The sequence below is a fragment of the Podarcis muralis genome, chromosome 1 (assembly GCF_964188315.1).
Source record: "Podarcis muralis chromosome 1, rPodMur119.hap1.1, whole genome shotgun sequence".
Taxonomy (NCBI): Eukaryota; Metazoa; Chordata; class Lepidosauria; order Squamata; family Lacertidae; genus Podarcis; species Podarcis muralis.
In genome coordinates, this window is record NC_135655.1 from 60,772,392 (window position 1) to 60,840,392 (window position 68,001).

Below are 68,001 nucleotides of genomic sequence, written 5' to 3' on the forward strand. Positions count from 1 at the left end.
AATAAATAAGAACTGAATAGGGCTTTTCAATAATATGAAACTTGTCGGAGTCACTACTGGAGTATGAGAAGCCCCTGCATAGTCAGATATTCTGTCCCTTTCACATTGCTGACATCTCACCAGGATAAGAGATTTCTACCATAATATAAATTATTGGACTATATTTTGATCAGGAGAAGCCAAATCTGAGCATGGCAGTTTGGCCCTATTGTTTGGGAAGAATAGATAAAATATTAAATATTAAGGAAACACACACACACATCAAAGATAGATACTATGGACGACCAGTCCATAGTAAAGAAATGTCATAAAATATTATGCCCATAAAATAAAGATTCAATGGTTTCCTAATTATACAATCTGAGAGGTGGCCTTACTCATCTATTTATTATAGCTTTCACTAAATCTCAGATGATTTGCTGCTTTGTTTGCAGATCACTGCTTAAAATGGTGTCTTTTTAGGGAGGAAGTGTTCAGTTTATTTTGCTATACTGCAGCAAAAGCTGCTGAAATGTGCTCTAGTGCTTGTACTGCGCAACTGGGTCAGTCAATGCGTCAGGAAAGGGAGTCAAACATGGGAATCCGAAAGTTAATTGTCAGCGTCTCGTAAACCCCCGTTTTCTTTGAGAAGTACACTGCTCTCTGGAAAACCTGGAGACGGAGAGACCTTGACTCGGCTCCTCTTTGGTTTCCATGGCATCCGCTCTTCATTGACTTCATTGTAATGAGCCCGCCCAATTCCCCTGGAACATTGATGGTGGAGGAAAGCTTCCGATTGCTCTCTCCGTGGTGCTGAAAACATTTCGGAGCACGCTCTGGTCCTTGTGCGCTATCCATGGTGCTGAAATCTCTCTGGGAGGCGCGGCAGTGAAGGAAGGTGGCGAAGAATTGCCAACTACGTCTGAAGGTGTGACCCCTGCAACTCTGCTTTAGACCACTCTTTCCAGCACTGGAGCAACTGGTTGATGTGTTGCACACCAGTGCCAGAGTTTGTAACACAATCATCAGGGATTCACCCAAATTGGCATGAAGTAGGCACTGGGAAGGTTTGTATTCATCATCCTCTTTTGAAGTCTACATCGTCTGACGACTCACTACCTCTACCTATCCCAAATGCAGTAAACTAATCAGCACCAATCCAGGATTTTACTTACAAATTGGACTTTGAATCCAGGCGGTTCTCTTTTTTCAAACTCGCCATGGCTCCTCCTGCACCTTTTGCTAGTGGATCCTTCACCTCCAGGAAGACCTTCTAGTTGTGTCTCACAACTTCTGTTCTATTCAGAAATCTGTGGGCTGTATGTAGACACTCAATCGTCTCCTCTTTCTGGCGCTGGCTCTCCTCCTTTCCTCCTCGCCCACAGTTACACACATACACGCATACAGAGAATCTCTCTCTCTCTCTCTCTCTCTCTCTCTCTCTCTCTCTCTCTCTCACACACACACACACACACACACACACACACACACACACACACCTCTTTATCTGGATGCACACCAATAGCCATTTTATGGAGAAAAGTTAGACATGGAACCAATATGAGCCATCATCACTGTTTATAAGGGTGCCCTAGCCAACCAAGTGAACGCCAGTTAAAACCTTTGCAGGAATGGAGTCCGTAAAACAAAGGATCCTGACCCCTGGCAAGGAGGGGCTGAAAAATTTAGCTGGGAAATCGCTGGGTCAACTCTACAGGTAAGCATATTTACCATTGTGGAGCTTCTTAAACTGTGGCTCCTGACTTCACTTCTGATACGAGGATAATTTCACATACAGCTGTGGCCAAACGTGGGTATTATTTGTGCTCTTTGGGTTTTGCTAGCTCGGGCTTTAACTTCAACAAAATGGTATCCAAATGGTTTTGATATTTAAGCATTTAACACCCTTCTATGGGGAAGCAGGCACCAGTGGTTTCAATATATTTGTTTCCAGACATTATCTTAGAAACACAGTCAGAAAAATCATACCAGTGTTGGGTAATTTATTCATTTTGTTCTGTGTATTTAGAACCTCACAATGAGCAATGTAGAAAATGTTTTCTTTTATGGGGGACCCCTTTGAACTGTATTTGGGTTTTAGTTTACAATTTATTTATAAGAAAGTTTCCCCCCTCCCCCCAAGGAAGAATTAGCACGGTTTTCGATTTGGATTCCCCATTCCCCAGTGTATTCGCCCTTCAGACGAAGAAAAACATGGAGATGCATAAATAATTGATAATCTAATGTCTTCTTTCTGGAACACACATAAAAGGTAGACCATAGGAAAGAGACACTGAGGGAAACGTGTGTCCTCCTACCGAACCACCCCTTTATCCTTACACAGAAATGTACTACAAAAGAAACTGTTTGAAAAAGTACCGCAGCAAACCTTAGTTACAAAAATACATCTGAATTCGATATCAATGGTTCGTGAAAATACTGCAGCCTCCCCCTTAATTAAACCAAAATCAAAACGAAACTAATTGGTAGTTAAAATAATAGCATTTGAGAATGAAAAGACAATGCCAAATTGATTAATTTATTAATCTTAAAAAAAAAATTACTATTTCACCTTATGCACATTCAGAGTGGCAGGTTAATACCTGAATAGGAAGGTCACCTTTGGTTGAGCAAAGCCACCATTGCGGCAATCGAAGCGTTGTTTTATTGGAGAATATTAGGCTACTTTAGGGTAACATCTAGAAAACGAGGGCTGTACTAATTTATAAGCCAAAAGGTATGCAGTAATTTTATTTTAAGAGCTGGCTGTACAACCCCAAACAAACAAACACACACACAAACACACACCATCCCACGTATTTGCTGTCATGCCCATCCACGTAAATAACGCCTTATTTTTACTAGAGAGGAAGAGGACACCAACGAAATATAATAAAAGCAAAATGCTGATTTGTATGACAATCTAATACTCCCGCTATAGTCTTAAATAATTTTACAAAGCTGTCTTCGAGAATAAAGAGATATACAAACTGTGCATTTTTTCATGGTTTTTAAAAACAAATATTGTATTAAAATGTCAAATTAACTCTAGGAATGCTTAATTTCACATTAGGCTTCGCGGGAAAAACAGGATCTAGTTTTCTCCTCTTGATCTTAGAATTGCCTCTTTACCTTTCTGTTTCTACAAGTCTTTTTTTCTTTTTCTTTCTTTTCTAGGCATACAATAATAAGTGTTGGGAAGGAATATTTGCATGACTGTATGAGAAGGCAATGTAAACATCAGCTATTATGTGTTATTTCTGATATTGCCTGGATGAGATTAGGATCGGTTATTTGATGTTATGCTATGTTATATTGTGTTATGCAATTAAGGTCAAGGACTGAATTCCTTGAAACTCGATATATGCATAGTATGTGTACACACACACACACACACACACACACACGCAGAGCATAGTAAAATACACCATATCACATCATCCAAAACCCAATCCCAATCTCCCCTCATCCAGGCAAACTAATAGATAATAGACAATCGTTGATTCTAACGGGAAAAACAACTTGCATCTCTCTCCCCAAACTAGCCAGTAAAGGAATATGTGAGTAAAATTAAACCCCATACCCACGTACTTCTGAGTAATCCCCATTGAACTCAATAAGATTTACTTCTGGGTAGGCATGTTTAGGACTGCGCTGTTAATTCGCTCAACTGGCACAGGATCCAGCTCGGATCTCCGTGATGTAGAGAAAAAACACTTTTGATCCTAAAATCAGCCGGTCCTGTTCATAGATCTTAACCAATCTGTCTTTACTGACCTAGATCTCGAAGGAGTGAAGGTCACTGCTGCACTCCTGTCCGAAATTTCTAAAAGTAGTACCGGAGGGGGGGTGGAAATCCCTGCAATGGAATATCGGATTTGCAAACCGAAAGACAAACGGAATAATATTTCGATCCCATTTCCAAGCCTTCCTTTTGTGAAAGGAAAACGTTTCCCCCCCGATGGAAAAACTAAGGGAAATTAAGGCAGGCGCGCAACTGGAAGGGTGAGAAACAGCAGCGGGAATCAATGGGAATTCAATATTGCTAAGGAACGTTGGGGTGGCCATTCAGATCCCTCCCCATTTGCCATGACAGCAGTGAGAGAAAGGGCGCTCGGCTCGCCTATGCATTGCCTGCTTATTCCCACCCACCGACCTTCTGAGGTCCTCGAAAGCAGGAAAGCCTTGCTTGGGAACGCTCAGTTTTCCACACCGAGGGAGCCGTGCGCCCATGACACGTTCCTCGGTGTCTTTTAAGCCTCCAAGCGCGGGCTGCCCGACAAGGAAGGCCTTCATTCGCGGCCGCCTTGGGATGTAGCTGGAGTGCAGGCCCGGCTGACTGAAAAAGCGCCAGGCGGCCATTTTGAGTGCTGGCAGAAAAACCAGACAACTGGCCGTCGCCTCTGAAAGAAAGAAAAAAGACGCCCTTTCCCTTCTCAATAGGCCTCACCGGGCCTCATGGGCTTGCACACTCCAACCCCCAACCCCCACTTTATAAGAGAGTTAAAGCCCTCTCTCTAAAAGGCAAGCAGACGTGGGTTTCGGCCCCCCTTTCCAGGATATGTTTCTGGTTGCAAAGTAGCCCAACATGGCGTCTCCGCAGTCGAACGCCTCCCATACATCAGGAGACACATAAGGAATGGAGGGGAGGGGGAAGGAAACAAGAAGCCTGGCAGGGGCGCCTCATTGAATTGCTTTGTGAAACCCACGCAGGAGATGGAAACGTTTCCTAAATCACGCCTGCCAACCTCTCGGGTGTTGTGGCGGGATATTTGTCAGTGGTGAGGGAAATAAACGTGTACCGAAGCCCCCTTGCCCTTTCCAAACTTTAATGTAGGGCAGATCTCATCTGCAACAGAAGGGCCCTGGTTCATTCTTGGGCCTGAAGCGCTGGAAAGTCACTCTCCCTGAGGGTAGACAGTACTTCCTGAACTAGGCGGATCAAGGATCTGGCTAAATGGAAAGCAGTACACTATGTTTCTACATATCCCCAGCGAGGTTTAGCACTCGCTAAATTGATTTTTAAGGCACACTCCTGGTTCATATTAAGCCCTGAATCTATCTGCCCTTGCTTTAACCTCTGCCACCCACCCCGGGCAAAAATAAAATCCCGAAGATAAACGAGGCCAGGGGATTGGAGTCCCTTGACTGAGATCATGTCCTCTTTGGTTTGGGCAGAGTCCTCGAGAAGAAGCAGAAGACCGGCGACACCATCGAGCTGACAGAAGATGGGAAACCCTTGGAGCAGCCCGAGAAGAAGGCGCCCCTGTGCGACTGCACCTGCTTCGGGCTCCCGCGGAGATACATCATCGCCATCATGAGCGGACTGGGCTTCTGCATCTCTTTTGGGATCCGCTGTAACCTGGGAGTAGCCATCGTGGACATGGTCAATAACAGCACTATACACCGAGGAGGGAAAGTCATCAAAGAGGTGAGAGAGAGAGACGTTGAGACAGTTCTCCTCTTCCACCTGCACCATCACGACTCCCAAACGCCCTTCAGGCGTCCATTTTAAGAACATGGGCTAGACTCTAAGAGAGGTGGCCTGTATGTCATCGTCTGACTTCAATGTTTAGGGAAAGGTTCTTTAAGCAGAACTGAAAAAAAACATTGCAAGGAGAGATGAATCCATTCATTTGGTTTTGATCCATTTTTTCCTCCTCTTTCTCTCGTTCCAATTCATTCACCCGCCTCATTTCCTGTTTCTTTTTTCTTCCCCCGTTTAAAACCAGACTCGGTTTTGTTGTCGTTGGTATGAGAATTTGGTGCACCTGTTGGCTTCTCCTACTGCTTTCTTTCCCTGGAGCTCGGAACGGCTTACATGGTTCGCTCCCCAAGCATTTTATATTCACAACCCTATGAGGTCGAGAAAGAACGTAGTTGGCCCGAGATCATCCCATGAGCTTCCTGGCTGAATGGGGCTTTGAACCTAGGGTACCCCACCCATAAATAAAAGATGTAGCTCCCCCACTCTCTCACACACAATTATATTTTAGAAGGCGAGCAGCTCCACGGAACTCGCAGCCCAAGGCACACCTGGAAGCAGGTCCCATTGAGTTCAATTGAACTTCCAATTAGGTGGGGCCAGGAGGACCGCAAACGCAATCGATTGAAAATCCTAAATTATTCAGCTGCGAATGGGGGTGAAAGGAGTCCAGGAGCCCGCACCCCACCCCGAGTCGGATCATGGTGCTCCGCTTCCTGCTTTCGCTTCTTCAGTTCAAATCCAGAGCTGGTCCCAAGATCAGACTTCAGCCGTTACATGGCAGCGTCTGCGCTCCGCACTTGCCAAAATCGATAGGGAACAGGGCAGAGGTGGCCCCTCTGGACAACTGCTATTTTAGACCCTTAAACATACTTATATGGCTAATAAATAATGATGATTACACCAAGTGGCCAAAAAGGACGAAAGAGGTTTGTTTCCCCCCTGGCTCTCTGGAAACTTCGGAATTAAGGAGATGACGGTCCATCAATCGTTTTTTACATCGCGATTGTCAAATCAGGTCCGTCTTGGTTTTTAAAAAGCGAGGGAGGGAATCTTTATTAAGAATATGAAGAAAGCGAAGCAAATCTGTATCAAACCCCTAATTCGGAGGGAAGGTGAAGCTTAGCTTATAGGCGGATAAATGTACGTCGCTTCAACAAGATTTTCTCTTTAATAATCGTTTTCTTTGGTGAGAAAAATAGCAAGGTGTTTGTGTCCAATAGAAAAACAAACAAATCACCACATAGTAATCGAGAACGTGAAATGGTTCACAAAATAACGCCCCACCGCCGTCCCCAACCATTTCTCCCAGGGGAAAAAACAGACTAACACAAAGTAACCAAGTGGCAAAGGTATCTTATTTATACAGTGAAATAAATTGCTGGACGGATCCGTTTCAAACACTGTTGTGTTCGGAAGCTTTTGAACATTATGTTTGATTTGAACCTGGCGATCGCCCAGGAGATTCATCAATCCACTTGAGACCCTTTTCAAATATATCCGACGCCCTCTACTCCCCAATATGCTGGAATCATGACGTCCCAGAGTACAGTACCCTCCTAGTACAATAATATAAATACTACTAATAATTAATAATGAAAAGCAATTAAGAATATATAGGTTACAGAGACGTTAGCAATCCCCATCCTTTAAAACCCCCAATGTGTTTGTTTGGGCTAATTGTTGAATTTAGCAGCGTCATGGGAAACCACATTCATATTCCGTGGCTGACAGCTGCAGGTACCCTCCGTGGACCTTGGCTTAGCACCGACCTGTCCTTTCTAAATGACTGCTTACAACGCATCTTCTTTTTCTTCCCTCTGTCTTTCCTTTCCTTGGCTTGGTCGCTTTCGGAAGAAAGCGAAGTTTAACTGGGATCCGGAGACGGTTGGCATGATCCACGGTTCTTTTTTCTGGGGCTATATAATCACGCAGATCCCCGGGGGATATATTTCATCCAGGCTGGCAGCTAACAGGTAATGGCAACCCGATCTCTCCCCTCCTCCACGTGCGAAGTAAGTAAACAAAGAGCGAGATGTCTGCTCCGCATGGTGTTGGGTTATTCTATGGTTGGTGTTTCTGCTGACAAGGGAAGAGGCAGAGAGCCGCGGGGACCTGTTGTTGGCTCAGGGCTGCTTCTTTTCCTGCATGGGCTGTTGGAAAGAAACAGCCTCCTGTCTGGGGAAAACCTCGATGAGCCACACTGCGGAGCTCAACCCCCACCCCGCTATGGTGCAAAGCGTAGCAGCGCAGTGCGGAGTGGTGCTCCCCATCCGCCAGTACGTGGGCGCAGACTCAGAGGCCAGAATAGTTTGGCTTTGCAGCCAATCTTTGTTGGTGGAGCGACAGACTGTTTTTGTGTTAGACGAACTGAACAGAAGGGGAATTCTCTCACGCTTAGGAGACAAGGCAGGGCACCTCCAGTGGTACATACAGTCAGGACTCTGCTTTTACGCCTCTCCTCCAGCCCATCTTTAGATGGAGTTCTGTGTAGCTTCTGGCATTTCTGCTCCAAAGTCCTGCTTTGAGGGCACTACTGGACACACCATCCCTGGCAGAGTCTCTCGCTCTCCCTACCAAGGATTTCTGGTCTTTTGCCGCAAGTTTCCAAATGAATACATTTCAGTTCAGTCCGGAATAAAACCCACCACCTGTTCTGTGCAACTAAGTCCCATGAGACTTGCTCCCAAAGAAGGGTCTATGGCAGGCATGGCTAAACTCGGCCCTCCAGATGTTTTGGGACTACAACTCCCATCATCCCTAGCTAACAGGACCAGTGGTCAGGGATGATGGGAATTGTAGTCCCTAAACATCTGGAGGGGCAAGTTTGGCCATGCCTGGCTATGGGATTGCAGCCTAAACGCTGTTTTGCTGGGTGTGTGACTCTGTTCTAGCTGAAATCACTGCCATTTTAACCCGAAATCTGAGATTATTCTTTAAACGGTCATCGTTTATTATCGATCATTTCGGTTCATGTCGCGTCTTTCAGTTTCAACATACAGCGCCCAAGGCTGCTCATAACAATGACAACCAAAAAAGGGGGCGGGGAGTCCATACTCCCTTCCAAGCCCAGTTGAAACGAAGTATTTTGATAGCTTAAGTAATAAAAAACACAACACTGACTTTCAGTTAAATGCTTCAGCTTAACTAAATTGATTATTGATTATAATAATCATACTCTACTAGTAGTACTTACTATTCAGTTAGCAGATTAATAATTGTACACATTTTCGTCGGACCGAAACCCACGGGTTCGTGTTAGCAAAACACGAATCTCCTGTTTTTACATTGTTATTATTGGTTTTAATGTTACACTTTATGATATGTCTTGTTCCTGGCGTTGTTTCCAGATCTTATTATTCAGGCATTAAGATATTATTCATATATGAAAGCCCTGTTGTTGTTTTTTGTTTTTTGCACATCACTGAAGCGCAGTATACTCGTTCGCTTGCTTGCTCGACGGTTCGAAACTATTTCATGCGGTCTGGCTGGGCTCTCTGTTCATACCGTCTGCTTCAAGTAGAGACAAATCCATTTGAATCGCTCAGGTTATATATAACCCGCTGAGCTTTTTGGGAAGCCGTCGATGGGGAGTCGAGTGCGTTATTATTAATTTTCCCCGCTTTTTATTTATTTATTTAAACAAAAAGACTCTGCGTATCCCTCAGATGAAAGGTGGGGGTCCTTATTAATGGGCAGCCGAAGGGGAGCTGAATGAGGCGCCCGCTGCACGAAGCAGGAGAGAAAGTGCTTTCCAAGAGAGCTTTGCACAATGAAAGGGAAGTGCAGATGGCGCGGGGTCTTAAGGCTCCGTTTCTATGGCGCCTGCCAAGGAGGTTTCAGGCACCCGGGGGGCGATTCTACCTGTTAATTAGATCCTCGGAGGATTCCCGGGCGCAGGAGGCATTCAGAGCCATCCTCTCTGGGAGGAGCAAGGGGGGTCCTAGCGCCGCGCTCTCTCCAACCCGGAAGCAGGCGGCCCCGGGCAGGGACTGGATGTTCCAAAGAACAAAGTCTCCGCGCGTAGAGGCCCTTTAGACCAATCCATCAGCCAATGCAGAAGTGCTGATCGCCCCCCGAATCGATCCCCTTTCCACCCACGCCGACTGCTCCGATCCCGCGCTTGCAGCTCTGAATGGGGAATGTTTGTGCTATTACAAAACCCCTCCCTCTCCTAGTCCGCAGTCATGAATCAAAGTAACTGTGTTCACACACGCGCGCGCATCTCACTTGCCTAGCTCTCTGGGACGACAACTCGATCGTCATTTCTTGCCCTGGGCAAGATTTCCACCAGTTGTTTGGCTTGAGTAAAAAAGGAATCAGGGATTTAATCGCCACCACTACCAACCCCCATCGGAGCGCTTCAAACTACCCCGGGTCTTTATCTGCACAAATGGGAAACGGGGTAACCTAGCTGTAGATTGCATTTCCAAAGGGAAAGCGGGTGGGGGTGGAATCGGACGCAGGGAAAAGTCCTGCAGGAAAGCTTGCTTTCCCTAAACATCCTCAATGCGACTCTATTAAACTGAATTTTACGTCGGATGGGAGAGCACCACCTGATCTAGAATCTGCGCTGATTTAAGGCTGGACTCCTATACCCACTTACCTGGGAGTAAGCCCCGTTGTACTCGGTGGACCTTTCTTCTGAGTAGACGTGCACAGGACTCCCAATTCAGATTAACAGGAATATACAGGTTTGGAAAGACAGCAGTAAGACCTAATCCACTTCCCCTCTAACCAGCTCCTGGATTGCTACTTCAGCCTCCCCGAAGTCGTGCGTGTTCTTCTTTAGCCCTAATTCTCTCCGAATTTATAGTTTTGAGATTATAGTTGTGCGAACTGGTAGATGTGGAGGGAGAGGAATGGCACGTAACTAATTCGGAATGCGTAAAGGCAGACAGCGACAAGATGGAAACCGAGGAAATGACGACTCACGACAGTCAATCTGTGAGCGTGTACTGTAGGTTTAGATGCCAAAACAAGGGCAATTCTCCATAGAACCGACCGTGGCCGATATTATAAATCAAACCTGTATGCTTAAAGGCGCATTGAAATCAGATCACCTGCTAAGTTCTAAATCAATGCAATAGGCATTCTATCAACCGTTTTGGATAAAAAGTCCAGTTATATTTCGGGGCGGGAGGGAGCCTTGTAATACATACATACATACATACATACATACATACGAAAGCTGGGAGTTTTTATTTACAGTACTCTCATTTGTCTCTTCTGGACGGAGGGCCCGAGGTTTCCTTAGGTGGCTCATATTCTGTTCATAGGCCTTGATTTGGCTCTACAACAATGAGTTTTTCTTCTATAGGCAAATATGGGTGGCGTGGCGACTGGGACATCCTGCTTTGGAGCAGCTGGGCTAGTGTCTCCTTCCAGACCTACCAGCCGGGCTCCGCCCATATTGGGGAAGTCATTGTGTGTTCCACCACCAACCACAATCCACAGTTGAGACAATACGAGTGAGTGGACATTTCATCCATACGAATGAATGGATGGTTCCTCCATATGAATAAACGGATAGTTTCCCCATACCAGTGCATGGCCATTTCTTCCATAGGAGTGAATGGTTATCTCCTCCATATGAGTGACCGACTATTCCTTCTCCATTCACTTGGATGGAGCTGGGGAAAACAGATGCAGCTGGGGAAAAGGACTGGGGCGATTGTGTTCCACATTACTGGAATAAGTGTAATCTCGCACTGGAGTCATCTCTAGGGATCTGTGGGTGTTTCGGCACCCACAATAATATATTTGTGGGGGCTGGAGCCCCTCAAAGTCAATGGGCAAAGTTGAAGCCCTTTGTTGCGGGCACCCACAATCTTCGCTGCGAGATGGTACCTATGTTATCTCGGGGTAGCTGTCCAAAGCCAGCAATATTGCAAAGACAGTCAACATGGTGCGGTTGCGAATCTTTGACCTACAACCATTTATCAGCGCCGCTAGCACAAGCAATGTTTAGGGATGAGAGAGCTGCAGGGGAGGGCATCGCGTTAGCTACCCCTGCGGCAGAAAAGGGCACTTACGGTGAGCCTTATGGGCATGGGCATAGCCAGGATTTTTGCTAGGAGGAGCAGGACTTTGGTTAGGGGGGACAGAACGGCATTGATTGGTCAGTTAGTTAAGTATTTCTATTGTTTTACTTGACCTAGGGGGCAGTTGCCCCCCTGCCTCCCCCCCCCCCCGGCTACGCCCATGATTATGGGTAAATCTGGAAGAATGAGGAGGCAGGGCTGCGCTTTCCCGACTGGTCTGCGCGCTCCACGGTGCAATACTGTAGAATGGCTCCATCACATTACAAGGGGTTTCCGCTGGGCGAGAGGAGCGAGGCAGGCAGACGGTCTCTTTGGGGAGACAGGGAGAGGGCGGCATGATTTCAGACTGCGGAGGATATGTGGCTATTTGTTTCTGGCCAGGAAGCGCCAGGCTCGCTGGTCTCCGCATCAGCAATCGGGGATTATTTACTAAACCGTAATTGTAGCCATTTTCGTATAATGCCATGCATTTCCCCAATACAAAGGGGGAATGAAAGCCCCAGTTAACACACATTCAGGTGCCCATCAGAGAGCTCTTCTTACCAAGTCCATTTAGTCTCGAGTTAAAGAGGAAATAACGATTGCGCTTTTATCTTATTAGCCGAGCCTTTAAAGGAGCCGACGACGTCGCCAGTCTTCCCTGGTGCCGTCCTCCCCCCCACCATTGACTTTTTATTTTCTGTCCAGTCAAATCCATCACATTTGCGTGCAGCCCGCTTCACCCCTTATGCCTAGTTTCAAGACGTGCAATGAACGGAGAGTGAATGAATGGTGTCGTGCTGTTAATTAGGAGCAGGGCGCGATCCCTTCACAAGTTATACTACACGGGGAACGTTTGTAAAGAGTGCAATATTTTAATCCAGTGTTTTCTCAGATCCAGTTAACTCACATCAGCAGAACCGTCAAACAGTCAATTCGTCATTCAGGGATTTCTAAGGTGATTAACTTTCTTGGTTGTTGTTTTTTAACAGTGTAATCAATAAATGAACTGATTAAAAGGGTAGGTATAGAATACAGGTGATGCTTTCAGGGTTTCAGAAGACTCTAACAGGGTCAGTTTGAAGGGAAAAAAACCTGAAAACAAACAATCTGAAATCCATGATCAAAACTGAAAAACTCTATAAATAAAAAAGCTAGAAATACAAATAAATTGCCCCCCCTACCCTCCCATTGCAAAGGATGAACACTTTATTGCGAGGGACAGCTCTAATTAAAACCTGATTAAAAACCCAAACATTAATCTGAGATTAATTAATAAAATCAATTACACCAATTTAAATCAACGACACCATTAACAAGCTGTTGTCATGCACACCACACAGTACTAAAAGTACTCTTACGAATCAGCTCTAGCAAGGAAAATTACATGGATATGTAATCAACTACATGGATGTGTCTTGTGCAGCAGATCTTTTTATCATGACTGAACTAAAATGACCAAAGATAATAATACATACATACTTTAATAAATACACTTCATCCTTTCAATGTTGACAACATAGTGGTGTTTTAATTTTTTAAAAAATTGCTCGGAGCTGCCCAGATTGATGACAATGACCTTTATTTTTATATAAATGTCATGCATCAGCAGACTCCATTTTCACGTGCATGCACCTATTTGACTGAAAAGAGAGAGAGAGAAGATTGGCATGCAGAAACATCAGAGTATGTATAAGAAGACACCTGCTGGATCAGGCCAAGGCCCATCCAGGGCCGTCTTGAGCATATCCTGTGTGTGGTGCAAAGCTCTCTCCAGCACCCCCACCCAGTTTCCCAGATTTTTTTAGGAAGGACGGTGCTGCCGGCGGGGCTGGAGGAGGTGGTCAGCGGCTGGAGGGCGGCTCCTCTGGCGGGGAAGAGGTAGAGGCTCAGCTGGCTGCTTCGGCGCGGCATGGCGGAGGCAGGCAAGGACAGCGAGCTGATGCTGGGAGGCACCACGTCCAGCCTCCGCCTCTTCCCTGGCGCCCTCCAGAACTTGGTGCCCCGGCGCCCCATGCCACTAGCCTCTATGGGTAAGACGCCCCTGGCCCCATCTAGTCCACCATCCTGTTCTTATAGTGGCCACCCAGATGCCTATGGGAAGCCCACAAGTAGCACCTGAGTGCAACAGTGTGCTTCCCTCCTGCAGTTCCCAGCAACTGGTTTCCAGAAGCATATTGCCTCCAACAGTGAATTATAACAGTAATTAATATTATGAAATTGTAGAAATGTTGTGGGTGGCTAAAAATTTGTAGGTGACTTCTGAGAACAATGGTGTCATAAGTTTTGGGTGTCTTACCTGGATGGGAGAATGGACTATGGAAGTTCTATGGAAACGGTTTGTCTATCCAAATTCAGGGCACACATTTCAGTAGATTTTCTGTCCAGTCTCAACTAGATTATCTGTTGAACAGGTTGTGGAAGAGCTAACTGGCTTCTGAAAGGTTTCCCTAGTGGTGGGTCTTCTGGAGCTAGTTCTAGTCTCCACATCATAGCTTCCAAGCTTCCATTGGCTGCAACTGCACTAGAACAGTGGTTCCCATCCCTAGGATAATTCTAATTGCACAGAAAATGCACAAGACTATTCAGAGACATTATTCAGGATTTGGCCTCAAGTTTATGGTTGGAACTTCACTCTACTCCTTCAGATGACTCTACCATAAAAACATAGGATGTTGCCTTATAATGATTCAGACCACTGGCCCATGTAACTTGAGCAGTGGTGGCTCTCCAGGGTTTCAGACAGGGAACTTCTCAGTTGTACCTTGATATGCCAGGTATACAAAAAATGTGCTCCAACACTGGAGTGCAGGGAGCTGCTAATCCATGATGTACCATATTTTTTGCACCATAACACTCACTTTTTTCTTCCTAGAAAGTAAGGTGAAATGTCTGTGCGTGTTATGGAGGGAATGCCTATGGGTGGCATGCCTATGGATTTTCCTCCTCTAAAAACTACATGCATGTTATGGTTGGGTGCGTGTTATAGAGCGAAAAATATGGTACATGTTTTTGTCATAGCACTCTGACTCAGGAATGCCCCTCCCCCAGGGCATATTTGTCACTGCCATTTCATATTTTAATTTTTTTAAATTTTCATGAAACAGGATATAAGTATGGGCATAACATTATCAAAACAATTGGTTTCCCCCCTCCCCCAGATCAGAAGACTAATGCATTTCCCATAGATCTGTATGTATAGCTGGCGGGTGCCAGTCATCAGAGTGTTCATGTGAATACTTTATAAAGGGATGTCATACTTCAGTAAAATTGCCTGTATCAGTTGCATAATTCAGGGCATGCACTCTCTTAGTTTCTCAGATAAAGTGATTGTCCATTCTTCCTGTTTCCATTCTGTGATATGTAGATCAGGCATAGGCAAACTCTGGCCCTCCAGATGTTTGGGACTACAGTTCCCATCATCCCAAACTAACAGGACCAGTGGTCAGGGATGATGGGAATTGTAGTCCCAAACAACTGGAGGGCCGGAGTTTGCCTATGCCTGTTGTAGATGATCAAATTCTTACTATGAACAATCATGCTGCCATGATGTACATATTGAAGCCTTTGGAGAAATTTCTAGGAGCTGAGAATCCTATGAACCTAGATAGAACCCACAACATAATATGAACATAATATGAATAGGAAATAAACAATGAAAATCCATAGCAGGTTATTAACTGACAGAATTTCCAAATCTGGTTAGAATTCTGGATTAGTTACAATGCATTTGTAATTCTGTAATGAATTAAACATTTTACCTGTGAATAAGTTCCTAAACTTTCAAGAAGTAAGTTTCTGTTCCACTATACAGTGGCACTTCAGGTTAACATACACTTCAGGTTACATACGCTTCAGGTTACAGACTCCGCTAACCCAGGTTACATATGCTTCAGGTTAAGAACTTTGCTTCAGGATGAGAACAGAAATCGTGCTTCAGCGGCGTGGCGGCAGCAGGAGGCCCCATTAGCTAAAGTGCTGCTTCAGGTTCAGAACAGCTTCAGGTTAAGAACAGACCTCTGGAACGAATTAAGTACTTAACCCGAGGTACCATTGTATTACTATTCTGTTCCACTACTTCTAACTATATGTTTCCAGACTAGAGTATGAGATTGTAGAATGCTTGAGCTGCTGAAGACCCAAAATGTCCCTAATACTTCCAGTTCAAATGGCATTCAACTTTCATACAGTACTTTACCTTACACCCAGTGATTTCCAACCTTAAACACTTTTAATGGAAATAAGATCCATTGTTTTCATATACTGTAGTAATATTTCCAAGTACAATATTAAAGATGTAACATTCTCATCCTAAATACTGTGTTTGGAAGCATAGACTGTTAAAGCCAATGTATCTTATTCTTTGGAAATAAAAAATCTGCATAATGCTGACTGGTACTAAATGTATTTACTTATCTTAAAATTTTTATTCCGTCTTTTGACCACAAGACAGTTCAGTAAATTCCCTAAACACAGAAAATAGATGACCAGGTGTGGAAGATAAGACTTTTGCACAGCACTCGGCTTGAAGAAAACAACATCTCCCTGTGTAGCATCTAAAAATGGAACAGGGTTTCATTAGTCTATTCATTCCAGAGGCATCTCTTCTCTCATGAGGTGCATAGAGATCTGCCATTGGAGGAACATAATTATGACATCACCATGAATGCTCTAAGGGCAGAGAATAGGAACAAAAAGGGTTTAATTTAGCACAGTCACTCCTTTCCTTTCAGGGAAATTCTCAATGAAAAATTAGAAGCCTGGGATCAACTTTCCATTGATTAAATATTAAGAAATCCATTGCATAGGACTTTTCTATAGCTTTTATGGGCAATTATTCACTACTGTAACAGATTTGCCAGCAAAACTCATATGAACATGAGTTCAGGACCATTAACTGATCTAGCCCAGAAAAAGGCAACATACCAAGACCTACTTTTCCTTCTTTCACTGCACTTGAATCTCACCCTTTCCCCACAACACCATGATGCCAAGGCAGTGATTTATCGAAGAGCCCACCCAGAGGGTTTTGGGGCTGAATGGCATTTGAACTGATTTTGACAGTCCAAATCTAAATTCAGCACTTCATCTGTGCATTAGACTAGTCTGCTCCTTCTTTAGACTCTGGAAACACGATGTTCTACCCACTTCCTAGTATGTAATGAGCTTGAACAGACCAGTGATCGTGTAGTCTTCTGCTACTCTTGAATTTCTTTGGATAGGGACCAGTTTTTCATAATAAAAATATTGGTATGGTAACTTTAAATAGATCATCAGAATGACTGATCAAAACATTTTGATCTATTAACAGCATGCTCTGAATTAGACGGGAGGTTTTTTATATAAAAAATAATGATTTTAAAAATACAAATATGCAAAAGGGGGGGGGGGAGCCCAGCTGGTACCAGTTTAAGAGAGGCACCCTTGTCATATCAGAGGAGATGCCTAATTTAAATGGTACCTGTAGAGTGACATGCACATTGTGAATAATCTAAAAACAAAAATATGCTTTTGACCCTTCAGAACAATTGTTATCCATATATTCATTTCTGAGATTTACTTCAGACAAACAAACAAACAAACAAACAAACAAACAAACAAACAAACAAACAAGACTACTTGGGGTTTCTGGAATGATATCATACTCCACTCCCTGCCAACCACAGATAGCATCCAGTATTTCTGAAGGACCAAAGTGAATCTGCCATCTTAAGTCTGAGTTTTATTCACACCATCTTCCTCAGATTACCACAAATAACTGATAGGAACATTCACATGTAGGTTCATTAGTATCACATATCTGCAATTACTCAGTCAAATTATACATTTTCTTTAAAGGCAGCTAATGGCAATTGAAGTATCTCATTTGCTTTTAAGGAGCAGTCTTGAATGTCACTATTATAGTTGCTCCTCTTAAAGTGGCCGGTGTCTAAGGAGGCTGTGCATTAGCATGATCTCTTCTTGTGTGAGCAGGTGACCATCTACAGTACAGTTCCAGCACTCCATTTGATCTTCATTTTGGAGTCTTAATTGAGCTAACTTACTTTCCTTTGAAAGCCCAAAAGATGTCATTTCACATCATCACAGAGTTAATAATTTATCTGAGAAACATAATTGTAATGGGCTTGTTTGATGATGTGATATTTCAAATCGGCATATTGGTTTGTTAGGGTATTTTTTTTGCTAAATGTATGAATTATTTAAACAATGGGGTGCTTGTAGTATTTTTTTTAAAAAAAGAAATTAATCATTCACTGCTTGTAAGAATTAATTCTGATTGCATGAGTTGTCCCACACAGCCATTGTACCAGACAGGAACAGAACAGTTGTGTCTTCATATTTCTTAACCAAAATTCTTTTTCAGTCTTGCTGAGGCTGTCCGTATGTTCTTGCTATTATAGCTGGTGTTTGGTCCTAGTAACTTTAGATTTATATCAACATCATCAGCGTACTCACAGAGGAAATAATTAGCTGGCGGTGGGACAGATGTATTGAAAAATATGTAAGTTCATCATATAAGGCTCAGGAAAGCCAAATTCATTTCTCATGCTGATTTTAGCCCACAGAAACTCCATAGTTATTGTAATAGGAACTTCACCTTATTCTGGGTCTATTATTGTCTTTGACTCTGATAGCCATAACTTGACATTTTAAGTTATAAAAGCAGTGATGCAACTGGAAAATGTGCACATGAGGATTTAGATGTGCACATAAAGGAAGGGCACATTGAATCAACTGGGTGATGTACACATAAGAAGAAGCAGACCAGACCATTTGCTGCTAAAAACCTTTTCATGGAGACTTTTCATGGAAAACCTTTTCATGGAGACTGATGCCATTCATACAATAATAGTTGGATGTACTATTCATCAAGTGAATTGTAGCCATCATACTGGGACTCTCCAGCTTCTTCTCTATGTTCCCAGTGGTCATGGTGGAGAATACCAGAACACACAATATGATGGCCCCAATTCATCATGGTAAATGGAGGCAAAAGGCAACCACTCAGCATGATGAAGCAATAGTAGTAGTAGTAGTAGTAGTAGTAGTAGTAGTAGTGGTTATTATTATTATTATTATCCTGCCCTCCCCAGCCAGAGCTGGGCTCAGGGTGGCTAACATCAAAATATATAATACATTAAAACATAAAGTTCAGCAATTGACTCAAATACAGCTTAAAATTGGATTAAAATCAAAATAAGATCAGATGGCTACCCACAAATTATAACTATAGGGGTTGGGAACCTTAGGTACTCACCAAGCTCAGCTATTTGTATGAGCCGGTGAGAAGAGTTAGAGAGGCCACTTATATGCAGGGTCTTGTAAGAGGAGGGGGGTCAGACTGGGCCCCAACCAAAGGCTCCGTCTTGCAGGCCCTGCGGAAAGATGTCAAGTCCCACAGGGCCCTGGTCTCTTGTGGGAGAGCGTTCCACCAGACATGGGGTATACCAGGAGAGGCTGTCCAGTAAGTACAAGGGTCCCAGGTCATAGAGGGCTTTAAAGGTTAGAACCAGCACCTTAAACTTGACCTGTACTCCACTGGGAGCCAGTGCAGCTGGTGTAGCACTGGATGGATGTGGTCCCACATCTTATTGGAAAACATAATACATATTCTGCCTCTTTTTCTCTCACTGGGGAAACACAAGTAAATTGACAAAAATAAATAAATAAATAAATAAATAAATAAATAAATAAATAAATAAATAAATAAATAAATAAATAAATCTCTGTCCATGACACACACCGGACTGCCATAAAAGTCTTCAAGATAGATCACTGCTTTTTCTAGATGTGGTAACTTGAAACTGTGTACTCTGCGTATTGAAACAGCCAAAAGAAAAATAACACACATTTAAGTATCCCTACACCCACTTAATCTCAAACAGGAAGAGCTTGCACAGGTTCTGAAATGTGTCCAGAAGAATAGTTCTCTGGTTAATCTCCAGGGAAATAAAGTTCCATAAATGTTGATCATATGTATTAGTGTGTCTTAGATGTTCAGACTTGAGGCTCAGGTAGCATTATTCACAGGACCCTCTTGTTTGATTCCACAGATTGTAGTGGGCCATAAACAAATCTTCATGCTATCTAGTTCTGCTGGATTATTTACTGCAAGGTGTCTGACAAAGCAACTGCATTAAACAAAGTGGTTGTCTGGAGATAAAACACAAACAGATTAACCAGATTCTCTATGGGAAGTGAGATTCTGTAATTCAGAGTGATCATGGTCACACAGTAAACAAGTGCCCTTGAGCTATTCTCCTTGAGCTTAGATTTGTGACAGCAGAATTCAAGATAATTTAATTTATTTTTCCAGTCTAGCAGGTGATAATGAGTCCAATTAAAACTTGACTCCCAGTTAAAATAGAATAGTCACATGTGTGTAATTGGAAGACAAGAATGCTTCACCACCATGGAACAATTAAAAGTATGGGTCGTTGGACTGTTACTACTATACTTCTGCTGTTACTACCTTGAGCATCGTTCTTTTGATTCTTACAGTGCTGATTTGTTGTATTCCAAGACACACAAAAAGGACCATGTATATTCAAACTGTGCTGTACATTCCGAGTGGAATGCTACTCAGGGGATTCTCCCATTGGCTGAAAGCAGATGGATTATCTTTTTTTCTGTGCCCCCTCCCACTGTGCTTCTGGAAATCTGCTTTGGGAACCTCAGAGGCAGTATGAGAGTGGCACAGAGGTTGCATACACACACACACAAATTAAAAATGCATTACATTCAAATTAAAAAACATAGAAATATCAGCAAACATACTGGTATGGTAGTTAAAATGGTAGACTAGGAGAATCAGGTCCATATTAGTCTTTGCTGTCATGAAAATCACTGAGTGACGCTGGCCAAACACTATCGATACCACCATAAACTTCCTTTATATAATGGTTGTGAGAATAACATGCGTTGAGGAGCAATGCTATGCCACCTTCGCTCCTTTGAAAAAAGGTGGGATAAAGTTTAAATACAAAGAGCCAGATTATTAAAATATCGGCGTCCATAATAATACAATATTTACTTGTTGTTAACCAAACAATTTCTGTAATATCTCATTGTGTTTTAAACTAGCCCACATACTAGGTGCAGCTTGCTTTTGTAATTCTAGTGTAGTAGTTAACAGATTCTTTTATAGTGAAGTCCACTAAACTGACTTCAGCTTCTTTCTCTGTTGTTTGGAATCTTTGCTTGAAGCCTGGTTCTTCCTTGCTTTCCACTGGCTCCCTTGGATCCCTCTTGGGTTGTTGTTTTTAAGCAGCAGTGGCAAAATAACACTGGCACTGACAAGAGCATCACTGGTGTTTCTGAAACTCCTCCCCCACCTCCTGCCTCCTATCTGTCTCTACAAACTGCAACAGTTTGTATGCTGTGCATCAGCCTAAGTCTGTTTAATGGGGAAGCCTTTCCCCTAGCAATACGATGGTATCTATAATGATTTTGCCCTGAGGGGATTTCTTCTACTTCACACCTTTCTTATGATCCCGTAAAGCTTTTGCAGCTGACTGGGTATATGTACATGTTTTGATGTGTGTTGATGGAATGTGAAATGCAGAAAGGTTTTTATTTTTAAATGGGTGAAGGAGGCATGAATTGCTACACACATATCTGTGTGCTAGGAGAACAAGAACGAAAGCTAGAGTTTTGTGAATTAATTGCCCACCGTTAGATTTTAACCTAGAAAAATAATGGCATTCTAATTAGTTCCACCACACACTTTCAGCAATGCGAGCATTAGAGACGTCCCATAACATCCTGTGATTTCATGTACTCATTGTGAAATTAACACCTCATTAAAAAGAGATGTTGTCAGGCATACTCATCTTTACAGAACTGTAATAACAATGCTTTCCCTGCCCATAATTCTCTTTGCCTGCAAGAATGAAACTCATGGCTATGTTCTGACACAAGGTTTGAGTGTAGGTCACCCATAGATAAGTCTAGTAAGAACCTGCTTATACTAGACTGTGCCTCTGAAAATCTGCTCTGCAGGAATGGGGACTGTCCAAGACCTTCTAAGACAGAATGGGAACAGTCAGTGGTGACACTGGGGGAAAATGGGGGTGGGCACAGTAGAGGCAAAGTATATTTCTAGGTGGCTTTGTTGTGTTCCACATGCTCAGATCTCTGAAAGAAAAATAGCACTATATATTATTGACAAGGAGTCCAGCAATGGAGGGGGCAAGCTCCTTGTGTGTGTGTGTGTGTGGGGTAGTTTGCCCCTCCTGCCCCCACCCATGGGAACAGGGAACTCCAAGGGGAATATACAAAAGTTGCCTCCCTCCCTTCATCCAGGGGAAGTCTCCACTGGATTGCAACCCATTTCATGAAAAGTCACTCATGAGCCAACCCCATATGCATGAAAATTAATTGTGCGGCTTACAGCTCTGCCATGAGGTTTTCATAATCCAATCCTATGTGGTGGTGCTGAGGGGTTCCATCATGGACCAGGCATGTAGAGAGAGAGAGGAGAGAAGTTTAAACCTTCCCTTACCAGAAGCAATCACAACCAAAAAGGAAGTTTACAATCACAGATTGGAGGATAATATGTGATTCTAGACTTACTGTTGACCTAATTTATGTCAAGTTATTACTCTGTTGCTGCATGGTTGCTGCAGATGTCTTTAGGGGACAAGAACAGCCCTGCTTCATCAAGCATTCAGTATCCTCTTCTCACAATCGCTTGCTATGTCTATGGGAAGAAGGAGCTAAGTGCAACAGCACTTCCTCCACTTGTGATTCTTAGCAGTGCGGTTTAGAGGCACAGTATCTCTGATAGGGGAGATGGGACATAGCCTTATCTTCTATGAGTTTGTTTAATTCACTTTTAAAGCTATCGAAATTGGTGGCCATCAATATATCTTGTGGATGCAAATTTGGAGGATCATAGAATTATGGAGGGGAAGGGACTCTGATAGTCATCTAGTCCAACCCTCTGCGTTGCAGAATTCCTGCCCAAATCCCATAATTTATGTGCTGTGTGAAGAAGGCAAAGGGGAATAAAAACCAGCTTATGTAGCACCTGGCTTGCCTGTGCTTGCCTGGGGTGTAGTGTGCCAGCTTGACATCTTGTTGAAGTCAGTACTTCACATATTTGACTTGGGAGACGATCCCAGACACCAGCATGTGCTTCTTTGTTTTCCACGCAGATCAGCCGGTGCTGCAGAAGCCTCATTGAAAGGTTCTGATCTCCCACCACCCTGCCGTGCCTTTTTACATCGGTTTCCCCACAGAGGGGGCTAATGAAACATCGAGTGATCTCTCCCTCTGCCATATGGCTCGAGGGCCTTCCATTTTTCTGTCATAGGTGATGAAGCCGTGTTCACAACTTAATGATGCACTGAGGGATTTGGGGAGGGGACGGCTGGGGGATTTGATTGACAAAAAAAAGTGGGGCTCAGATGTGTGGCAAAAATTAATAATGCATCCAAGCTTTTATTAGATTAGAGGTGGTGGCAGAGAATCAGTTTATCCATATTAATCCTTCATGAAAGGCTTAAAATAGGATTTAGTTAGAGAAACACACACAGATGCCTCCACCCCCTTGTCATGTAGAAAGGAGTATATATTTTTAAATGAATAGAAATAGCCTGTCTCATCACTGGTTTAATGTGACAAGGAAAACTGTGAATCCAATGGATCTGTCAGCCTTCAGTGCAGTATACTGCATTCTTTTTTTAATTTTAAATGTTGTTTATTCAAGAATTCTAATGCGAATCCACTATCTTTTATTTTAAAATATTCTCATAAAACAGGCCGTAAAAGAGACAAGGTCAGCTGTTAAAACTAAATCATAAATGCATTGCTTGTCTCATAAAATAAAAACTGGCTAGAGCAAAAAAAAATGTTTATCAGCTGGTGAAAAACAGAAAGCAAAGGGGAGCAACTGTACTTCATGGGGCAAGGTAGACACAGTCTGGATCAGATCACCTGAGTGGAGCTCTGCTCACAGTGATGGAAGGGAGAGGTGTCCAATCATCTTCATCAACTTTCTCCATATCCCTTTTCTTGTCCCTCAGAAAATCTGCTCTGAGGGTTGCAGGACCTATGAAACAGTGTGAGAGATGGTGCTGGAATGGGTAGGGAGAAGGGGCGGGGATTGGAAGGCATAGTTTCCCATTCCTCCAATCAGGTGGAGTTCCTATTGAATCAAAGGTCCTTCTGATCATGGAAGGACCATGCTGCATCAAAGCCTATGAGTCCTGTTCTGACCGTCAGGTCTGGGCACAAACATGACATTTAGCCAGGTGACAGCCTAGCGGTTTGGAAGGGACTCCTGACACCGAGGGCCATTTGATAGGAGCAGTGTTACTGCAAATGATTTATATAGCATCCTGACACTGCATGGTGCTTTATAGGGCAAAATTAGTAGTAACAGGAACCTTTGTTTATTTAAAACATTCCCATATCTCCTTTCTAGAAAACATTTTCAAAGAAGCTCACTGCAGTGTAAAAGCCAACAACAAAACAATTTCTAACCAAGACCAGAAGTGGATTTACAGGAGTGTGATATAAATCAGTTGCACTTGGGTGCGGAGCCTGGGGGGCACTGAAACTATGATGTAGAATGGAAGGTGAGAGGTAGGGGTGCAAAATTTTGGTGTTGCACAGGGCACTGCTGAAATTTGAGACCCCAAAGTCTGCCACTGTCAAGACAAATTTGGATGGGAAGTAAACAGTCTAAAACAGGGGTCAGCAACCTTTTTTAGCCATGGGCTGGTGCACCCTTCCTCTGACCATGTGGTGGGCCGGACTATATTTTGATAAAAAATATGAACAAATTCCTATGCCTTACAAATAACACAGAGATGCATTTTAAATAAAAGCACACATTCTACTCATGTAAAAACACGGTGATTCCCAGACCGTCCGCGGGCTGGATTTAGAAGGCGATTGGGCCGGATCCAGCCCCCGGGCCTTAATTTGCCAACCCTTGGTCTAAGAAGTCCTTTAAAGCATCAGAAATGATAAAAATGACAAAACATTATCAAAATCAATAGTAGTGTAGCACTCTTAGCGTTTAGCATTTCACAGTCATTTTTCAGCTGGATCATGTTCGCCTGTTGCAGATGGAAATGTAAAGCTGTGAACTGGGACTGTGTCGTAATTCTACAGGGAGTTGATAGCTGAGGAGGGACTTGAAACTGGGGTTCTAATCCCAAGCACACCTTCCTGAGAGGAAGCTCCATTGCAAAGCTGGATTTACTTCTCAGTAAATATGCATACCATGGTGCTGCAGGGGCCCCAGACACAAATCACACTATGCCTGCTCATGGGATCTGGAGAGAACCAGCAAGTGAGGAACAGGAGACAGGCACTATGTGGTTAAGAGGGGGAGGCTTCTATAGGAATCCCCAAAAGTAGTGCTTCCAGTGGACATCTGAGCTTATCCCCCCAAAGAGCTTCAACAGCAGTTCCTCCCACCCACAAATTAAAGGCTTAAGGACCTCAGGGATGTTTGGATTGGGAGCATAGCACAGGCAAAAGGGCAAAAGCATTTGTAGCTCTCCACCAGGGCCTTGACCTAGATTGGCTCAAATCCTGCTGGCTATTTCTGCAAAGAGAAATCCTGGGCAAATGACATGATTAATGTCAAGCGTAGTTTGGCCCTCTGTAGACAAAGTGTAGGGTACATAGCTGTCAACGTTTCCCCCTTTTTAAGGGAAATTCCCTTATTCCGAATAGGATTCCTCGCAAGAAAAGGGAAAAGTTGACAGCTATGGTAGGGTACAAGCATTTCTGGAAGAAGGATGGATGTAAAACAAAGGAACTGGGACAGCACAAAGGCTTTTCTGACAATAAAAGCAATCCTTTTCCCCTAAAAAATGTTAAATGTTTGCTAGGGCTGTTTCCGTGTCAGTGCTGTATTACTATATATTCTCTCATAATAGAAGGAGGAGTGAACGTGGTGTAGGGAGTTGAAAGTAACATTTATATTTAACTGACAGTCCAGTTAAAAATGTGATTTACTTTGGGTAAGGAAATACTTTCCTGAAAGTAGAATTTAGTGAAGCAATTGCTCCATCTGCTGACAGATAACCACACAATGTGCTTTAATGTCCTTAAATGATTCTTTTTTGGATATTGCAGACATACTTCTGGTTTTCCCCTCCCATCACCTGCACTAAGACTGCATTAAGACTCATGCTTTTCTGGGATTAAACCCCACTGTAGGACTGTAGGACTTCTGAGATAGGACTGTGCTGCTAGACTCATATTAATCAAGTGCTACTGTTTAATGGTGTCTGAAAAGGTGAAAAGGGTAGCAAGCCATGAAATGACTGTGGTATAAATGTTGCAGTACAGAATGGAACCCAAATAACCAGAATGACTCTGGAAAGTGGAGTCATTTTTGATAGGGAAAAATAAAAGCACTTGCTTAAACTGCCTTTGCTGGCAGGCTGTATCTGTTGGGTTTGAATTTGTTTTAACTTTACAATTGCCCTAGCTTGTATATGTTGCTGCTTTATACACAGTGTACGTTGCTGTTTCATTGCTGTCTTGGAATTTCAGTGTTATTTACTGCACATACCCTAGTGCTTTTAAGTAAAGGCATTATAAGATATTTTATATCAATAAATTAAGAGCAATGTTGCATTTAAGGCATTTGTTAAAAAGTCCCTGTGATAATATAAAGTTTGCAAATTTAGACACCTCAGTTCCAGATATTCTAGCAATTTAAGGAGATGTATCAATGCAAATGTTATACAATACAGATGGGAGCAGTGAGTGCCAGTGAATATGAAAAGGTCACCTAGAAGGCTTAGCCTTGTTACAGCAGAGGTCAAACCTAGCATTTGTTGTTCAGCTTTCTTTTATCCTTATTCTTCAGACATTAGCTTTCTTCTTATTTTGATGTCAGCTTTAGAAATACCATTGTGAGATTTTGGATGAAATTCCTTGTACGTTGCAGCACAAGGTTGCATATATAGAAATATAGGCTGTGCCATTAAAGGGACAGAAAATAATAGAAAATGAAACACTCTGATTTCTGCTTTAATTCAGTAAAGAAAATGACTCCTGAAACAGAAAAAGCACAAAGATAGGCGAGGAAAATAGTGAGGCTCAAGTAGGAGCATTCAGGCCAGATATGCTAGCCTAAGAAATCCAAAGGAAAACAGATATGTTTGAATAATGATTATCCAAATTTCTGAAATCAGAAATAATCAGAACTTTGGATAAACAAAACCAGCTGTTTACTTGTGCAACACTAAATCCCTGAAGGTCTAGTCTTATGAGCTGCTGGGTTTTTGCAGTACAGTATTTGTAAAATCAGGCAGCAAGTCAGGTAGATCCTAATGGTATTTCATGCTAGGAGTGTGCACATGCCCCAAGATTTGCCTTGTATCTGTACATGTGCATTAAAAAAAATCTGATCTGTTTCTAGCCATTTAGTGTTCTCTCTGTGTTGATCTGTGTTTCAGGTCCTTAGCCACTTGGTATAAACCTGTGTTTCCCATTCACCATAATGAAGAATGTAAACATAGCTACAACTTTTCCCCCTTTGGGCCAAAGTAGATGAAATTTACAGGCACAGGAAAATCCTACTGTAGTGAATTAAGTATGCCAAATTGCCAACAAATAGGTCAAAGGGCTTTTTGTGAGGGAAATAAAAGGGATCCACTTTCTTCTGTAATCCTTTATGGTAGGGGCAGGTTTTTTTGTTTCTTACCATACAAGAATTAGCAGGTGGCTGAGTGGGGTATTTGTTTTTGGGGTATTTGTATTTGTTTTTTTAAAAAACTTTGTAGCTTCACACCGGCCTTTTCATTTTGGTTGTCACAGAGTTAGGCTGCCTGTGGAGTTCTGAAGGGCTGTGGTTTTGTTGTTGTTGCTGCTGTTAAAGCAGAGCTACATTGAGTTAATTTTAACCCTCTGCTGCTGTGTTTTAACAACAAAAGCCATCACCCACCTCCAGCTCTTCAGGCAACATTTTGTACAACCTCATTTTTTGCAAAGCCCATGGACAGAGATATATCTATCTATCTGTATGGTACAGAAGGAACAGAAACAGCATAGCAACACAAAGCTATGTAGGGTCCCTAATCTGACTCTGGGATGGGTTATTGACATCACATGTGAGGGGTGGAAAGGCCCCGAATCATTCCAATTCACTGTGTAATTTGGTCCTCACCAGATATAAAGCAAGATACATTTATTCATATAAAATATAACAACTCTAGCAATGAAAGAATATGTGAAACCTATGGTAAAATAATCAAAAGGGAGACTACAGAAGTACAATAGAAAAGACAATGAAGTATGATACAAAAGTGACCACAAAAAAGAAACATGGCATATAGATGACAGTTTCTTAAAATGTTTTTTTTTTTTAACCAAACTAGGAAATATACCCTTATCGTATATATTTAACTACTTGGCTTCATTGGGATCTTGGTACTTTTATATGAAAGGGCAGATTTTCATGTACGTTAAATGCACTGGAGTGAATGGATTAAAATAAAATACTAGGAAATGAGCCACTCATACGTTTAATAGAGTTCATCATCTAGGAAATACATACTGTATGTTAAAGTAAACACTGAATTCAAACTAGTATAGTTAATCTAGGGTGGGAGGAAATACAGGAAACTGGTGAAGAAAAGCTGTCAAACATAGGTATATGTACTCGGTCACACACTCAGGCTTTTTCTTTCTCAAGAGAGAGAGAGATTGTTTATACAGAAAGAGGTTTGGTGGGATGTATTAATAATAAGAGAGTGAAGTGGAGACCTATCTCAGTGGAGCATCCTCTGTGGACCAAGTGACCTTTTCCTGCACAGCTGCCTTAAGTCATTTTTCTGCCTTTTCAAACAAAATCAATCCTGTTTCCAGTTCCAGAATTTCTCTCTCTTTTTATAAACAGATGCATAGAAAGCATGTACTGGAAGTGTGCTCTATGCTTTGCAATATGGCCCTATTTCCTGCTTTGTTTGTAATGAATTAAAGACAACCCACATTTTCCTGACTGTTTTGTTGATGATCACCATGCAACTCCCATTTCCTGTTCAAGGCAACACACTTTCCTTATTTCATTTATCCTTAACAGCAGCTAGGAGAAGTAGATGACCTGTTCAAGGTAATGCAGTAATTTCTTGGTTCTTAGTAGGAAATTGGTTTTGGACATATGTCATTGTAGTTCAAAATCAACACTGTTCATGGAGCTCCCTGTATGGTCAGTGTTTCTCTACCCATTCCTTTAAGTGTGCATTCACACATGCATTCTTTACTCCTAAATGAATGCAACATCAAGTGATTACTTGCATTCATATCCAACATCAAAGAACAAGCAGCACTTCTATAGTGCTTAACATAAATTAAACACAATACATTTTAGTTGGGACAGTTTTCATATTCACCTACTGACCTTCCTCAAGTGATAAGTCATTGATGATGTATTTTGAATGATTTTATGCAAAGTCCAGTACTAGCATTGTGATTGAAAGTGACCATCTTTTGTTTAGTTGATGGCTTTGTAATGCCATAATGGTTGGTTGACATTCCATTAATGGGAGCGAATAGTCAGGAGACATTTTCCTGAATAGGCAATCTACCTGCCAAGGTTGAAGTCAAACGAGTGTTCTGCAGTGTGTTTCAGAAAAGAATAAAGTTTTGCTCTTTGAAATTGGAGAGAGATGTGAACTGGCTGAAGGCAGTTGGTTGCAGAGAATCTCTCTTGGAGAATCTGCATCCCTGTTTTTAGGAGCCTGCTTGCTTTGATTAGCCTGCGCTTGTATATTTTGTTTAAAAGGTGTTGCAAAGCACCATACAACACCAGTGCACTCTCATGGAAAGGACACTACACCTTGTAACACTGAACCCGAAACTTCTTCCCACTCTGGGAAATGTGGATTGATTGTGAAAAAGTACTGGGGAAATATTTCCCCAAAGAGATGAATCCTGCATGTGGAGTGCATTTAAAATAACCCTTTATGAAATCACAATATTCCTCTACTAAAATAGATATTTTGGCATGCATGGAATGAATAACACAGATATCTAAGTCAGCACATATGTTTCACAGAAAGCTTAAATATAAAAAGATAGATCAGTGTGCTTGAATTCTTGGCATAGGTTTAAACAGCACCATTCCATTGCCTTCCTCTTCTCTTACAGGGTTTTTGGTGCAGCTATCCTATTGACGTCCACTCTCAATATGCTAATACCGTCCGCAGCTCGAGTGCACTATGGATGTGTTATCTTTGTCAGAATCTTGCAAGGTCTTGTAGAGGTATGGATAAGAAATACAAACTCTTTAACGTGTGCTTCTCTATCACCATGGCCAACTCGAATAGGAGAAAGATTGATCCTCATGATGTAACCTTGACACGACATACTGTATTTCTTTGCTCCAACATGAATGACCTGCAGGGGCTCCTGGAGGAGTAGGCACAATGGCTGCATATGAATGCTTTGAAGGAAATTCATTCTGAAGCTATGATAGAGCTGATCAGAAGAGAAGATAATGTCAGGATAGAGCAGAGAAGAAATGTAAGCTAGGCATGAGGAAAGTGGGGAGAAAGAAACAGCCCACAGGATTTGATGCTACAAACATCTCGAGTTACAAACACTTCGGGTTACAGACGCTTCAGGTTACAGACTCCGCTAACCCAGAAATAGTACCTCGGGTTAAAAACTTTGCTTCAGGATGAGAACAGAAATCTTACAGCAGCGGCGCGGCGGCAGCAGCAGCAGGAGGCCCCATTAGCTAAAGTGGTACCTCAGGTTAAGAACAGTTTCAGGTTAAGAATGGACCTCCGGAACGAATTAAGTTCGTAACCAGAGGTACCACTGTATAGGCAGGTGACACAAGCACCTTGGTGTTGGATCCAGTGAGGCAGAGCACGAGCTGAAGTACCATGGATAGCTCCAAGTGAGCAACTCCCTCCAGCGGAGATTCTCCTCCTCCTTGGAAATTAATGGTGTTACAAGGCCAGAGGAAAAACCTGATCACCACCACTTACCGACTGTTGTGTTATTACACCTCACTTGCAATCTTTCCTAAAACCTCATCTCTGCCTACCCCCTGATTTTTTATTTTTAAAAACCCTTCAACAGTGTCTCTAACACTGTGCCCCCAATATTTTTTCTTGAAGGGCAGCTCCCAAAGAAAGCAGAGGTTGATAGTACATTAAGTCTTTATAAGCCTCTGCCCCCAGGTCACTTCACTCAGGCTCCACCCCCTTGTGGGAAGCTTAGATTCTTAAAAGACACGGATCTTCCTGTGTTCCTTGACCTCCTGCCTGGTGTGCTCCCTGGGCCACTGAGATACTATGGGAAGCATTAGGAACCTCTGGCTCAAAGGACAGTGCCAATAAGGCTGTAGCTCTATAGGCCCAGGTTTTGTGGTCTGTCAGTCATCTGCTGGCCCAGTTGTCTCTTGAACTCCAGCAGCAGGCTCAGAGCCCTGAATCTGGTCCAGCTCCTTAGCTGGTACCTCTGTATCCTTCAGCTTTGCATCCAAATTGCTGCTTGCCTTCTCCTTGCTGAGTTCCACAAGTGCAACACTGAGTTTATGGAGGAGGAAGCTGGCATGCAATGCCAGCCCCTAGAATGGTTGAAAGAAGGCTGGCAGGTGGGACTGCCTGGGGGCAGACGGAAGCTGACAGGGCAGTGCCCCATTAGCTTCAATGGACCTTCTTCACCATCCGCAGCACGTGTTTTAAATGACTAACAGTTGGATCTGAATGCATTAGCTTATCAGCCAATTCACCCCTGAGTCTGATCAGACATATGACTAATTAAAAGCGGGTAAAATGAAAAAGAAAAAAAAATGGGACACTGGTGGCGCTGTGGGTTAAACCACAGAGCCTAGGACTTGCTGATCAGAAGGTCGGCGATTCGAATCCCCGCAATGGGGTGAGCTCCCGTTGCTTGGTCCCTGCTCCTGTGAACCTAGCAGTTCGAAGGCACACCAAAGTACAAGTAGATAAATAGGTACCGCTTCAGTGGGAAGGTAAACGGCGTTTCCGTGCGCTGCTCTGGTTCACCAGAAGTGGATTAGTCATGCTGGCCACATGACCTGGAAGCTGTACGCCGGCTCCCTCGGTCAATAAAACGAGATGAGCGCCGCAACCCCAGAGTCGGCCACGACTGGACCTAATGGTCAGGGGTCCCTTTACCTTAAAATGACAAATGCCACCAAAACATACACAGCCATAGGGTGCTATGGTGTTTAATTTCTGCCCCACTAAAATAAATGAATGAATCAAACTTAGAAAACATCGGACCAGGCACAATATATGTAGATGTTTCACTGAAAATGAGTATTGCATTTCCAGTATTACTTGTCACAGATAGTCATAAATCTGCCAGCTCCTCAGTGACCTATGAATATTCACAACTCAGATTTGCTCCATGTAACTGATTACTCCTGGTACTACTCAAATTATATTATGCTGAAGCAGGTATCATAAACTAGGTCATCTACTCCACAGGGCGTCACTTATCCAGCTTGCCATGGGATATGGAGCAAATGGGCACCTCCTTTAGAGAGAAGTAGACTAGCAACTACTTCTTTCTGTGGTAAGTAGCACCTTAATTTCTCAAATGTGTTCCCCCTCTCCTTTCTCCAGCATTCTCTGAAATAAACTGATATTTCTCTCCCCCCCCCCCATTCATCAACAAGGTTCACGCCTATTGACTGCCATTGGATTTTCTTCCACCTAAGTAAGAGTTTGGAATAGCAAGCTCACACCTCTCAGTCTGTGAACAAAAATTAGGAATTTAAGAATGTAACTCCGAGTGTTGCAGCTCTGATTCACACAAGTACAATTGGATTTCTTTGTCAACCTGAATGAAACACTGAGATGGTGAAACAATCATTTGGAATTCCTCAGTATTCACATAACAAATGTTATACATAACAAATACAAAGGAGTATTTTTAAGGCATTTAAATTGGCATCTGATTCGTGGCTAATGTGTTTAGGTGTCCATTTTATCACATCTGATATATGACACCTCCCCCTCAAAAAAGCCAAATGGGTCAAAAATAAGACTCAAAAATAATCGTGGAAGTTGACTGTTTCATTATTTTAGTATTGTGGGATGAACTAGCCGTGTGATGATGTTGGCCAAATAAAAATGGTAATGTTGTCCATTTGGTCTACTTCACTTGATAATTTTGTCCAGAAAACATCAATGGAAGCTTTTCTTCAGAAGCCTGCATAAACAAAGATGTCTTTCTACTTTGAACTGGTAGAAACTGAACATTTGACAGACAGAAACATGGCTTCTTATGAATACAGTGGTGCCCCGCAAGACGAATGCCTTGCAAGACGAAAAACCCGCTAGACGAAGGGTTTTCCGTTTCGGAGGCGCTTCACAAGACGAATTTCCCTATGGGTTTGCTTCGCAAGATGAAAACACCTTGCGAGTCTCGCCATTCCCCCCCCCGCTTCCCCCCCTTTTCAAAGCCGCTAAGCCGTTAATAGCCTTTTAACAGCTTAGCCGCTAAGCCTTTAATAGCCGCTAATCCGCTAAATCGCTAATAGCGCTAATCCGCTTAGCCGCTAATGGGGTTGCTTCGCAAGACGAAAAAACCGCTAGATGAAGAGAATCGTGGAATGGATTCTTTTCGTCTTGCAAGGCACCACTGTATTCATTTCTGACCTGTCCCCTCAGTAAGCATTTCCATTTTGTTAATTGCTGTCTTCTTTTCCAGGTTCTTATGCAGGTGCAGTAATTGCAATGCCATTGGCTGGGATTTTAGTGCAATATACTGGATGGTCTTCTGTGTTCTATGTGTATGGTATGATATTCTCTGTTCACCTTGCTTTCTATGCCACTTTACAATATGCTACTTAAAACCCAACAAAACATGATAATTAAAAGATATAGATGCTAATATTCAATAGAATAATAAAACAACTTTGAAAGAGCAGATATATCAAAACTGCCACCCAAAGGGAAGATATTCTGGAATGTGCTAGTGCAGAGATAGGGAACCTGTGACTCCAGAACTTCCTGGACTGCAACTCCCATCAACCCTAAACTGTTGACTACAGAGGCTGGGGTTGGCAGGAGTTGGAGCACAACAACATCTAGAGAGCCACAGGTTTTCCATCCCTGCCCTAATGGTTGTGTAGAGTTAAGTAAGGGAGGGTTATACACATGCACACACACCAACCTCCATGCAAGTATAGAAAATGCCTTGTGCTCACCCTTACAGTCCATAGGTCTTTCATTGCTGATCTCAGTGATTGTTGGGCAAGAGAGAGATGCTTCCTAAGGTTGTCTGGTTATGTAATGCTGTAAAGCAGGGGTGCCCAAACTTTTTTCAAAGGGGGTCGGATTTGATGAAGTGAACATGCATGAGGGCTGACCAAAGTTGTTGAGCTTTCTTTAGGATTGCAGTTGTTAGGATTTTACCCCAGGACATATACTGCCACAGGGGCTGGATTAAATTGACCAGCAGGCCGGATTAGGCCCTTGAAATGGACTTTGGACATGCCTGCTGTAAAGGTTCAAATCAACATCTTAAAACTGTTCCTGATGTGTCATTTATGCAGGATTGCTATTATATGTTCCCAGTTTTCTCCATCAAAGTTAAGATGGGCAGCCACTGTCTCAACTACCTGTATCTTTGGAATGCTCTGCAGTATATACTATGCAAGCATTATAGTTACAAGAAGGAGATTGTAAAATCCCATCTCTTCAGTTGGTGGTAGCCAATTAAATTCTTCTCAACATAGACTCATTGACATTAATAAGCCAAATTATTCTGAATATGGCGAATACTAGTCCATGGTCATTGGATCAGACAGAGTTGGTAAAATATCTCTTTAGTTACTGAAGCCATACAATATCATACCCAGACGTTGGATTTAGTTCCTTAATGAAGTAGAAACACCATCACAGTATATATCTGGCCAAAATTTTGGTGGAGATATGGTCTATGTGAAATGCTTAAGCCCTCTGAAAAAACTCAGTATGCCATTATCCTTTGACACACAAAAAATTCTGAATTTGGGGGGAATGAAAGCCATTATTTCTGTGGATATGTAAGAACAGAAAGCTTTAGGACCACTGAATATGGAATTTCGTTCAGAATATGGCTCCCTTCCTCCATCTATAATCTTGGTCTGCATGCAGCTATGTTGAAAAAAAGTGGGGGTGGGAATACTCTGAGAGGATTTTAAGGGAATAGAATTCAAAATGTTATTTTGAGCAGAGCAAAAATAGGTCACATGAAGATGCTTTATAATTCCCAGAGCAGCAGAAATCTTCAAACTGCCAAATTAGGCCTTAAATGAGAGCTGTGACTCAGTCACATTGCACTTACCTCAGTGCAAAAGTGGAGAAACTGAATTAAAGTCCATGAACTAGATTGTCAGCTAAAGTAAAGCTATATTGAATTGATTTAATTACAGTGGGCAGTGTAGAAAGGTCTCAGTTAGTGACTGAGTGGAATACGGAAAAGGTCCTTTTTGGAATGTCCTTTTTATTGTCTCTGCAAAGCATGTTTTCAACAGATTAGCTGCACAATTTCAGTATTATTTCTCCTAGCATTTTCACTCCTCCACCCCCATATCTTTAACAGTTGCATACAGGTACAAATGAATTAGACACCCTTTCCCACAGTTGACTTTTTGCCTGCTGTGCAGCTCTTAGGGTGGAAATGAGGCCGGGGCAGAAGGTGTGGAATTGCTCCTTAGAAATATGTGCGAAATTGGTTGTGCCATGGAATTATTTGAAATGGCACAAAGCTGTGCAGATTTGTACAAGACAGTCACACCTACAAGGTTGAAAACATAAGAACCTAAGAAGCATAGTGCAAGATCAGGCCCAAGGCCTACATGCATTCTATTTATTTAAAAGCATTTATAAGCCATTTATCAGGGACTTGGGTGGCGCTGTGGTCTAAACCACTGAGCCTCTTCGGACTGCTGATCAGAAGGTCGGTGGTTCGAATCCCCGTGATGGGGTGAGCTCCTGTTGCTTGGTCCCAGCTCCTGCCAACCTAGTAGATCGAAAGCACGCCAAAAGGTGCAAGCAGATAAATAGGCAGGAAGGTAAACAATGTTTCTGTGCGCTGCTCGTGTTCCGTTGCGCCAGAAGCAGCTTAGTCATGCTGGCCACATGACCCGGAAAAACTGTCTACGGACAAACGCCGGCTCCCTCGGCCTGTAAAGCGAGATGAGTGCCGCAATCTCAGAGTCGTCTGCGAATGGACTTAACTGTCAGGGGCCCTTTACCTTTACCTTAATAAGCTATTTAATATTTTAAAAAATATTAAAGTGATGTACAATACAGAAAACAAACAATGTCATTTAAACAGAAATGCAGAAGGTAATATAAAAGCATATACAAACAAATAAAACAAGAATTCAGACACATAAAACAGGCTCCAGTCTTATGGATCAGGGAAAGGCTGGCCAGAAAGATAAGTCTTTACAAGACATCTGAAGCAGCTGATGGTTTCTGCTTCACACATGAGAAGGTATGGGAGACACCTCTAGAAATAAGGTGCAGAAGCAGGACATGAGGGAAATAGCTCTTCTCTTGCTGTAGCAGTTGTTATTCAGAGGCAGGCTGATATTTTACGAGACGGCTTTATTGGTTTGGTGAAAATCTGCAGAGTAGCTTTAAAATGAGGGGCTTCCAAAAATGTTTACAAACTTAAGAACTGAGTTGCCTTGCTTCAATATCCAAAGAAAATGGTCGCTCTGTAGATGGGTTTTGGAGACAGCAGTCAATATGCTTCATAGCTCTATTTTAATTCTTTTTTAAAAGATGTTGTTTTTAAAAAAATGTACACTGCAGTTAATAATAGGGGGGAAATGTAGGCTATTCACACTGCACTAATTAACACTGCTCATTTTGCATACCACCTCTTCAATGGCACAGAATAAAACCCCAGCATGTTGTCTGGGAGTTGTCACTGGAAGAAGATGCCAAGTGCACCTGTTTGAATCTTGCTCTGAGGAGAAATTAGCACAAAACTGTGTGATTGTGTCAGACAGAGTGCCACAACTCTGCAGAGACAGGGTGAATATTTTTAGTATAGTAAAACCCTTTAAGGTTACAATAGAGGGAATGCTTCTTTTGTAGCCAAATAGAACGAGGACAGCAAAATGTTCCAGTGTCTTTCAGAACATGCGTTTCTGTAGAATCTACCATGGCCTAGATACTCTCATCTCCCCATTCACAGCCCAGCTGCCTGTAGGGATGGGATGGAGGGCCTCTAGGCAGGCCTTTTCAGACTATCAGAGTCAGGCAGAAGCGAATCAGTTTATGCAATGATGCTCTCACATGATCCAAGCAGGATTGTGAATCTGCTGGGCACTGCATGCTCCTGTGGACAATTATAGAAACATCTTTTGTGACTCTTCCAAGAGAACCTAATTATGTTGTCAATCTAATTAAGGAGCCAGAACTCAAATATATATAAATATATACATAAAGATATAGAGCTAAATAGACTGCCAAATTGCAGGCAGGTACATTTTTGCTGCTTGGGTGATATTGTTCAGAATGCTATTATTTACATTCATTTTTCCCCTTTATATGTTATGCAGGTAGTTTTGGCATGGTCTGGTACATGTTTTGGCTTTTGGTCTCATACGAGAGCCCTGCAAAGCATCCCACAATTACAGATGAAGAGCGCAGATACATAGAAGAGAGTATTGGAGAGAGTGCCAATCTTTTAGGAGCAATGGAAGTAAGGGCTCTGCTATCATGTATATTTCTACCCTGACATTCGGAGATAATGTGCTTCTAGCTTAGGCTGGTGTTGAATTTTAAACGAATGTTGTAGCCAACACACACAGATGCAGCTCTGGAGTGATGCCCATTTTCTTAGTCCATTTTCACGTTGAAAGGGGTGGAATTAAACATGGTATTTGGGAACCCCACACTGCTCAGTATGAGAGAGGAATGTCAGTGCAGTAATAATAAAACTCTGCAATCCAGAATGTTATTTTATTATCACAACAAGTGAAATAAAAAAAGAACAAGGATTTTTGAACATATTTGAGATATGGATTTTAAGCATTTATGCATGACTCTGTGTTCCTGCTGCTAATCTCTGCTAATCTTCCAAATATGTATGGACTTCCTGCTTGTTTTTACATGAGCAAGTACTGTGTAGCAACACAAATGTGCGTGTGTGCATAGTCAGACCAGTTAGCAGACTCAAAATGTGAGATTACATCCATGAAAATACCCTGCTTTCCCCCCCAGAAATACAAGACTCCATGGAGAAAATTTTTTACTTCTATGCCTGTCTATGCAATCATTGTTGCAAACTTCTGTAGAAGCTGGACTTTTTACCTGCTGCTCATTAGTCAGCCTGCTTACTTTGAAGAGGTGTTTGGATTTGAAATAAGCAAGGTATGGTATTATTATTGATTGGTTGTATAACTTCATACAGGGGTGTTTCCAGCTCCCAGCTGCCTGGTGAAGGTGGAAGTTGTTTGTGAATTAACAGGGAGACACTTTCTTACCCAGCTTCAGTGGAGTCTATGGAATACCTTTCAAAGTGGTACCAGAATGAATGGAGATCATACAGCCTAAATGCTGCTTTGCAGAACAAAAATGTTCCTTATCCCCACCCCCAAAGATAGCCCCTCGTAACTCTGAATATGTGTTTTCCTAATTTAGCTTAAAATATAAGATTCTCAGTGCTGCCTATGTGTGTGCCCCAAAGACGAGAAATGGTTAGAAATGCCTTAAGATGATCTGTTGAGCAAAACGCCACGTTCTTTTAATTGTTCAAAGCAACGAGCAAATAACTCCAATTTCACCTTCACATACTGTATGGGCCTGAATATAAGCCTCACTTTCCCCGCAAATTCCAACTGTGAAAACTTAAAGTGCGACTTATATTCATGACCTTACGGTATGCAGCCAGGAGTGCAGGGCAAACAGTGCCAGGAGCGTGGCACAGCGGTGCCCGCTCTGCACATAGTCCCTGTCCTCTCCCCCAAGACTGGGATGGGAGAGAGCAATGACGGGGAAAGGCTATCGGCTTATATTCAGGTATTTTTTATATATTTTTTCTTTGCCCCCTCCAATTTTAAAGGTGTGGCTTATATTCAGGTGCAGCTTATATTCAGGCCAATATGGTATGCACGTACCATGAACAAACTCAAGTGAAGATAGCAGCACACTATGCATATCACATTCATTATAGGAAGGATTAAATGCTTAGAATCTGTTAAAGAGGCACATGCTCATAATATGACCTCTAGAAAGCCCTTATCAAAACAATTGCTATTTCCGGGAAAGGGGGGGGGCATATTTTTTTCTAATGTTCTAGAATCACAAGTTCAGTGACATGTCCTCCCTTATGCTGCTTTCAGTCTGATGCAACAGTATTTCTTTATACTCTTTATATTTGGTTTATTTTGTTTACTAATAGACAAAAACTAGAAGATAAATAAAAAATAGTTGCTGTTGCTGTAGCATAGCATAGTTTGAGTTCTAGTGCATTCCACATCTAGAAGAAATATGAGCATAGAGCCTGCAGTATCTGCCTGTCCACATGCTATAATCACATCTTCCTTCTGGTAAGGGTGATCTGTTTCTCATCTTCTGCTGACATCTTCCCTGGTGATGGAAAGAAAACTGCATGGAAGAGGTGGATATCAACAATAAAAATAATATCGCATTGAGATATCTATTTTGGTTTCCAGAGATGGAATTCTAGCATTCCAACAACTCTGTCAACAGACTGTCTTGTATTAATTCAGCATTTTAAGCGTCTGGATATCATCCTGTTAGTGACACAGGAAATGTCCATGAATGCTGACAAATCCAATTTAAACCCAAGAACAGAGCCACATTCTCTCAACATCAGACACATTGTTTCAGCACTCAGAAAGGGCTGCTTTTCCATTCACACCTGTGGTACAGATGGATGGACCAGCTGCATCTCAACTTGGAATGGACCCAAATATTTACCCTCCTCCTGAGAATTCTTCGGAAAGCTTGGGCTTTCCCCAAGAGTTCTCTGAAAACTCACAAAGACCTGGCCAAATCCAAATGTCTGTATCTGGGCTTCCTGATGTTCTAGCCTTCCTGCAGCTGGTTTTACTTCTCCCTCTTTTGCAAACTTACATTGTAAAATGGGGAAGGGGTGAAACTAGCTGCAGAGAGCTCCCCCCTCCATTTGCCTTCATCCAAGCCTCCTTTTCAAGAAACCCAACACCACCATTTCACATTGTTCTGTCTTTTCTCGTGGCAGTATCTCAGATATTGAATTCTGGCTGAATTCAGCTGGTAGCAGTTTGGTTAGGCATGATTGCAGAAATCAGCACAAACTCAGATTTATGCTGTAATCACTACATGTTGGAATGTTCAAGTTAACTGATCTTCAGGTGCTCATGAAAGGACTAAGATCTTAGCAAAAGTTAAGTACACAGTTCTGGTGGTAGCAAAATTCAGAACGGGTGAATTCTAGTTCCCAACTTTAGCTGCTATAGGAAGCTCAAAGAGGCTAATATATTCTCTCTATTCACTGTCATTAAGATATTTACAGCAGGAAATAAAAGTTATTTATGGGCTGTTTGCAGATTTAACTCCTTGACTCAGAAATCCAAATGCCTCCCCCCACCCCTCATGCTGGTGACATTCTTCTTCAAAGAGATATTCTCTTTAAAAGTTTTCTTGTGCTTACAGAGAAATGCTGCTGATTTTTTCCTCCCACATAATGCCCAATCAATACATTTGATTAGAACTCTGCTTGTTATTCTAACCTTAGGTGGGGATGTTATCCGCTGTGCCACATTTAGTGATGACTATTATTGTGCCTATTGGGGGACAAATTGCAGACTTTCTGAGAAGCAGACAAATTCTTTCAACCACTACTGTCAGGAAGATAATGAACTGTGGAGGTAAGTCATTACACCTTATTAAAAAGCTTTGAGCACAGTATAGTGAAAAATACCCAGTTGGCAACACTTTCACAGTCACACTAAAGCTTTCATTACAGTTACATGATTAAAGCTACATTATTAAAATGTTTATAATGTGCTGGTTCATGTATGATCATACAACAGAACAGACACATGCACTCCCCTTCATGAGGCACATAAGGCAGACCTCACACTTCCTAAGTGCAGAGGACCACATAACACCAGTCCTGAAAGGCCTACATTGGCTCCCAGTACGTTTCTGAGCACAATTCAAAGTGTTGGTGCTGAGCTTTAAGGCCCTAAACGGCCTCGGTCCAGTATACCTGAAGGAGCGTCTCTCCCCCCCCCCCATCATGCAGCCCAGACACTGAGGTCCAGCTCCGAGGGCCTTCTGGCAGTTCCCTCACTGTGAGAAGCGAAGTTACAGGGAACCAGGCAGAGGGCCTTCTCAGTAGTGGTGCCCCCCCTCCCTGTGGAATGCCCTCCCATCAGATGTCAAAGAAATAAACAACTATATGACATTTAGAAGACATCTGAAGGCAGTCCTGGTTAGGGAAATTTTTAATGAATGATGTTTTAATGTATTTTTAATCTTTTGTTGGAAGCCGCCCAGAGTGGCTGGGGAAACCCAGCCAGATTTGGGGGGGGGGGGTAGAAATGATAAATTATGATGATGATGATGATGATGATGATGATGATGAAATAAGTTTGCATCAGTCTGGCCCAGTGCTATATTTCTAGAAAAAGAGGTGCCGAAATTCACTATGAACACCTCCCTCTTTCTCTTAGAATGGCAATGCTGCCCACCTGAGAGGTACTGGACCTCAGTTCCTGTGAGTCCCTGAAAAAAGCCCCTTTCTGGCCTGTATGCATATATTGTTATGCGGACTCGTGTCATACACTGTCCATCTCTTTGAATGCTGGAGGGGAGGTGTGCACCTGTTTCTACACCACGCAAAGAAAACTGACAGAAGGATTTTATGAATTAGCTCTGAGCTATGTAGGGACGCAGGTGGCGCTGTGGGTTAAAGCCTCAGCACCTAGGACTTGCCGATCGAAAGGTTGGCGGTTCGAATCCCTGCGGCGGGGTGCGCTCCTGTCGTTCGGTCCCAGCGCCTGCCAACCTAGCAGTTTGAAAGCACCTTCGGGTGCAAGTAGATAAATAGGGACCGCTTTCTAGCGGGAAGGTAAACGGTGTTCCGTGTGCTGCCCTGGCTTGCCAGAGCAGCGATGTCACGCTGGCCACGTGACCCGGAAGTGTCTGCGGACAGCACTGGCTCCCGGCCTATAGAGTGAGATGAGCGCACAACCCTAGAGTCTGGCAAGACTGGCCCGTATGGGCAGGGGTACCTTTACCTTTACCTTTATGTAGTTCTGTAGATCAGTGATTTTCAAAGTGGGTGGTATTGCCCTCTGGGGTGGTGTGTGAGGGGATGCTTTGAGACAGGAAGGGCTGGAGGTGTAAATGAGTATTAGACATTGAAAAGTTGGTATCGCTGAATTGAGTTTATCAATTTTGTTGAATTAATTAAACTAAGTAGTTTTAATTGGATTTTGAATAAATGTGCAATTAGTAGTTTCTGTTCTGAATTCTATTGTGTTATTAGCCTCCATAGTGGGTCATGCAAGCAGCTATTTTAAATAATCCTTTTTATGGGGTAGGGGGCACCTCCCCTCACATCACTGTTCCAGGACAGTCCACTCTGCTATACTGAGAAATTCCTCATCTTGCCAATAGCTCTAAGTCTGGATAGGTGGGTCTTGAGTTGCTGTACCTTCTCTTCCAGCAAGGCAACCAACTTGCACTTGCTGCAGGTGTAGTTTTGCACATTCTCAGGCAGGAAGACAACCAGGTGCTGTAGGTCACTGCAGCAGCTTTCTCACAGTCTATGTCTGTTGGTCCTAAGTACACCCTGAGACAGCACTCCAGTCCTCCCCCTAAAACTACTACTACTACTACTACTACTAATAAATTACTTGTACCTCACCATCTGACTGTACCTCACCAGCCATTCTAGGTGGCTTCCAACAGAATAGAAGAAAAACACAACAAAACGTCAGACGTTAAAAGATTCCCATTACAGGGCTGATGTTAGATATCTACAGAAGGTCGTATAACTGTTTATCTCCCCTGCTAAATGCTCTCACAAACCCCCTGTTTACAAGCTCTCAGAGACTACCATCAGCTAAGTAGAACTAAGTAGATATTTGTCAAATGTTTCATAGTAGTAGAATATGGAAACATTCCAGCTTAAAGCTTACAGTTAAGAAGAAGCACACTGAAATCTTGTCTGTCCACCAGCCTGCTTCCTAGATTCCTCAATACAATGTGTAGCATCAATGACTTTTTTCTTTTAATTTCCCAAGGTTTTGGAATGGAAGCAACTCTTCTCTTGGTAGTTGGTTATTCGCATAGTAAAGGTGTGGCCATTTCCTTCTTAGTGCTTGCTGTGGGCTTCAGTGGATTTGCTATATCTGGTAAGCGAATTTCTCTCCCAACAGAATACATTAAATAACAATGAACAAAAATGGGATCTAAAATCATTATGCAAGGTTTCCTGTGAATATGGTAAGGTTTTCAATAATGGATAAATATAAGCAAAACCTTATTCAGTGCAGTGCCTTCTCTGTTGATGAGAGTTTTTTCCCCCCTTTGGCCTTCATTTTACAGGATTCAATGTTAACCACTTAGATATCGCACCAAGATATGCCAGTATCTTAATGGGGATTTCAAATGGAGTTGGGACATTGTCTGGAATGGTGTGTCCTATAATTGTTGGAGCAATGACAAAGAACAAAGTAAGTTTCCAAAATAGTTTTTGTTATCTCTGCCTGAACCATCGAGGAAAGAAGGAACAGTCTCATAAGACTATATTGTCATTCTGTTGCACCAAAAAGTCAATTCATAGTAGTTTCCTCATCTCACAATGGTAAAGTGAGCCGATCCTGGAAAAATCATGGGAAACAGTGTAACATTGATTGGCTAACCTTTCCACAACATAGCTGAAAGTGAAAACTCACCCAAACTGTGTGCTGTACCTTCTGTGAAAGTCTCACATTTCAGGAAGATTGAATCTAGTGTTATAGGAGCATGCAATGGGCTGTAGATTCACAATCCTGTTGGGAGCATGTGGGACATAATTACATAAATTGATGCTCCTACAACTGCCTTCACCAACCTGGGGTCCTCCACATGTTGTTGGACTCCAGTTTCCATCACCAGTGACTATTGGCTATGGTGGCTAGGACTGATGGGAGATGGTGTCCAATAACATCCGGAGGGCTGCAGGTTCCTTATCATTGGGATTGTATATGGTGAATGGCTGAGGCTCAGTTGTAGAGTATCTGGCATGTCCCAATCTCTGGATCCTTTGGTGTCTTGGGTTGCTGACGCTATGGAGATCTGCTGCTCTTCCCTCTGATGTTCCTCAGGTTCCAGGTCTGGGCATGGCTGAATCCTTGAGATTTTGGAAAGCAATTGGCAGTCAGACTCAGGAATCACACAGTATAATATGGCTTCAGATGTTCATGAGTTGTAAGCAGAGCAGTATACAGCAGATATTCTCTACATACCATGCATATGCTGCTTTAACTACCTATGCAACTGAAGCCACCCCATAGGGCAGGAGTAGCTGACCTGTGACCCTCCAGATGTTGTAGGACTGCAACCTCTTATAAGCCTCTAGCAACATCTGGAGGGCCAAAGATGAGCCCCCTTTGCTGCAGGATTTGTATCAACCACCCATGATTTCAATAAAGACTAATTCAGGACCAGAAGAGCCACACACAGCTATTCTGACACTCCAATCTTCTTCCTCACAGACACGCGAGGAGTGGCAGTATGTCTTCCTTATTGCTGCTTTGGTGCATTACGGGGGAGTCATTTTCTATGGCATATTTGCTTCAGGAGAGAAACAACCATGGGCAGACCCAGAACAGACAAGTGAAGAAAAATGTGGCTTCATTCATGAAGATGAACTTGATGAAGAAACGGGGGACATTACTCAGAATTATGTAAATTACGGTACCACTAAATCTTACGGTGCTACGACCCAATTGGCCCAGGTCAATGGCGGCTGGCCAAATGGTTGGGAGAAGAAAGAAGAATTTGTACAAGAAGAAGCACAAGACTCATATAGCTATAAGGAAAGAGAAGATTATTCATAACAGACCTATGTTGGATATATTTTGTAGTGTTCGTGATTTATTCATTGTGATTGTTTGCACACACACAAAATGTGGTATAATGTAAACACATATCAGGCAAGAAGGTCTTACTGTAAAAATGAAAAAAACAAAAACCCATTTAAGTGCAATCTGTATGAGTTTGTGACATCTCACCAGTTCCATTTGGGTGTCTCCATTCACTAGAGTTTTAAGGGTTATCTGGTCAAAACTACAAAGGAAACTAGGTACTTGCAGTAAAATGAGTGTTAAGCTCATAGCTAAGGATTAAAGCACAACTACCAACCAAGTCGGTACATCAACTCTTCTGTTTAGAAAGCCAAAACTACTTGATTTTTTAAAAAATGCACTTACATATTTGTTACACTGTCTTGAAAGAGATCATAAAATTGATTGTGTGAATTTAACCACATGTTTACTTGGTACGATGTAGGAAATGTATGGTTGATCTAAGACATGGATTTCTTAGAGAATAAGGCTTCTGTTTTAGATTATACAATAAAGCTCCAATCCAGTTCCCTTTCGAGAGAACTGAATTGGGACTTTGTAGAACAATCTACTATATAATGTACATTTATTGTGATTAATATGCTGCAGGCTACTCTGTGATAAAGGAATTGTTTTTACTGAATGTTTAGGCACAAATGTTTTATTTCTCTTCTTTACAGACTCATGCAGTCTTTGTATGTGTCATGTTCTTCCTTACATGTACCAGCCAGTATAAAGTCACATGTAGTCTACTGTGCAGAATGTTAAATAACTGAAGCAAGGCAAAGGAGTATTTGGCGTACTCATTGTCTGCAGGCTCATTAGAAAGAGAGAGCATAACCCAAACAGATCCAAAGAAAAAATGTACCACAGACAAGTAGCCCTAGAACAAATCGGATGTATTTTTTTTTTGAAGCCTGTTTTGAAATAAATGCAAGAAAGGGAGAAGAAATTACCTATTTGTTTAATCCTGGATAGTTTTTCATATTTTCAGATGCTGTGCCACAATTATATAAATAAAGTCATAGTTTATTGAAGATGCTGTATAATTATAGAAAATAGTACTATTTTAAAGATTTCTGAATTTTAAGAAAAAATGTATTTGCCTTTCAAATAAATAGAACTATAATGGACCCTGAATATGAGCAACAATCTTCGTGGTGAGTTAAAAGTGGAACTGGGGTTGGGCTTAGGAAGAGCGTAACTTCTACTTTTGCAATGCTCAAGTGCAATTCAGATCCATCACAATCAATGGAAGGTTTGCCATTGGCTTCAGTGGACTGCGGGCTGCAGGTCTTTGCCTTGATAGGAAAGCCTTGTGCAATTCAGGAGCTCCAGTGAGCACATTGAACTCCCATAGGCTTTCCAGAGGGGCAATTCAGAGCATGTGCATCTTTTTGTGCCCGAGGGATCTGACCTTGCTGAAGTGAATAGGGAAACCTGAGAAAGCGGGAGCTCTGTATGTGCTTCATGAGCACAGAGTTCCGGATCAGGGCCTTGCATTATTATTTTTTAAAGCGTTATTCAGCAAGATTTGTAATGTAAGTGTACCAAGCAATAAGTGCCATGCACTATGAAGTGCATGCTCTTTTAATCTCTTTGTTACTGTGACTGCTGAGCTTGTAGGTCCTTCAGACAGTTGGGATAATAAATAAATAACTAAATAAAAGGCCAGACCAATCAACAATGGACTACATTAGAATGCCAGACCACTTACTGCTCTTACAAGTATCCATTTCCCAACTCCAATGAAACAACTATCATTGTATGTTTAAAAAAGCCATTCTGGGTTTTTTGATCTGCTCCTTGTATTGTGCTAGTATTTTAAGGCCCTGCTACTGCAATATACAACTTGAGGATTGTTCTTCTTCTTCTTTTTTTATTATTATTAAACAAGAATAAAATAAAGTGAACCATACTTTGATCCGGAGGGGGAGAAATACCAATTATATATTTTGCTTTGTGCCTCAAAGTGATGTAAAATGTGGCCATAGCTTTTGCTGTGAAAAGATGTGGACTGTGTCACTTTTGTTGCTGCAAAAAGTGTTAATAAATGCTCTATTTATCCTTTTATATATAAAGGAAGCACCTGTGTGATTTCTTCTGGCATGACTTGTATGGACCAGCTTCTCTTACCTCTTTGCAATGAGCATTGACTGCACACATGAACAGCCTGGATGCTCGAGGTTTGCCATTATATCGTTGGCCCACAGCTATTGGACCCTAGGTAAAGAGATCCCTAACCATTAGGTCCAGTTGCAGATGACTCTGGGGTTGTGGCGCTCATCTCGCTTTATTGGTCGAGGGAGCCGGCATACAGCTTCTGGGTCATGTGGCCAGCATGACCAAGCCGCTTCTGGCAAACCAGAGCAGTGCACGAAAATGCCATTTACCTTCCCGCTGGAGCAGTACCTATTTATCTACTTGCACTTTGACATGCTTTCAAACTGCTAGGTTGGCAGGAGCAGGGACTGAGCAACAGGAGCTCACCCGTCGAGGGGATTCGAACCACTGACCTTCTGATCAGCAAGCCCAAGGCTCAGTGGTTTAACCCACAGCGCCACCCACATCCCATTTGGACCCTAGAGCAGCTCCTAAATCAATCCTGAAGGGTTATGGCAGAGACTGGATCAGCCAAATACAGCAACATCTTCTCTCACATGGACTTCTTTAGGCAAAACTGCACAGCATGCGATCCAAGCCAAATGTCCCTTCTGGACATTCTCCATTCTTTATCTACCACCTTCTTCCATTTCTAAGTGCCAGCAATTAATGGTTGGGGTCCAGAATTCACCTGAGCAGAGCTTCAGAATAGGATATTTCTGCCGGTGGAGAGGCTTTTATTTTTATTTTTGGGGCCAAGTCTTCCTTGCCCCTGCAGCTCCCTGCAAAGCTGCTCTGGAAGGTTGGAGAACCCTCTGGAAAAGTGTGAGAGTTAGCTCAGGGGGTAAGGAAAATAAATCTTCCAGCAGGACTCTTATGTGGACCCTAGTCCTTTCTATGAATGGAAAGAGCTTTTCCATTCATGAAAGGGGCACTCTGGATCCAAACAATTGTATTTTCGACAGCAGCGAGTACCTTCTCTCATTGGTTAACATAATGCAAGAAATATGAGAGTATCAGAAGGATAATGTGCCCACTATTACATTTACATATTCAGATTCAGGTTTCAGAGACAATATGCTTCTCAGTACCAGTTATCTGGAAGTATAACTGGCAGAGACCTATTGCTATCCTGTTTCTAGGTTTCCACAGGCTTCTGGTAGGCCTCTGTACAGAAAAAGATGCTAGATTAGATGATCTGATCTAGGAGGGCTCTTACATTCTCATGTAGCTTTCCAGTGAGAGCATTAAAAAGGGAGATGGTCATTGTTTTGGTTCTGTGGAGATTTATCACAGAAACAATTGTTCTTCTAAAGCACACAGTTTACTAATGAACCCAGCAGCTCCAAAAACCTATGATGGGCTCCAAGAATCTCTGGTGCATTTTCAAGAACTCTGAGTTATGAATTGTAAAAATACAGCAAATTCCAAGGGAAAAAATCTTTTTTATGATAACAGTTGAATAATAGTCACAAAAGAATATCTGTGCATCGGAATTCTCTTTCAGTGGGAAATAAAGAATGGGAGGAAATGTTGGTTGTGGGAGAAATGTCACAGCTGAAAGCTGCAAGAATGAAAAGATCAAATTGACATTTCAAGTCACTGCCATGGAGAGATAAAAATGGTTTTATTCCTTTTTGGGTTAGCCCCAGAGAGAGATGAAAATAAAAATAAAAATCCAGTGACTACTATTAACTGCTCAAGAGCAGATGCTTAGTTCTGTACCTTAGTTTTGTTTACTATGTATCAGGATATTTTTAAAAACTCAAAATCACATCTCAGAACTGCACCAATATATGTTTCACTGCAGGCCCCTGTAAGGCATTTCAGAGTTTTGCTTTGGCTAGAACTATCCTATAACCATCAAGCTGAGTTCATATCACCCCAAACTTTTTTTTTTTAAAAAAATTATTTCTCCCTTGCCCCAGAACTGCTTAACAGACAGTTAAAATTTCCCTGGTGGCAGGGATCGCCAGCCTTTTTGGACCAGTGGGCACATTTTGAATTTTGAGAACGTGTTCCTGGTGCCAGTCACAAAATGGCTGACATGGGGGCAGGGCATGGCATAACACAAAATTAGATGGCACAGTCATGGTGTACACATGGTGTGTTTCTAAACTAGAAAAGTCTTCACCTGATAAATTTCTCCCTGCCATTAAGCTGCTCGAAGGCACAAGAACTCTGTTTTTCCTCTAATGCCAACTCTAAACCAAAGTGTAGGCTGCCTTATTAAACACAAAGGGACTTACTTCTGAATAGACATGTATACCATTGTATTGTGAGTTAACTGTATAGTGAATTCTTCATGAGTACCTGGTCTTTAGCTCCTGCACAGGAAGCGACATGCCTAAGCCACTTTGCCAAGTTTTTCCATTTCCCTTTTTGGTGAGGACATTCTTTAACACCGACCCACACTGAACTGCCCTAATATCTGACTGCTACTTTAACCCACTAGCGTCTGGCAAGCCCCCTGTCCTGGAGATCTAGCCTGGAGATCAACTCTAGAGCCAGGACCAGACTGAGGCAGGATACGTTGTGCCATTGCTCAAAGGAGAACTTCTTATGTATTATCTCCACCACCACAGATGTAGGAACCTACTTCTGTAAAGCAGCTACAATTTACTAGAGGGTGTCAGCCTAAAATTTGGAAAACACTGCCTCCTCCTCACGTTTCCAGAGATGCAGGCCCATCTTCGTAATAAAGCTGAGCTCTTAAAAATCAGAGTGAAATCCTGTCTACAACTTCAAGCCACACCAATAATCTTGAAATCTGACCTTGAATCAATAGCCTTACACACACAATCATTTTCAGAGATCAATCATATCCCACAGAGATGGAAATTAAAATTTAAAATGAAGAGTTTCTTCTTCTTCTCTTCTCTCTCTCTGAATTAAAAAACCCAGCCTTTAAAAAAAAGAAACCAAAAAACCTCTCAGAATCTGCTTCTTTGTCTAGACAGTAAGTTTGCTCATGCACATGTTAGATACACCTTTCTTCTGTCAGATTCTGTGTCTTTCACTAGCTAATTTAATTACAATGCTCTTTATTTAGAACAAAATCCTTTGAGCCTTGTTATGAGTTGCTTATTCTTCAAAGAATGCTGAAGAGATGGAATACAATGCTGTCAAGGATCTATATCATCTTTTTTTTTAGGGACATAAGTACAGTGGTACCTTGGGTTAAGAACTTAATTCATTCTGGAGGTGCATTCTTAACCTGAAACTGTTCTAAACCTGAGGTACCACTTTAGCTAATGGGGCCTCCTGCTGCCACCGCACGATTTCTGTTCTCATCCTGATGCAAAGTTCTTAACCTGAGGTATTATTTCTGGGTTAGCGGAGTCTGTAACCTGAAGTGTCTGTAACCCGAGGTACCACTGTAGTGGAAATGCAAAATATGCGTAACATTATACCACTGATATAGACGTCAGTGCACCTTTGTCATGGGTCTAGTGCAATGAGCGCCCTTATTTACAGGACTAACTTTAGGTACCAGGGCTATTCCATGGTCTAAGTGAAATCCTGAATATTAGGCACCCAAAGGACCTGGGTTCAATCCCTAGCTGCTACCAGCAGAGGCAGACTTTGGTAATTTTTGGTAATACAGCACCCTAAATCCTTAATTACTACTAGTCAGCATAGACAATACTGAGCTAAATGGACCAAATACTGAACTAGATGTCTGACTCTGCAGTATTAGAAACTATAAGAGTACTCCTCAATGCTTTTGCTTATGCTAAGTATGAATTTTCTCCTTTCCTGTGACCAGTAGCACCTGAGCCACCAGCAGCTTGCCATTTGTGCAGCAATGCAGTCTCTCTCCTGTGGGACTCTGCTGGAGTCATTCTGTCATGTGCAGCCATTAATTTAGTCAGGGACTGTCAGCAAAGTGCAAGAAGATGCAGATGGATGAATTATTGATTCCCACTAGGGGTGAGTGATTGGAATATATTTGCAGCTCATCTTTTGAAAAACAGCAGCCCTTTAAAAATATTTCGTAGGCAATGAAAGTAGAAGCATTTTCTGCCTGCTATTGACATATTTTATTGAAGGTTTTTTAAATAAAAAAATCTTGTTTACATATTCTTTGATTTTGTGATTTATTGGGCTCATAATAAGGATCTCAGCCCAGCATCCATAATAATTCACATATATATGAGCTTGCAAGGTTTTGCAATTCTCTTCTCTCCCTCCTGATTACATAAGCAATAGTAAAAAGGAAAAGGGAAAAAAAGCAATTAGATAGTGTGTACCCAGAAAAGGCAATAAAATGTAATAGTGATTGTCAGTGTATCCGCCCCCCCCCCCCCCGCCGGCCTGATTATGTGAATGGAGAGTTCTTGTGGCAATGCACAAAATGTACAATTATTTAAATTTGATATAGTATCAGTTGTGAATATAATACATCCATATTATTATTCCCCTTGATGAGACATTCCCTTGTGTGCAGTAGCTTAGCTACAACACTGAGAGCTGTCTTTGGGGCTCTGCTACTGTTATTTAATCCTTGGGGATGTTGGTGTGTGCCTTTTCTTTCATCCTGTTGCCGTATGAAAATATCAGAAAGCAATTGGTTGACCTATAGGATTGTTGCTTTTATGGACTGGCTACACTTCCAAGTAATCAAACAACTGAGTGTCTTTGAGAACAGCGAAGGTGTAGGCTGCATAGACACACAGTGGTACCTCTGGTTACGAACTTAATTCATTCTGAAGGTCCGTTCTTAAGCTGAAACCGCTCTTATCCTGAGGTGCGCTTTCACTAATGGGGTCTCCCGCTGCGCATGCACCACCAGCACACGATTTCCATTCACATCCTGGGGCAAGGTTTGCAACCAGGAGCAGCTACTTCCAGGTTAGCGGAATTCGTAACCCGAAGCATTTGTAACCAGAGGTACCACTGTATATGTAAACCACCCTCAGAAGAGGAAGCGGGAGAAATGCATGGTTCTAGCCTCTATGTGGAACGTCCACATCACATGCTCATTTATCAGCATGATAGATGGAGGTGTCTTCCCTACGTTGCCATAGGAATAGAGTCATTGGCCCAGGAAAGTGTTTTAACTAGGCTTAAGAAGATTTGATATACAGTGGTACCTCAGGTTAAGTACGTAATTCATTCCAGAGGTCTGTTCTTAACCTGAAACTGTTCTTAACCTGAAGCACCACTTTAGCTAATGGGGCCTCCCGCTTCCGCCGCGCCACTGAAGCACGATTTCTGTTCTCATCCTGAAGCAAAGTTCTTAACCTGAGGTAATATTTCTGGGTTAGCGGCGTATGTAACTTGAAGCATACGTAACCTGAACTGTATGTAACCCGAGGTACCACTGTAAACTGCTGCACTGTAACACAGGGGAAGGGGTGTTATCAAAGTAGGCATGTTTTGTATCTTCAGTGCATGTCATGCCTGACTAAGTGGTTGAATAAGGTGCTAGCAGACATCTAGTGAGCTTCTGCAAGTAAGGCTTTACTTCAGGTTCATTGCTTCACATTCCTGCTTCTTCCTAGGTCCCAGATTACTTTTATTAATAAGTAGTGTTTCAGAAGGCCTCCTCTCCTGGAGCAGCTGCTTTAGCATCATTCCTTCTCCAGATGTTTTGATTGTTTTCCCCACTCCAGACTCTTCAAGAATAAATCCCAAAACCCAGGGACAGTCAGATTAGGGTTCTGGGAAAGGCTGTCACTAAATAATATAAGAGAATGTGGCATCATGCTGACCTCACTTGCTCCATGCCTGTCGCCATCCTGCTATATAGCAGCAAAACAAAAAGGAGGGAGGTCAGGTGAGCAGCGCAGCACCACCATGCTGCCTGCTGCTATGTAGTGGGTGGATCTGCTTCTTCACTCAAGAGAATAGAAAAACTCTTGCTGGCCAGGGATCTCATACATCCCCAAGGAGATGTCTCAAGGGCTGGCTGAGGCTGGCTCAAGGATTAACACAATGGTGGCAAAATAAGAACAACAACAATAATAAAACATTCATAATGTTATTGTCTGTTAAAATTTTAATAGCTTGTGTGTGCTTTTCCTCTTGAAAATAGAATTGCATCACCTCTAACTTCCCCCCTGCTACCACTGAGCCAATAACTACACACAGAAAGTAATCAGCGTTTGGGAGCATCAAGCAATGCCCCAATTCCCTATTCTAGCGCAAATTTTGTCCTGTATTATATAGTGTCCAAAACAGATTTCCCATAATGTTTTTCTGACTGACATGACTCGTAATCTGGTGAACCGGGTTCGATTTCCTGCTCCTCCACTTGCAGCTGCTGGGTGACCTTGGGCGAGTCACACTTCTCTGAAGTCTCTCAGCCTCACCTCACAGAGTGTTTGTTGTGGGGGAGGAAGGGAAAGGAGATTGTGAGCCGCTTTGAGACTCCTTAAGGGGAGTGAAAGGTGGGATATCAAGTCCAAAATCTTCTTATCTGAAAGTGCAGGAGGAAATAAGCATGTGCACAGATGGTTTCGAGTTACAAAGAAAGGAGATTCCAACTAAACACCAGGAAGAACTTTCTGGTGGTAAGAGCTGTTCAACAGTGGAGCAGTCTCCCTCGGAAGGTGGTGGGCTCTCCTTCCTTGGAGGTTTTTAAGCAGAGGCTGGATGGACATCTGTCATGGATGATCTAGTTGAGATTCCTGTATTGCAAGGGGATAGATTAGATGACCCTCAGGATCTCTTCCAGCTCTACAGTTCTATGATTCTATATCAGCTGAAATATACTGGTCAGGGAAATGGCAAACATTAAATATACGACACCAAATGGTTGTGGGAAAGCCTTCTTTGCCTATGATAGATGCAGACACTGCCGTTGTTATCACTAATTTCCTATTAGCACCAGCTCCACAAAATTCAGTTAATTGAGTCCTTATGTAACAATTGACGCCAGACTCTGTCTGTGAGCTGGAAGCTATTGTAGTCTTATGGATTAGTCAGGCGGGCAGAAAAAAAGCTTCAGTGCTAAGGAAAAGACTACATTAAAAAAATGCAAGTCAGTGTCCTCATTCTGGTACTGGAACATTAAAATGATATGTGAATTACCTTTTCACTGCTATATTATCCTTCCCCTCTCAAAATCCCTTCCAGCTGGGTAATGCTAGACCATTCAAACAAAAAGTAATGGTTTACGTAGCATTTTTAGCATGTATCTCTCAGCAGTCATTAAATTCAGGTATATTTAGTTACTGAGCTGGTTGGACAGCAATACTGATACAATCCTCTGCATATTTATTTATTTATCTATGTATGAATTGATTTATAAAGTTTGACTGAAATGTTTGCCCTAGATTGCAGTCCAAGACATTGGCTTGTATCCAGAGAATCTCATGCAGAGTTCCACCTGTGCAACTAGGTTCCCCATAATTTCATTTCTGCAGCTCCCCACAGCCATGCCTATGAGTTGAGAGACCCTGCCCTGCGCCAGTGGCTGAACATTCAGTTTGTCGCCAGATCTCCCTCCTTCCCTCCCTATGTGTTAGGCTTGCTTTGTTCTTGACCTTGCAATGGACATTGTTTGTCACTGTATTTCCCTCCAGGTCAGCTGGCTCTTGCCTGTTGGTTTGCCTACCACATAGCAATCGTCACAACTTTTGATGGTTTAGGCAATGGGTAAGCCTTAGGTTTGGTTGGAGAAGAGGTTGTAACCTCCACTTGCCCTTCCAAAGAGAATGGTATCCCATTAAAGAGATCCGGGAGGTGTTGCTTCTGTCCAAAGCCCAGGCAGGAACTAGGGCCATAGCACTCCTCAAGGCGGCAATCCCACAGGGGTGTTCCTATTTGATGTATGTCATAGGACTCCCCTGCTTCCAGGTTGACCCTGCCAGAAATCATTCCATCAGGTGGGCTGGAGGTCAATGGTTATACCCAATGCCTATGTCAACCTCTACATCTATAATCAATAAAGTTGTGGCCTTATTTCACCTCAAACATGTCTTGACTGGTTATTCTTTGTGGAGACTCAATGGGTGGTGGTGCGGCACCCTATTTTCATTGGAGAAATTTTGGAGGGTATGCATTAGTAAACCAAACATGTACACGTACGTATGTCCCCCCCCCTCTCTGAACCGTCAGACATTGTGAATTTTATTATGGACACAATGTCTTTTTGCTAGTTCATTTTTATATTCTCTGGAGGGAACATGAAGTTGAGCTGTGGTTCTATTTTCTACATTGAACTGGAACAAAATATTTTGGAGGCACTTCACTATACCTCTTAGAGCTTGCTGCCAGACTTTATGTCCTTTGAATGAATGGCACATTTTCCTTGAAGTATCAAAATAATCACCCACAAATGAGATGATATCGAGCCTCCTGATGCAGCAGGTTCCTGGGGTGAAGTATCCAAATTGCATAGGAGGCCTCTGAAGGGTTATATTATGGCCTGACTATGTTAATTTGAAATCCAGATCTCATTAAAGCCTTTGGCAATTCTGAGAAGGATTTCAGTGGGATCAAAGTTCACTGCTGATCCCTGGATATCACTTCTGCAGTTCTACACACACACACACACACACACACACACACACACCCTTTCACTGTATCATATAATTAGAAAGAATCATGGACAGAGTAATCCTAAAGGAAAAGTTTAATTTCCCTTTTCCAAGTTTACAGAGGTATTTCTGAATGAAGTATAATTTCATTATTTTAAAAACCCAGTGGAGAAGGCCAGTTTCCCCTCTAAGGATAGTATATTGTTTCAGCAGCCATTTTAAAAGTACAGCACTGCAAAAGGGTTTAGTACAAAGGAGAAACACTCTGAATTTGGAAGCGATTTTTTCAAACATCTGGTCATGGGGTGCGGTGGGAGAGAAAGAGTGAGTTTCTTTCCCAGGAGAAATAAGCTTTATAACTATCTCCTTCTAAAAAGTTCACTAGTTACTGAAGGGTAGCAACATGGGTAGGCAAACTAAGGCCCGGGGGCCAGATCCAGCCCAATCGCCTTCTCAATCCAGCCCATGGACAGTCCAGGAATCAACATGTTTTTACATGAGTAGAATGTGTGTTTTTATTTAAAATGCATCTCTGGGTTATTTGTGGGGCATAGGAATTCGTTCATGTTTCCCCCCCAAAATATAGTCCAGCCCCCCACAAGTCCTGAGGGACAGTGGACCGGCCCCCTGTTGGAAAAGTTTGCTGACCCCTGGGTAAGAATGATTGTAGGGTTTGTTTGTTTGTTTGTTTGTTTGTTTGTTTGTTTGCCCTTGCATGGTTACTTCAGAGATCTCAATGGGAAAACAGCTTGGTAGGGGGAGGGCAGATTAAAACAAAGAAGCATATGATTTCATTTTTAGGAGAAGGAAAGAGATTTCAATTTAGGATAATAAAATTCAAGGGGAACTGTAACTTGTGCAGGTGGCTGTTGCTGGCTTAGTCACTATGAGGACTGATGCATACAAGTTGTTACCATGGCAATTCCTTAATCATGGTATAGGATGAATAATGGAGATAGTTAGGTTCACTCTTTCACTTACCCCATCATTCTTCACCAAGGAAATACAAGACTTAAACTGTGCATAAATTCTAGCCAATCTGCTAGAATTTCCCCTCCCTACTCCAAATATGTAGGGCAGGGATGGGGAACTTGTAATCCTCCAGATACTTTTGGATTTCAGCTCCCATTATCCCTGACTACAGAATATGCTGCCTAGGATTGATGGGACTTGGGAGTCCAACCTTCAGAGTCATTTTTTTAAAGACTATCACTGAGCTTGTTGGGCTGATCTCACGTTTGCCCCCCCCCCCCGCCGTAACACAATTAATAGCAATGGGTGGTCCAGAGGAAATTTGATAGCCTCATCTGCATTCTCTGCACATTAGAGACAATGCCATTATTTTTCATTTCTTCCCTTGCCATTGAGAACCTGCTGCGGCGATTCTTTCTTTCAAAGTTTTTCATACAGCCAGCAATAGAAAAAAATAAACAAAAACTTATAGCACAAACTAATCTTGAGGTTTACCTCTATATCCTCCTTTACAAGATTGCATCAGTTTCAGTGATGAATCAAATAGATTAGAAATATGGATGGCTGTGTAGGAAAGTTCACAGGTCTACTCTCATTACAAACACCAATGTTTTCGAGGAGCCAATGTGATGTAGTCCAGATGTTGTAGAAAACAATTCCCATCATCTTCGACCATTGGCCATTGGCTGATGAGATTTGTAGTCCAAAACAGCTGGAGGGCACCATGTTGGCTACCCTGTTTTAAAGCATTTGTTGAGTGATACCCAAGTATAGTATACTCCGAGCAGACACATTAAAATCAATGAACAATTGATTTAAATGGATCCACTCTGAGTATGGCTGACAATGGATATCACCCATTATGTTTTGTGGTTATACTTCATAATAGCAATATGTCTTTCTCCTCAGGTGTTCCTGTGAAATATCAGAAATGACATCCCTTCTCCATAAATTGCATCCCTGCTTATGGCACAGTACAGGATAGGAGTTGATCACTAACATGTACTGTCAGCTATGTTTTCTTAGCACTTTGTTCTAGAGTTTAGATGTGTGAAGTCTGAGCTTTTCAATCAATTAAAACAACAACAACCCAAGCCCAAGCCCAATTATGGCTGACTTTGTTAGAGAGATATAATGTTGGGGCCTCAGGGCTTTTTTTGCAGAAATCGTGAAATTATTTCTGGAGGAGGAGCAGATGAAGAGTTTCTACCAATAATTCAATAAATCATACTTTCCCCATAATTCCAATAAAAAAGGAGAGAAGAGTCTAATCATCTGCAATCCTTTCCCAAACCATCCCCACCAGATCTCACTACCCATGGAGATAAAAACTTAAGTTTGTAAGTTGTCCCTTCTGTAGATAATAGGATCTTCAGGAGTGATTTAATTGGAGATTTGTTGTTTGAACAAGAATACATCAATGATTTGCTTTGGAATGTCATTTTAAAAAAGCATTTTGTTCTGTAGTACACTGAAATTTTACTTCTTTCTTCCATAAGCTACTTACAGGATTTCCCCCCCAAGAACTCTCAGTCTTGAAAAAAGGCAAAAAACCAAACAAAAACCAAACAAAATCAAATCAAATCAAATCAAGGAGAAAGAGGGAGTGAGAGCAAGCAGTTTCTCCTCTGGGCTCTTTTCTCTCAGGTTATTCAAGTTCTTCTATTGCTGCCATCTTAGCAGTTTCTGTTACTTGCCATCGTGCTCTGGCTTGGGCCACACAGAGGTATTATTTATCCTCCCCAAAAATGCCTCCTAAAGAACTGCCTAACATCAAACTTAATTGACAAGCTGGAAAAATAGCTATGGTGTACCAAACCACCAGCAGTATCCTCCCGAGAATTTGCTCCTTTCCTTTCCTTCACCTCTGAAAAGTCTGCTGGAATGAGCCAAAAAGACCTGCCACAGGAAATCACAATTTCCATAGTTATGTTTCCATCTTATATTTAAAGATCAGATATCCTAGTGGCATTCCAGTCCCACGCTGTAAATCAGCTAGCACGTGCCCTATAGCCAAACATTTGAGCTGAAATGGCTAAGAATGGGGAAAGGTGCAATAGAAGAAAAAAAATTACCGGCACATGATAGGCTGACTGAAACAACTGCCACAAACTTTGGTTGAGCTCCTGGGACAGACTCTATGCTGTCATGAGCACAAGGCAGGGTTATGATTAAGCTAGGTGTAGACAAGTAACACAGCACATATTTCAAAAGTCTTCTTGTCATTGTCCTCTGTGTACAGAATAAAATGCATTTTTAAGGCACTTCCTTCGTAGATGCAACTGAAGCTACAAGAACTGCTGAAAAGTGTCAGGAACACGGATGCTGTCGGATCAGTCTGCGTTCCCTTATCTTCCCTTAAATACTGGATAGAATTCCTGAACACCAACCTCTTCGTTTGCAATTTGTCTGGAATAAGATAGCAAGAGCTATCCATTAATTTATAAAATACCAAATTGTCATGTTCATTCTTCTGCGACTGTCTTGGGCTTCAGTCATATGCACTCATACAATATATGAATATAAATTTACAAGAAACCTTTCCCCCAAATATAACAGGATAGAATAGTAGTTACCCAGTGAGAGGAAAATGCACTCTGCACATGTGGGTGGCACCCAGCAATTAGCATCTAATACATAAACATTTAAGAACATAAGACGAGCCGGTTGGATCAGGCCAATGGCTTATCTAGCCCATCATCCTTTTCTCACAGTGGCCAAATAGATATCTACAGAAAGCCCATAAGGACAACAGCACTTGCTGCTCATGTGGTTTCCAGCGGCATCCATACTGTGGAGGTAGGTTTTAGAGCAGGCTTCCTCAAACTTGGCCCTCCAGCTGTTTTTGGCCTACAAGTCCCACGATCCCTAGCTAACAGGATCAGTGGTCACTGGTCAGGGGTGATGCGAATTGTAGTCTCAAAACATCTGGAGAGCCACGTTTGTGGAAGCCTGTTTTAGAGGTTTCATGGATGAGCGTGGGGTCAGAAAACCAGTTCTTAGAATTAAGGGCTGCTTCATAGTACATCAGGTGACACTCATATATTTAACTGCATTTTCCAATAAATATATGTGAACATGAAAATATTTTAAATCTCATTATCTCATTTGTCTGTTGTGTTTTAAGGCAAAACTGTGCTGGGCAAGTTAAATTATACCTAACATTGGTTTTCAATGGAAATTTACAGCATAATTAATGCAAGAGTGGGTTTTATTGGGTTTGTTTAATATATATCACTTATTATTAACATTACCATTTATCCAGGAATAGTCATTAATTAAAAACAGAAAACAGCTTTAATTACAGTGCACACAAATTCCCCGAGGGGCTAAAATAATTATCAGTTCTACAGCTAGATTTTTCAGCCTCCAAATGGGTTTTAGAAACTTGTTAGTTATAAAAAGAAGTGTGCTGACAAAACAAAATTATTATTTTTTGTTTTGAAACAGTACTCCAGCCACCTCAGCTACTAGCTGTAACTTCCAAATCATCTTCAAAGACAGCTGCATGTACAAAACATTGCAACAGTTCAAACTGGAGGTTACCAGAGCATAGACAAGTAAAGCTAGGCTATCCCTATCTAGAAAGGATGGCAGCTGGGCTAATAGCTGAAGCTGATAAAAAGCACTCTGTGCCATTGAGAAACTGCTAAGCAGGTGGCACTGTGGTCTAAACCACTGAGCCTCTTGGGTTTGCCAATCTGAAGGTTGACAGTTCAAATCCGCACGACGGGGTGAGCTCCCATTGTTCTGTCTGAGCTCCTGCCAACCTAGCAATTCGAAAGCACGCCAGTGCAAGTACATAAATAGGTACCACTGTGGCAGGAAGGTAAATGGTGTTTCCGTGTGCTCTGGTTTCCATCAAAGTGTCCTGTTGCACCAGAAGCAGTTTATTCATGCTGGCCACATGACCCAGAAAGCTGTCTGTGGACAAATACTGGGTCCCTCGGCATGAAAGCAAGATGAGCGCCACATCCCATAGTCACCTTTGACTGGATTTAACCATCCAGGGGTCCTTTACCTTACCTTTACCTATGCCAGAACCTCCATTCTTCAGGAAGATTTGGTGGGACAACTTCCACATTTGCTGTCGCTGTGGTGGGACAGATGCCTGCAACATTCACAGCTCACCAGAGGTATAGTGGGATTATGGACTAAGGATAACGTTGGTCTGATCCAGCAGGGATCTTCTTGTTCTCTCTATACTTTTTTAACACTCTCTGCTCCTGCCTGCAGCAGTACGTTTATTTACAGAAAGTTATCATCTAAATAATTTTACATAAATATTCTCAAGCGTGGTTTGCAATTTGACGCCATTTTCCCTGTCATGGTTATTGGCTTGCAGCTTAAGCCAGGCACCCCTGGATGTTTTTTGACAGTGTGGGTAAACTGTCCTCCCCTTAAGCTTTGGTCCTGCTCTCTCCCTCTCCTTGGCAGTAGGAGAATAAAATAGAACCTAGGAATCCTCCCCACTATTCTCACTCTTTCACAGAATGCTTGCAGGGCTCTGTTCCACAACCCGCAAGAAACAACTGTGCGAAATAGCTAACCACATATAACCAACATGCTTAACTCTAATTAATACATGAAAGGGTTAAGACCATAAAGTCAGCTGTCCTGACCATAAAGTCAGCTGTCATACTCCTAGCCAAGGGAGTAAGGGTTACCAAACCCTTTGTTCTTTTCCTTCCACCATGTGAACCTAGCAAGAAGGATGTCTGGGCTGCTTGCTCTAAGGCTACACTGCATGGCTTTAGCAAGCCATCTTTGTGTTTCTATGCAAATAATTTAGAAACATTACCACTTTTTGCAACTAAGTGGTATTGCCTGTCTTTTCTTGCTGCTGTATGGAAAAGCACCTGAATCTGATCTTTGAAGGGTTTGTAAGTAAACCATTTTTAACTTACTGAATGTGTGGTGGCTTTCTGTGCTAAGGGAAGTAGGAAAGTTTGGAAAGAACTTAGAAGGGGATATTTCAAAGCTTTCACAGGCTACATTTCCAGTGCTTTACTTTGCTGCATGTTTTGTGATTTTAGATCTCTACTGGGGCTCTCTCAGCAAAGAGTGCTTGCCCCAAACCTTGATCTAGGCATCCAGGGAATTCTCCTTTTATTCTTTAACCAAACCAACAACAACTATTTGTATGCATGGAAATGGAACAGTAGCTAGGTGACTCCTGACTGTCTGCAGCTCTCTATCAGAAGCAGTGGGTTCACCTCTAACCCATAAGAGAAACACACAGCTGTGTAACATGATTCCCTGCACAGACCATTAAGCTGAAAATTGCCTCTTCTCATCCAGGCACCACCAACTTCTGAGCCCTCAAGCTTGTTTTCAGGTTTCATAAAATTCTTGCTTCCACCGCTTTCCACCCAAAGTCCCTGGAGTACGCCCTGAATTGAATTGCCTGCCAGGTTTTATGCCGGCAGACGGGCTTTAAATAATTTATATTTTAATTACAGTTCATCATTTATTTTATTTTATTTTAAAGAGGGAGAGTGGAACTTTAGAAATCTCAATTCCATTTGTTGGAGACACACACAAAATAAGGTCAGGAAATGCTTCCCAATGAACCTTTTTTTTTTAAAGGAAGAAACAAAGAAAAGAAATGATATGCTTATGGCCAGCAACCTTCTTCTAAGAAAGAATAATACATCAAAAACACACTGTTGTGAACCACCAAAACTAGTCCCTGTTTGTATGGCTTGTAAGTTATTTTGATGTAGCCAGTATGAATGAAATTCATAGTTTGCACAAAAAGGCAACATGTTAGATTTCGCTGCCTGCGTCCTTATTGATTAATTTTTTCAACAGCATCACTCAATTTATAATTTATATTCCATCCTTGTAGGCATCATGACTGGGCTCAATGGATGTTTCAATCAATCTCTACAGAAACAGCTCCAAGCTAAACAAAGGTATATTTATGATAACAGGCAGTGTAACCCTGCTATGCCTTTAGTCCACAGTTCCAAATTTAATTTTATAGTAGGATTGTTGCTGCTGCTATTATGATTATAATTAAAAAGCCTCTTCTCATCTAGGCTCTGCCAGCTCCCTAGACCTTTAACTCATTTACAGGTTTCACAAAACTCTAAGCCTTTGAAAAGGAGTGAGTCTAACATTTTCTAGATGCTAATGAGTCTTTAATCATATCTGGCATCTACCTATTCAGTAGTGTACCCCCTGTTTTGAAAGGCGTGTTTTGGTTCTATTCATATGCAGGTCCTGACTGCTTGCCGTATTTAGACAAAACATATGTATACCTCACAAGTATACATACATGTGTGCATGCATCTCTTTGCATGTATGCAAAGGTTCAAAATATCAGGTTATTTCAGAATCTAGTTTTTATTTTAAAAAGTATAAGACTGCAATGTTGTTGTACCCATTCATCTGAAGTAAACTCCCTTGAACTCAGTGGGACTTACTTCTAAGCACAGTGGTACAGCTTAGTTCATGAACAATTTGGAACCCGAACTCTGCAAAACTGGAAGTAGGCGTTCCAGTTTTCGAACCTTTTTCAGAAGCCGAACGTGCTCCATTTTCCGTCCCCCTGTGTTTCCTGTTGCACTGCTAATTTGCACACCCCCATTGTAATTCAAACCTTCTATTTCCAATTGCAGTGTTCTAACATGATATTTGGAGCTTATATTTGGTGCTTTGTTGTTGCTATTTATTTTGTGTTTTTTGTTTTGAGGTTTTTTCAGTTAATTTGTTTTTGTGACTGTGTGGATCCCAGTTCTGCTACTGATTGATTGATTGATTGATTGTGTGACAAAGGAAATGGAGAAAAGCCCCCCATCCAAACAATGGCTACCATCAGTGCAGGTAAGAAAAAATTTTAATTTTAATTTTTATCACCTACAATACTGTTTTATTTATTTTATAGTACAGTACATTGATTATTGCTTTCATTTTATGGATCAATGGTCTCGTTAGATAGTACAATTCATGTTAAATTGTGTTTTAGGGGTTGTTTTTAAAAGTCTGGAACGGATTAATCTGTTTTGCATTACTTTCTTTGGGAAAGCACGCCTTGGTTCTGGAACGCTTTGGTTTTGGAACAGACTTCCGGAACGGATTAAGTTTGAGAACATGGAGGGTTGGCCTGCTAAGCCTTCTTATTTTGACAAACATCCATTCCTTGCATCTTTGTGTCCTCTTTACAAAAACCGGTGAAACATATGCAACTGTTGATAGTTTTCATGGTTACAAATTCATGCAGACACCTATCTGACCCTTAGAAAAACAGCCAGTGCTCACCAATCTCCAGGATCCTTCTGAGCAGCTGGGCTCAGTTTTGGAACACAGAAATCAAATAACAGTACAAGAGACTATTGGTAAGCATGTGCAATCTGTTTTTCTCTTGCTACTCAGTCAGCGGCACTGTTAGGCAATTTTAGAATCTGGGCTTATAATGGTCTTACAACCCCCTCCCCTTTAAGATAGTAATGTGTATTTCTTCAGTTGTGAAGCTACAGTTAACACTTCTCTGTGCATCCCCTTGCCATTCCAGGTTTTACAGCTGCTTCCACATTCCTGTTATTTTAGTACAGCCAACCCCCCAAGCCAAGCAAAAAGTTTCCCAACCCCATCTGAATATGAAATACAATGAGCATGTGCAGTTGTTTAAAACTCACTTAAACTATAGCTTCATCATCATGACTACATGGGATAAAATGAGGCTTGCCTCTGATGCCCCAATGCTAAGCATATTTACCAGATAATAAAATATTATACATTTTAAAGTAAAAAACAAAACAAAACAAGCATCTGCAATCCTGCATTTGCCCACCTGCGAACTATAAAATGTTTTTAAAAAGAAGAAAAGGGAATGTTGCAGTGATGAGCATCAGCTCTGGTGAGCCCCAGTGTGCTGTAGTGGTTAAGAGCGATAGACTCGTAATCTGGGGAACCGGGTTCGTGTCTCAGCTCCTCCACATGCAGCTGCTGGGTGACCTTGGGCTAGTCACACTTCTCTGAAGTCTCTCAGCCCCACTCACCTCACAGAGTGTTTGTTGTGGGGGAGGAAGGGAAAGGAGAACGTTAGCCGCTTTGAGACTCCTTTGGGTAGTGATAAAGCGGGATATCAAATCCAAACTCCTCCTCCTCCTCCTCCTCCTCCTCCTCCTCCTCCTCCTCTTCTTCTTCTTCTTCTTCTTCTTCTTCTTCTTCTTCTTCTTTGCTGTTGTCCCCATCATCTGTCACTCTCTGGATGGGCATATGGTGAGGGTTCTAGGCTACAGGGCCCTGCACTTTACCACAAGGTAGGTAGGTATAGCCCATGGTGGACCATTGTAGATACAATCAGCACCCATACTTCTTGGATTAGGAGAAAGGGCTTCTGTGTTACAGTCAGAGTGGGGCTTCCAGGCAGGCTTGACACACAGAATCTTCATAACAAACAATAGACTTTACTAAATATATATAATGGAACCCCACTCAGAGAATAAAATATACATTCAAAGTCTGTGCAACTTCATAAATGCTTTCAGGCTATACTGTTTAACTCCATAAAATCTTTTGAAGACTCAGTATGGATTCAACTAATCTTCTTAAGATCTCTAAAATTCACCATAATTTAATGTTCTGAAGGCTGGTATTTCTAACCTTAAATTATTTTCTTAAATGCAGCAATTTAAAAAAAAAAATGTCAGGAGGGTCCTAGGGATGTTTTGGAGTGCTCCAGCTGGCATGGGCAATGGTCTGGGATGATTGGAGTGCTGGTTCAAAACATCTGGAGGGCAACAGATTTGAGAAGGCTGGACTAGAGCCATTCAGCCGACGGTGTTTCTTATGTCTACACCGGCCTTGGTGGTGGTAATTTCATCACAGTCGCGTACGCTCTTCGTTGATTTATTGCTTAGCCAGGACTAGTCATCAAGAGCTAAATATGGGAACATTCTGAAATGCGCTTACACAGGGTTCAATACTGACAGCATTGTAAATGGGAAAGGTTTGTGAATTAGTAATGGGCCAAAATGATGGTCAAACAGCAGGACTCATTAGCAAGATATCAATCAAAAAGTCTCAGCTCTGATAGTCAGGTTCCAAAAGGAATATATGCCTTCCAGCTCTTAAAGAGGCAGTACAGTATTGTGCAGTACCAGATTATGTCCTCCCCCATCCATTCTGCTGGGGAATGCCAACAACATTTCCCTATCCACTTTTTTCACATCCTGCATGTTTATATATCTCTGCCATGCCCTCCACAAACTCACCTTTTTCCTCGACTAAAAACAAACTCCAAACTTTGTAACCTGGTAATTGCTCCAGGCCCTTGCTCATTTTGAATCCTTTTTTTGGGGGCATCTTTCCTGCTCTGCTGAGATACGATAACCAGAACTGTACACAGTTTTCTGAGTGTGACTGCACCACAGATTTGTAAGAAGGCATTATGATATTGGCAGCTTTATATTCAATTCTGTTCCTAATGACCCCCAAAATGGAATCCGACTTTCTCTCAGTTGCTGCCGATTGCCTTGACCTTTTCCTTCAGCTATCCATCACAGCACCAAGAGCCCTGAGCCACACTCAAGTTGTGATTTATCCTAGATCCCATCAGGGTAGATGGGAAGTTACATAACATAACAACAGAATAAAAGAATCAGCACATGTTACAGCTGAAGACTGACATGTTAATTTATGTGCCCACAGGTTCTGAGTAAACAGAAAAATTTACTTTCTGAAAGGCAATACTGACTAGCATCTGTAAAAATCAGTGTTGTTTACACAGGCTATGTTAATAATGTATAATACCGTAAGTCCTTTCCCTTTTGCTCTTGTCTTTCAATGGCATTTTAGTTTTATTTCCTCATCAATAAAGAAAAGCACATTTCGCTTAAGCATATGGGGAAATCAGGGAACTAATTAGGAGGATATATCATGTTGTGACATATGCAAGTACAGGGAAAAAAATGTTTGGAGGAAATGCTATCCCCTCCCTAAACAACAACAACAACAACAACCACCACCACAACAATGCTGCTAATGTTTGAAGAAGACATTAGCTGTTGAGAAAATCATTTCTGATGGGATATGTCTCCAATCTCTCTCAATCTTTTTTTACATTTTGTCTTTTAGGTTCACAAATGTTCTGTTGTTTATCTTGTACAATATGCTTCTTCCAGTTTATGCTGCCCATGGAAGCTATCTAAAAATATGAATTTGTTTGGGTGGGAAAATAATGTAATCATGTAATCAGATTTATCTGTTTATAAAGATTCCTTACTTAATAGCCCCAATTCAGAACCTAATTCCTACAGAGCAATCTTACTGACTTGCAGCACCTCTGCACAGGAGCACACGGCGTTCCCAGTACACCACCCAATTGAGCGTGAAGAATGCTTGTGTCATGCAGGGATTTTGTGCAGATTTCTCCTGCAGAAGCCAACTTTGGAACCTCCTGGAGTCCATTATTCTCCTGGTTTATTACACAGTTTTGTGAGAATGGTGCAGAGTAAGCAGGAACATTTTGTGCCTTGTACTGATATACATATATTTAATCACATTTTCTGAGGGTATAGCGGGTAGCTGGGGAGATAGCACACTGAACAATCAAGTTACCAACTAGTTCATTTGTTGCTTCCTTCCTGCAGTGATAAGGAGAGCTGTGTTAAGCCTTGAGACAGAACAGGTCATGATTTCTCCCAGAACAAAATGTCAGAATGGGCCTGAAATTATACATTACAATAGTATTCAGGATTTCTCAGAATTGAAACATTTTCCAAGCTGATGTCACATCAAACTGAGTTGCATTATCTATTCATTTGTTTGTTTATTACATTTCTATCCTACCTGTCTTCTAAAGAGCTCAAAGTTTTCTCTCCTCACCTCCATATTATCATTATAAGAACCCTGCGAGGTAGGAGATAAGAGACTTGTGCAGTGAATTTCATCACTGAGTGGGGATTTGAATTTGAGTCTCCCCACTCGTAATTTGACACTCTAACCAATACACCACACTGGCTTTCATTAGAATTCCAGGTGTAGTTTAATTTGGGTGCAGGTGTATATTCAGACTTCTAAGGAACCTCTGATCTTTAAGAGTGTTGTACAAGAACTCAGGATTGAGGGTCCCATCCTTGCACCAATATAAACATTTAAGCTGAACATTACGAGCTGTAGGGATAGGTCAGGGAGGGTACAATGTACCTATAAACAACATTTCCAGTTGTTCTGAATCAGTGCACAAGGTCAGACTGTGCCATCATTTGGACTAGGTTGGTCTGCAGACTGGTGCCAGTTTGTGCCATAAGCTACCAGTTCACAGAGACTCCAGCAAAGCCAAGCCAGGATGGGATGCTTCAGGGACCAAATATGGAACTAGTCCCTGGCACTTGTGTGTGTGTGTGTGTGTGTGTGTGTGTGCCTTTGTTTGTTTGTTTGTTTGTTTGTTTGTTTGTTTGTGTGTCATTTCCAGTCCACCACATCAGATAGCTTTAGGAGCACTGCACTAGATAATTAAGTTTTGCAATAAAAACACTATCCCAGTAGTGAGTCATATTCTTAACCTTGACCATTCGACAATTTGATCCAAGTTGCCTTCAGATCTCCTAGTTGGTTTCTTGCTTCACTGTCTTAGTCATATGTATGGCTCCATCAGTGGGGACGGAACTTTAATTCTGAGTTTCATTCCTGCGTGAGCAATTGGTCTGGAATTTTGTTCCAAAGGGAGTGAGAAATCTGGAAAAACTAGGCAAAATAAAGGTAGTGCAATCCTATAGAGGTTTCTACAGAGTTAAGCCTGACTGAATTGAATGGGACTTACTCCCAGGCAAGTGAGCATAGGATTGCAGCCCAAGAGAGTTTACTTTTGTGCCCGCAGGACTTAATTTCAGCTATGGATTACCATAGAATCTCTTTTCGGTTGTGAAGGTTTCACAAGGTTAGACTGGCCTTCCT

At 42.1% G+C, this 68,001-nt stretch overlaps 1 protein-coding gene across 1 annotated transcript; it reads left to right on the forward strand.

Annotated features, from left to right (window-relative positions):
* Positions 1–578: 578 nt before the first annotated feature.
* SLC17A6 (solute carrier family 17 member 6) lies at positions 579–46,603 on the forward strand. Its single transcript, XM_028729174.2, has 12 exons — positions 579–1,696; positions 5,158–5,410; positions 7,322–7,440; positions 29,614–29,728; positions 31,935–32,022; positions 33,163–33,249; positions 37,019–37,161; positions 37,683–37,832; positions 40,204–40,336; positions 42,725–42,835; positions 43,029–43,156; positions 44,180–46,603. The coding sequence occupies exons 1-12, from the start codon at positions 1,611–1,613 to the stop codon at positions 44,522–44,524; spliced, it is 1,758 nt and encodes a 585-aa protein (XP_028585007.2). The 5' UTR covers positions 579–1,610; the 3' UTR covers positions 44,525–46,603.
* The last annotated feature ends 21,398 nt before the right edge of the window (positions 46,604–68,001 follow it).

What these genes read in the sequence shown, in the direction of transcription:
- SLC17A6 (XM_028729174.2), top strand. Translation starts at nt 1,611, where the DNA reads ATGGAGTCCGTAAAACAAAGGATCCTGACCCCTGGCAAGGAGGGGCTG. An exon ending in GAAGATAATGAACTGTGGAG is followed by an intron (nt 40,337 to 42,724) that starts GTAAGTCATTAC and finishes TAATTTCCCAAG; the next exon opens with GTTTTGGAATGGAAGCAACT. An exon ending in GAGCAATGACAAAGAACAAA is followed by an intron (nt 43,157 to 44,179) that starts GTAAGTTTCCAA and finishes TCTTCCTCACAG; the next exon opens with ACACGCGAGGAGTGGCAGTA.